The sequence below is a fragment of the Ixodes scapularis genome, unplaced genomic scaffold, assembly GCF_016920785.2.
Source record: "Ixodes scapularis isolate PalLabHiFi unplaced genomic scaffold, ASM1692078v2 PGA_scaffold13__105_contigs__length_92229423, whole genome shotgun sequence".
Classification (NCBI taxonomy): Eukaryota; Metazoa; Arthropoda; class Arachnida; order Ixodida; family Ixodidae; genus Ixodes; species Ixodes scapularis.
The window spans coordinates 68218317-68290405 of record NW_024609839.1 but is presented as its reverse complement, the minus strand read 5'-3'; the positions used below and the strand labels follow the sequence as shown (position 1 = coordinate 68290405).

General features: G+C 45.2%; 1 protein-coding gene across 1 annotated transcript; it reads right to left on the bottom strand.

Annotated features, from left to right (window-relative positions):
• Positions 1 to 43888: 43888 nt before the first annotated feature.
• LOC115332799 (multidrug resistance-associated protein 1-like) lies at positions 43889 to 48241 on the bottom strand. The gene has a single exon (XM_040221706.3). The coding sequence runs from the start codon at positions 48239 to 48241 to the stop codon at positions 43889 to 43891; it is 4353 nt and encodes a 1450-aa protein (XP_040077640.3).
• Positions 48242 to 72089: the final 23848 nt, after the last annotated feature.

Below are 72089 nucleotides of genomic sequence, written 5' to 3'. Positions count from 1 at the left end.
TAATTATGTTACCAGTCGGCCTGTGTGACCAGTGCTCATTTGAAGAATCGCCTTTGTCTTTTTTGAACCCTAACAAAAACACCCTCATAACATTTTTTTTTTACTGTTCGGCTACGTTGGCATAGCCTATAATCGACATAATTTTTGCGAAAGCCTACTTTTATTTTATAATTATCTGTAACCATTTCTAATTGAAGAAGTGACAAGTATAATAATTATATTATGATTTCATATCAAAATTCGACGAACCGGGAGATACGAAATTCGGTAAAACAGCTTTTCAAAAAAATATCCGGTGCCCGAAACTTGCTTATATTAAAATGTCTAACATGTGTATGTGTTCTAATACAGAAGATGAGTGCAATGTGGAAACTGAATGGCCTCACAAACAATTGTCAACGAGTTGGAATTTTTGATGAATTACCCTTTGTCGAGTCATCCTACTACCGATTGGCCTCTTCAATCAATTGCCCGTCGACAAATATTGTTGTTGGTTTATTTGCCATCTGCTGTAAGGGGAGAGTGTGGGGCTCGTCAAGCCGACATCTGCCAGCATTTCCATCACGCCTCCAGCGCCTGTACCGACTGACGCCGACGAGTTGGCCTAGAAATAAATACCCACGGACTATACTATAGCCGCTAAATATCTCTATGCGAACATGATTTGTTTTCAAAGGGGCACCCACCTGTCGGTGCTTCTTTGAATTATACATACGTCACGGTCAAAACGTTCCGCAGCTAATGAGTGAAGGCCGACCAACCTATTTTGTCCAAATGTCCGTGTATGGGAGATGAGAATGCCACTGCGTCAAAGGCAAGACGTGTGCGAGCGTCGCTAAAAATAGAGACCACTATCGATGTTTTAGTATACATGGTTTCATTCTTAGTCAGAGCGCAAACAGAGGTTAGATGTCACGAAAACACATACACAAAGACAAAAAGCACTTTATCACGGCGCATTGTATATATGAGTTGTTATATTAGTGGGTGGAATCACCCAAACAAAGATAGTGAACGCCGTGGCGTTTAGGTGTTGAGCTGTTGGTGATGCTTGATCGGCGCAATGTGTCAGTCGAGCTCCAACTGAGGGTGATATGAGGCGGGGCAGCTCTGTGGTTTTACTTGTTGTGTTGCATAGTTAGTTTCGGCCGTCAGCAAATAGTGAAAAATATCTATCTACCTATCTCTCTTTCTCTCTCCCTCTCTCTCTCTCTCTCTCTCTCTCTATATATATATATATATATATATATATATATATATATATATATATATATATATATATATATATATATATACAAAGGCAAAAATGCGTACTGTCAGAGTTACAAATTCGAAGTTTACTACGATGTTTCGAGCGGGGACCACTCTTCATCACCTAATGAAGAACGGCCCCCGCTCGAAACGTCGGAATAAACTTTGAATTAATAACTCCGACAGTACGCATTTTTTACTTTTTATATATATATATATATATATATATATATATATATATATATATATATATATATATATATATATATATATATACATTTTACTAATACAATGTCTGGACATTTACACTTACCAAGTAACCATTTTCAGCTGTGATTTGAGACTGTGTTGTGCTTATCCCGCTCTTATTTATTTATTTTTTTTTCTCTTGTTTCTGGCCTTTTTAGTATAGGCTTCCACCAGCTCGCTTGCGCGTGAACTCTAATTTCAAGTGAAACAAGTTTGTAAATTAGGGCGACACTATATAGGTTTGAAATCCTATACCAATTTTATTGCCATTTGGTGAGCCACGTACGAATTTTGAAATATATCTTTTCATCCAAATAATCGATTAGTAAATCGAATAGCGATTCGGACGAATTTACTACGGCGGGAAGAACGAATTTGCAAATCTCATGGCAATTAGGAAATTTCAGCCATCCTTGGTTTCCGATTGGTCGCGCTCAGTAGCGGCTCCCTCCGCACAGAGTAGCCTCGAGTCAGAATTCGCGGAGTCTCTACTGACCGGCCAAAAAAGTGCGGCGCTTCAACTGCTGCCGCCCAGACGACTTGATGTATTTGTATACGCCCATGACATCGGCCGCGATCGGCGATTGAGGTTCCGTTAGCCGACGCAAGCGTCAGCGGACGTCTCATATTTCCATACTCTCATTTAACTACAGAAACAAAAACAACAACAAAAAAATCATCCAGTTCATGCTCACTATGTTCACCACTGACAAGATAGTCAGTAGTTTACGAGTTTCCGCGCAAAGCCGATCAAAACGAGGCACCAGATCAACTTTTACGGCTGCCATCAGGAAAGATCTGGCTTGTCGCGTTCCCTCAACGTCACTCCGAATATTGTTTGTGCCCCACGCACCATCCTCTTGTAGCAATATTTTTATTGTCCCCATGTGATTTCTTTTTTATGTTCTTACTGGTGTTGGATCATAATTCGGTATTGAAATAGTTTTTGCTGCCGACCCTACCATTATTTTGACCCTCTGGCAGCAAAGGAATATTATGCCGGCATTACACACGAAATAAGAATGTAGACACTCCGTCCCATATCTCAAATTATATCACAACGTGTTTACACAACTGTAGTGCAGAGGTACGATGAGCAGGGTCTGAGAAAATATTAGTTTCAGTATTTTCAAAAGAGCGACGAAACAAAATAAAGAAAGGACCGCCATTCGGCAGCGCGTGCAAGCAGAGGCATTAGTGACAGGAAGCGCGAGGTGTGTCTTTCGTACGGCCGGCATCAACTCACGCACTCTCCGAAGATTAACTCTGTTTTACTCGTAGGATTGCAACACTGCGGAATGTAGGCGTGTGATTTCAGAAAGCGCGTCCTACCATTTCTACGCGCGAGTGCTCCTGCAACCCAAGCATTGTATACAGTTACGTCCTCGCGCCCGTGCCTTGGCCAGCCCCGTACACAACTTATGCAGTATCGAAAAGGCATAGTTCAAAATTGACGGTCCCACTTTTCCATACCGCTTCAAAACCCCATCTCGCTCAAATCACTTGGCAGCCGGATAATTTTGGCAGGGGGCCTCAAGTTGGGGATTATCCGGTACATTGTCCTCCCAACAATGAACGTGGGCGCGACGCGCCAGAGGGTGAACACGTGAAAGGAGGGGCGTAAGAGTGGAGAAGGAAACTCAAGGTCGCAAGCGACGGGAAAAAGGGTTTCGAAATTGGCGCGCAGGTTTTGCAGCATTTGCTCATACTAGAGTTCCTGTATATGCTCCCCCGAAGGGGGAGCAGAGTTGCGCATTTGTTTTCCCCGCGCCGCCACGCCGCTATTCGCCGAGATCCATCACGTGAGGAGCAAAGCATCCACGCCGTGCGAGAAAGCCACCTTTACGGTCGCCCCGCCGACGTTTCTCGCGCCCCGGCGTATGTTCCCCTGCTTTCCGCCTCCTTTTCCTCCTCTCCTGTTTTCCGTGCGCGGCGGCGCGCGCGGCGCCGCTATTCGCCAAATTTAGTCACGTGAGGAGCAAAGCATCCATGGTGTGCGGGAAAGCCGGCGCTACGGCCAGCCGCCGAGGCTGAATGCGCAACTCTGCTACCGTAGGTAGCATATACAGGAACTCTAGCTCATACGGACAGCCAACGCCGCCCTGGTGGTTCAACTAATGTTTTGTTCAAGATGGCCGCCGTGGTACCGCAGCCTTAAGGGTTTTACTGCATGCAATTTTAGAGTCTCACATTTTGTTGCGTCGCCTGTTGAATTATTGTGCAGTGTTTTAGACCTTTAAACAATGCGCACGTGGCTTTCGAAAGGGGTCTGTAGATTCAAATGTTCGTACCGAAGAGCAGGCTTTTGATTTTCTGCCATCTTTATTTTAACCAAACATGCACACGTTGCTAAAAACGAAAAACAAACAACGTTACTCGCTACTCGCTTTAAAAGTAACTAAATACTTTACTCATTACCGATGCTCAAAGGCAACGATTTACTTTGCCTTAATACTACCTACTTACTTTTTCCGTTACTTTGACGACCAAATACACAACTGCTTTAGTTTCATGGTTTACTGTTTCCTTTTCAGTAGTCCTTGCACTTAAGCAGTAGCTGGCTCTCCAAGTTTTCATCGGTTATGTTTCCCCGCTTCCTTGAGGCTAGATCTCCGGAGACGCTGAAGAGTCGCCCTATACTGACGCGTTCGAACCAACGGCACTGTTGTACTTCAGGAAGAGCCGGTGAATCTGGGATTCCCCTTTATCTTTTCTTATCTCTGCCTCCGGGTTTACATTCGGTCTGTGCAAGACTCTTGAAGATTCAGCCAACGAACCTATACTGTGTTCACCTGGTGAAGGACATCCCAAGCTCAGAGCTCGACTGATGTGTTCAGCGATAAACGTTACTATACTGTCATACAGTTTAGTTCTTTTTCGGGTTGCCCATCTGCCTTTGTAGCAATATACGCGTAAACATGTTAGAATTAAAACGAGGCTGTTCGAACGGTGTTGTAAAAACCGTCACTCGTTACTTGACCTCAAAAGTAACTAAGTACGTTACTCGTTCCTTTTCTAAAAAAAAGAAAGTAACTAAATACTTTACTCGTTACCGAAAAAGTAACTACGTAAAAGTAAATGGTTACTAGTAAAGCGTTACGTACATGTCCGATTTTGGCCCTCAAAACAATATGCGATTAGTAAAATCCCAACCTAAAGTAATCTATCCCAGCCCCAAATTCATTGCATGGCACCTTTAAAACACGTGCTCGGGATAAATGCCTCACTTTCATCAAACTTAAGGCGAGGAGCCTGTTCGTATAAACACACTAGTGGTTTATTATGATGACGCCGTTTGCCTCGCGATTTGGCCTCCAGCGTTCCTATCGTTAGATGCTGCAATCCCATTGGCTGCGCAGCAATAATAAGACACTGGGAACTCGTCACGCCCCAAGTTTCTTAAGTTGTCGGTCACTAGAGTTCTTACAGAGAAACCTTTTATAAAGATGACATTTCTTAAACAAGGAAGAACCTTTCCGCCCTTCCCCATTCAAGGCACGGAAGGGTCCTTCCGTTAAAATAAACCGCAACAAAAAATGCATTTTTATTTGTTTTTGTTTTTTAACTATATATTGCTCGGAATAAACAATTGAAGCTCATAAAACACGGGCCAGTAACCAGTTTATGTTTACACACGCCGATTTGTTGAAGTAAAAACAAACAAGCAAAGCAGCAACTTTATTCCTGAGGTTTATATCCTCTTTTTCTCCTCAATGCCCCAACTTTCCACCAACCAAACAAGGAAAAGAGTATCTCTTAGCGAGGGATAATCCGCTTAGTCGGGCTCGCCGTGGGATAAAAACGAAAAAGACATAAATCTAAAAAATGACCCTATAAAAAACAAAGGCAAGAAAACTCCAGCAAAATAGTGATACTTTGGTAAACAATACGTCACGCAAAAAACCATCTTCCTTCCTGATGGCCCAAGCGTCACAAGCTTCAATTTCACGGTCTCTTTAACTTCAGGTCTTCTAACCAATGTTTCCAGACCTTGAAGATTTTCCCGAAGAATGTGCCAATATAACCAACTCGCCATGTATCAAGTTAAATGCAACAACCTTTGTGATTTTTGTTTGTTTTTGTTTCGTATTGTTTACATGTTTAGGCACCGGGAAATAGGCTAGTCAACCCCGATGGGCGTCTCGGCTGTATAAGAGAGATTTAGCCAGTGCTGTACCACTGCAAGCCTCGGGTCTTTAACGTGTATCACGCGTTTGCAAGTAATACACTCGTTGAAGAAAGCGAAGAGCCCTCCAAAATTCGTCCTAAAAGTCAGGCAAGACCACGTGCACGAAACCAGTCTAACGACGCCATTTTGCGTTGCGGAAATTACGAACGTACCTGCAACAAAACATTGCGAGAAACCCAGACTTAGGAACAATCTTGTAGATGTCACTAAAAAAAAAAAAGTAAACCAATTACAATTACAACTACTCTCGGTTAAAAAAGTACCCAATGGGATCACTCGATTTCTCAAAAAGAAAAGCAATTGGTAGTTACTGAAAAAAAAAAAAACTAACCGTTACTCTTCCGATCACTTTAGATTTTCCAAAGGACAGATTTCTTTCTGTCGGTTTGAAAGGAGTCTTATCTACTTTTCACAATTGGATTAAAATCACCCGAACTATAAACTACTTATCGTCATAATCCCCCAATTTCGCCAAAGCTATATCCTTCAGTTAAAGACTTGGTTCGATAATTTCTCGGTAGGAAACTTGTACAAACAAAGGGTGCCATCTAAAAGGAGAGAAAAAATAGAAACGGCTAGAAGTAATTTTAGCACTTCGAAAAGTAATTAGGTTACTTTTCGGATTAATACCTAATAAATCGATTCGAATAATAACAAAAATTATTCAAAAAACAAATGGGCTACAAGTAATTTGACTACTTGTAAATAGTACCGGAAGCCTGCTTATGAGGAAAGAAAGACATCGCCGGGCCGCCGGGCGCGAGGCCACCTGGTCTTGGAATACTTCACTGATTTTGGGTAACCCCGATTTTCTGCAAGGCAAAACATCGGCCACCACGCACTTCCCCATTGTACGTACGCCTGGGGAGAGGAGGAAATGGCCTTATATCTTTTTCCTTCCCTAAACAAGGCCTAGAGTGATGATTTTTGGACGTCACCCAAAGAAGGCCAACCCGGCCGCACGAAACTGGACACGAATGTCGCGTCAGCGTTCGGCTGAGAATCGCGTATCATACGACCGACAGCACGAGTCCGAACCGAAAGTTGACGCAGCACTCGCGGTCCAACCTGTGCCGACGCGTTGGCCTTCTTCAGGTGACGTCAGAAATTTAACACTTACAGGACTTGTTACCTAGGATATGTTGAGGGAGAAGGCCGAGGAGTCGCCTGAAAGGGGAAGTACGACGCTCACGACGCCCTATAGAAAAGGTTAAAAACAACGTACCGCGTCGTATTTTTACTGACGTCAATCCGAAAAGTCAACAACGTGCCAACGCAAAAAAAATTTAATAACTGAATACATAAAAAAAGTTTGCGGAATTCATATTTCAACATTTCCTTCTTGAACTTGTTGCGCGGTTCTAAGAGCGTTCGTCGGAAGCAAATTATGTTATGCCGGGAAACACCCGAGCAGTAAAGAGAAATGCACGAAAATCAATTATAACTGCGTTATAGTTTTCCTTTTTTTTTTTTTTTCAACCATGTTTTGCTTTTACTAATGGGATTTCCGTGTTTTCGCAAAGTCTGTGTAGCATAGAAAACCTAATATAGGGTTCCGATAAAAGCGGGTTTTCTGGCTCACGGTCGTCTCGTCCACATACAGGATAAAACAAAGTATCTGGGTCCAGAACCTAGAAAATTTACTTTGGATTGGAAGTGCCTCCACCGTCCTTTAATGTGGATCGATATGTCAAAAGTTTGTAAGCCCTTTCATTTCGCAGCTCGATGAACTGCGGAAGCATGTCAACTGTGTGGCATTGGATGTAAAAGAAATTAAACGAGGGTGGAACTGAAGCCCCAGCGAAGCTCTAATGGGCACAATATCGATCAATATGGATTTCAGCGCAACTTTCCAGAGTATTCTTTTTTCTCCTCGGGTATTTCCGGATTTGATTTTATAAACAAAACGATTTAATAACGCACTATGATTTTAGATATGCACTGGACTCGAACTTTGGTTGAGTTCCATTGTAGTCGTTTGTTTAAAACACTTCCATCCTCAAAGAACACGTCAGATGAGAGACTGCCGTTTCTTCCATGAAATAAATAAACAAAACTGTTGCCATCTCTCAAGTGATGTTCTGGGTGTATTTTATACGTCTATTCACACGCGTAGAAGAAAACGTATTGTACCTTCTTTTTTCAAAACATATAAAACAAAACAGAGAGAGAAGTTGAGGCTAGAGTTTGTTGATTTATTTGTTTATTTCTCTCCAAACAAAGGGAGGATTGTCTTCTTTAAACAAATGCATAACATCTGGAACCCGAAGGTGTAATATAAACTGGAAAACAAATTTGTAAAAACTAAACATTAAATAAGTGTTCGTAAACAGCTGTATGCGGCTGGCTCAAGACGCGCAGTGTTAGCCACTTTCTCGTGCATACTCAGCAAAACTTCAGCTAAACAAATAAGCCATTTGTTTCCATTTACAAATAAAGATGTGTAGATAAAAGATTTTTTTGTCGTTTCAACCGGCTGTACGTACCAAAGAAATCTTCAACGTCGTAGCAAAATAAATAAAACGAAATAAAATCAATGACAAACGTACCGACGTGAGGAAAGCTCTTTCTATAATACCACGCGCTCGTATTTCTTTCGGCCATGAAGCTGCACGAAACTCTTTATATGAAGAACGGTGCCTTTTTTTTTTCTTTTTTTTTATCAATCTTAGCTGTAACTGAATGTGGTTTCTATATTTGCTTTTCTCTCGTGATAACTTCATACTTTCTATAGACCATTGTTCCGTGACGGCCGCCATGTTGAATTTTGACATAGCTGAGCTAAAGGCAAAATAACAACTTTATTTTCCGAACTGGATTAAAAGGGTTTCCTGCCATTAGTTCTACTTTTTTTTTTTTACTCTACTACATTTTTATAGTAGTTACGCTTCGAATATTTACTTAATATGTTGTCGCCCGAAACCCAGCTACGTCACATTTCAAGATGGCGACCGCCACACGAGAACGGTCTATGCGGAGAGCAAGTTCGTCTGCTTCTTGAGCAAGTGTTGCAGTGACGTCAGAAAGATGTCGAGCTCTGATTGGCTCCTATCGGAAGGATTGTAGGTAGAGGCCTAAGGGACGCTATCATTGAGGTCTACCCACTATTCTTCCATCAGAGCCGTCCGCTAAAATGGACACTTTTATCATCACCAGTGAGGGAGTTGCTAATGCAATAGATCGACTGCCAACAAACTCAAGCCCTGGTCCGGATGGAATAAGCACAAAATTGCTGAAATTAACAAAAGACATATATCCAGCAAACTTTTAGGAGCACTCTTCCAAAAGTCACTTTCTACTGGAACCCTACCCGACGATTGGAAACTGGCCCATGTCATCCCTATTTACAAATCTGGCAATCGGAACTCCCTCACAAATTACAGACCCATCTCTCTTACTTGCGTATCATGTAAATTACTGGAACACGTAATTTATCCTCAGACTATGAAGTATCTCGTGACTAACAACCTTCTCTTTTCAAACCAGCGTGGCTTTCAACAGGGACGTTCCTGTGAACTTCAACTTTTCGAGTTAATTAGGGACCTTCATAAAATTATTCACTCCTCCCCCGGAACTGACGCAATTTTTATTGACTTTTCTAAAGCCTTTGATCGTGTTCCGCATACAAGGTTAATAAAAAAACTGACAGATGCTAATATAGAAACGGGTGTCATTAAATGGATCTCAGACTTTCTTTCAAATAGACGTCAGTGTGTCGTTATCGATAATATAATCTCTCCCCCAATAGCCGTAAAATCTGGTGTACCGCAAGGATCAGTACTTGGGCCACTCCTCTTCTTACTATGCATTAATGATATTCACGTAAACATTCAGTCCACGATCCGACTTTTTGCAGACGACTGCGTCATCTACCGAATTATATCTTCCCCCTCTGATAGCGCATTACTTCAGGCAGATCTAGACAAAATTTCACTATGGTGTGTTGATTGGCAAATGCAGATAAATACGGATAAAACTAAACATATGACGTTCACTACAAAAACCAACAGTCCCGAGCATACTTATCAAATTAATGGTGTAGATATAGAAAAGGTGCAATCATTTAAGTACTTAGGTGTTCACCTCACAGATAGAGTTATCTTGGAAATTACATATTGAGACAATATTACGAAAGGCTAATCAAACCCTGGGATTCCTGAGAAGGAACTTGTTTTTATCTGACACAAAAACAAAACTAATGGCATATACATCCCTTGTAAGAAGCAAAATAAAATATGCGTCAGTTATTTGGAATCCCGACCAAGCCTATCTAGTTAATGAATTAGAGTCTCTCCAAAATAAAGCATCCCGGTTTATAACACGCAATTATTCAACCACCTGTAGTATAACAAGTATAAAAGAGTCCTTAAATTTAGCATCACTCGAGAACAGAAGACGAATCGCCCGTTTTTCTTCATTTCATAAAAAAATATCACTCTTCTACACCTTTCCGTCAAACACACATTGTTCCAGCTAACCGTATCTTCCCACGGCTAAACCACCCCAACAAAGTAACCCCAATTTTTGCACGCACTAACCTATACAAATGCTCTCCTTTTAACCTTGCCGTTTCTGAATGGAATGCCTTACCGTATGATATCCCAGTGACAGAGGATTATCAGGCTCTTTTAAATCTCCTGATTCCTTTCATTTCACAAAAAAAACATAATCATGTTTGCCCCTCGTCGCAGATAAGCCATAGTTCTGCAGTGTGTCCTTGGTTTTCTTTTTGTATTGGTATAATGATACCATTGAAGTGCAGCAATTGAACTTTGCGATTATATGTACTGCTTTTTTGTGTGCCGTGGCTTTCTTTTCTTTTTTTTCCTGTTTTCCGTGTATTACTACTGTCTACGTGTTCCTTTCGTATGAATTCCCCCCTATGTAATGCCCGAAAGGGAGGGCCCTTAGGGTAAATGAATAAATAAATCACAGCTCGGCGTCTTTCTGACGCCCCCGCAAATCCTGCGCAAGAAGCATACGCGCTTACCGATCGAACAGCTTCGGCAGCACAAGTCACTTGGGCCTTTTCTGTTTACGATTGGTTCAGCAATGATGGAACGCGTACGGATACATGACAAACACCATGATGGTGCACTTTTGAAGCTGTCTGACTTGGTCCCATCTGCTCGTAGCGTGAAAAAAACACCATTGCAACTTTCTTTTTTTTTTTTTTTTTGCAGTACGCTAATTGAGCTTTTTATGAATAAGGTACAAAATTGAATTGAGGAGATACCGTTACGTCATATTAGTTCCGGTTACGATACCGAGATGACGCTCTTTACCGCAGACGCACTCAAGACTGCACGGGTGGCTGAAAACTGTAATAAGGTCTAGTAAAAATCTAAAAGTTAAAAAAAAATGCTAAAAAAAGGTTAAAAGAAAACGCGTAAAAAAATTATTGCAGTTTTCTTCTTTCTTCCTTTTTTTTTTTTTTTAGCCTCCCGGTTATATTTCAAAAATAGTAATTTCCGTTTTTGTCGCCTTTCCTGATCAATCACGGCACCCAATCACTGGCGGACGAAACCGGAATTGGAGGACAAAAAAAGAGAAAATATATATAGAGAGAGAGAAAGAGAGGGAAATGAATACGTATATATATATATATATATATATATACATAGAAAGAGAGAGAGAGACAGAGAGAAATGTAGCGCAGGATGCCGATGAATATAAACTAATAGACTCACTTAGAATCTATATGTATATATACCTATATATATTCACTCATATATAAATAGATAGGGGGGAAGACGGGGAGAGAGAAAACTAAAGAGGCTCGAAGAGTCATCCAACGAAGTGCAAGTGAAGACCGCCGAGGTGGGAGATAAGGACACGCCTAGGAGCAGGCGAAGCGACCGGAAGCGCGGCCTCTCCTCCCAGCATCCCTCGGCGCTTCCGGAAGTGACCTCCTCTCATCGAGCGAAGGAGAAAGAGAGGCGGGGAAAAAAAAGCGCGCCGTCGAGAGCGCGCGCTCCGTCCAGCGACTGTCCGCGAAAAAGCGCGCGATCCGTTCGCAGCTCCGCTCCACACCTGCCGTTGTGTCTCGTGGATTTTGTTTTCTTCTTTTCTTTCTTCTCGGGCGTGGGCGTCCCACCGAGGTTTTGAGTGTCCCCTCTTGGATGTTCGTGTGTGTGTCTCATAGTTTCGTTGATTTAAAAAAAAAAAAGAAATCGTCGTCTTGATTTTGTCGGACCGAAGAAAAATCTCGTCGTGACTCGCGCGACCCTAAACGAGGTTCTAGACTGCAAGTGAACGCGCTGGACGCAAGGTGACAAGATTTTCGAGAAAACGTCGCCTCGGCGCTAGAGAAGTGCGACGGCTACGTGAACTGGTGAGTCCATAAAAAACAAGTAGTTTTCGAGCCTTTTTTTTTAGTAATTAATTAGCTATTGTATCTACTGGAATATATAGTTCGCATACTGCACATCTCTAAAAGTTGAAATATTACGCGGTGCGGACTATGTACAGATATATGTTCTTTTCTAGATCGTTCATTATGAAGAGAAGCGACAAATTTTGTAAATACCAGAATATGATAATGATTCATGGTAATAAAAACCCGAGACTCAGCAACGCAGAAGGGGACGAACACAACACAACACCGTTGTGTTGTGTTCGTTCCCTTCTGTGTTCCTAAGTCTCGGCGTTTTTTTGTTTTTTTTTTAAGTATTATTGCGTTGATAATGATGATGATTTATGTATGACGCGAGCCTTTTTGCGTTACTAATTAAGCTGCAGTCACACTGGTCATATACGTACAAAGGTCTATAGACCATACGTCAGGTGCTAAGTACACTGGAAAATACGGCAAGATATGGCGCCCATACATGACACAATCAATGAACATTCTACCGCAAAAAAAAAACAACAAAAAAAAAACAACTAAAACTACTAGTTTTCTCAGAGTAAATTTCTCAGTGCGTACATCCTTGTATTTCCAAATGTACGCGTATATATCTGAAGGCATGATTCATATTATGTGAAGATTTCGTAAATATTGTTCATATATCGTACATCTACGCATTTCTCGTGCATCCGAGTAGACGGTCCCAGTCTGGGAAAAACAAGTTACTTACATCCTCAAATTAACGTTGAACTGAAATTAATCAATTAGTGATGTGGATTGGTTCATAAAGTGTGAAGAACAATGTTCAACACATTTCGCACGCGTGTGTGTGTGTGCGTGTGTATGTATGCGTGTGCGTGCATGCATGTTGTTGTTGTTGTTGTAGCATTAGTTGCAAAAGCTCGAGAGCGGCGAAAAAAAAGACAAATTATCTAAATCTGTTTTTGAGTGTTTTGTACTTTTTTTTCTTGCTTTTTCCGGTCGCGCATTTGAACAAGCTGAAAATGTATCAATTCGCTCGTCTCGTCACTGCTATTCTAGTTTTTTTTTTTTTTTTTTTTTTTTTTTTTAAATCTTTGATTAACTATTTTTGTGCGCAATATGAATCTTCAAAGGTCGCTACACTCAGCGCTCCTTAGGGTCGGTTACCTGCTTCCAAGAGGGTTACGCACATTGTCGTGCATTATATTTTCCTTTGGACGCTGTCATGGCTCGGGTGGTTTATGAATATAAGAAACGCGAAAACTACTTTAAAATAAAAAAAAAAAAAAATATTCAAAAAATGTCATATCACTATTACAATGTGCCGCTCACGTCAAACGCCTATACGCCCGCAATGCGAGTCATAAGAATTGAGATGTTTCCCATTCCCTATATCTTTACGCTTCTTTCTTAGCTCCAAATCAGCTCAAAGTCATACTTCTAGTACATCATACAAAAGACAGTCTGCGAACACTACCCGAAGCCTATTTCTTCCTCGTCTAACAATCGTCTAACATTGGTCACTAAAAAAAAAAAAAAGAAGAAAAACTTCCTGCAGACACGTGATACTTTCAATAGTTAGGGGCGAAAATTTGCTTAGAAGGGCGGGAGGAATCATATGTTTGTCTTTTTTAGGCTTCGTCTAGGTGGCGCAAGCTACCGCCCGTTACAAAGGGTGTAGCCATTTACATCCATCCGTCCACGTTCGATGTATACATATATGTATGATGCATGCATGTTCCGAAGGGGCCCGAGGCATGTCCGCGAATAATTCTGCCATCATATAAGTCCGCAGAGAACATCGTGTCCATTGTATCGTTTACGAGCGGTGGGATTTGCAATCCTGATAGATGCACGCTAAATATTGATTCAGCGACTCGTCGGAAAATGAAGTGCCTGAAACGCTGAGTGTGGTCGTTGGGCCTCCTTGTTGGTAATATTTTCTTCCACGAATTCTCGGTCGGAAACCATCGAGTCATTGGGAAGTTATAAAAGTCGTTGACGGATAAAAAACAAAAAAAAAAATGTAGGGCGTGTTTTTTTTGTTTTTTTTTATGTAATCAGCGACTTTAGGCGAGGACACTGTAATCATATTTTTAAAGTTTTTTTTGAACGGTAACTTTAATACATTTCCTTGCTTTCGGGGGTTACGACTGTTTTGGTAGAAGCAAAAGTGGTCCCTGAATTACGAGGTGTCATTTGTTGTTGTTGTTTTTCTCGATGTATCGAGAAAAACAACAACAACAAATTACACGAGGCATGCCTCGTGTAGTTTTGTAGATATCCTGTCTCCAATGTCTTGTTTCGAGGCTCTACGGCAAAGCTGAAACTATATACCTACTCGAGCACATGATGGCAACCCATGTGATCAGCTGCGCGGCCATCGCGCGAGGCCAAATTCGTACCGCTGTACCGCAAAACCTTGGTTAAGGTGGGGTAAATACGAGAAGAAAACTTTTTCATTTCCATTATATTTTTGTTTTTAGTATTTAGAAAAACGCAGCGTCGGGATAATTTCAGATATCTCGACTCTATGCTGAGTAAAGCAAGCCAAACATGAAACAAAACTACAGTATCTGAAAATCACACAATGTCGTCTCAATTCTTTTTTCAGCCCTTTGAGGCAAAATGAGACAAAGCCTTTGCAGCGCATCTTTTGGTACGCCAAAAAAAAAAAAAAAAAAGTGTGGCAGAAGTGCGAAGGGAGCGACGCGGTTGCTTGACACTTTGAGGAGCTTTCTTCGTTTCACTTTCGCACCATAAAGCCCCTGTTGTTGTTCTTTTATACGTTCGAACCATCCTAGACACCGGGAGAAAAAGAATGTGGCACAGGAGAAACCAGGAAACGCGTGCGTTATTGACACGACCGTCATAGAATACCAGATTGTCGCGTTTTGCCTCACGCGTACCCCGTTGCGTAAATAATTATTTCGTTAAAACAAACCTACCACATATCGCTCAAATTTGGTCCGCATAGAACTAATAAAGCGTAACAATAAAATGAAAGCTTACCTTGGCAGTATAGTCGGTGCCAACTGCACTCTTAGAAAAAAGGGTCAGTATAGTCCTCCCTAAAGGGAGAAACTTTCGTCCATTAAGCAGGGGAGGAAAAGTTCCTCCGTCGACTGCATCTCATTATGGCGGCCACGAATCGAGCAAATCGAGCTCGGTAAGGCTTAACGAGAACACTAAGTCTATTGCACGAAGCGAGAGGAGCAGGAAATAAAAACGTAACACGAGCTTTCCGCGAACTGTATTTATTTCCGAAGTTTCTTTACCCCTGCAGGTAAAGAAACTTACGTTTCGAAAGCATGCAGTCACTCAGTCTTCTCATCGTCAGCACTGCGATGTTCAACGGAGACAACCGGCACTCAGTTCACGCACTTTGTCCTACCTTTGCTATTCCTCGAGCCACAATTCCTTCGTCAACCGTAGCGTCAACCGCACATCACGGAGGAGTGAAAATCATTCGCCCGCAAAACCAAAAGCCGCTCTCAAAAAAAAGCAAATCCGAAGCAACCTCTAGGCTTATCTCAGCACGGTAACACGAAATTATGGCGTAGCAGCGTAGCGTAAAAGGATGTTAAATCGCTTGCCACCAGATGGCAGGGTCAAGCAGAGTAATCGCACGTAGCTAAGCTAGGTGGCGCTAGGTACCGCCCAATTCATGTTTTACAAAAAAATATTTTTATTTTCTTACGCCACAATTGCGTTTCCTTTTCTTCGGAATCTCTAACACATGTAGACACGTTGCGCACACTACAAACATCAGGTCAACATATATTGAACGCATACACAGGCATCGCACATACAAACATCAATACAACAGCACACTACCCCGATCACTACTAGCGAGCCCTGCGTTTCCGTCTTTTATAGTGGTCGTTTTGAACGTGCGGAATTTTTCGGTGACTCCCTAAGCAAAAAAAAATATTCCGAACATGTTCATTTTTTTCCAGCAATGTCATACATCTGAGGCTATTTTTAATGGCTCAGGGGATGAATCTCTTATTAAAAAGAAGACGCTCAATCATGCCATAATTATTTGAAAGCCAATAAATCGAGCCGCTCCAATGTGGTTCCAAGCCATGAGTTTGTTTTCCCGCATGGCCCTTCGTAGCCAGTATTTATATTGTAGTGTTCGTTTTTCTATTTGTGCTGTTCGCGCAAAGCTGCAATTGCCGTCTTGAATTAATCTCTGTAGAGCGGATATCCACTCAGCTGGAAGTGATGCTTCACGGGCACAGAAATCGCTTTTCGATCAACTTGAATACAGTCAAAGCCGCGACTTCCGACAACTGTTAAGTGTACGGAGCTGCGCCGTTGCGAGCTCGAAAACTTCTAGCGCTCATCCCAGCGCGCCACTTAGAGGGCAGTTTCTACAGGAACCGTAATATATTTAAACAGTAAAATAAAGGATAGCGTTTTTTTTTTTTCGATTTTGCCTGTCTTTTTTTATGCTAAACTTCCATTTTAAATATACGTACTTTCCGTCATACCTTCGTAGTGTTGTCTTTTCCCCAGAGCGCAATCGCACTCGGGGACCGACAGTCACATTGGCCACTGTACGATAGGAGCTTACCGTTCAGACCAGCGTTCCAACATGACTATCCACACGTCGATCGACTGCACCTAATCCCTCAAGTGGTTTTAAACTCTTTAATGTAAAGCGGAATGTCATCCTGCGACACCCCGGCCCCTCCGATAACGGCCCGACCAGCGGCATCAATGCCCGACAGTTTACGTCATCTCATTTCGTTGTTACACCACTGATACGCGAACACACGGTCACATCGGCGATAATTCCAGTCTTCTGTTCACAACCCACAACACTGCCATCACGATGTCGCTGACACGAAGAAATACAGAACCACGTTGACGATGTTGCTGACACGCAGAAGAATCACGTTGAACGCCGGTTGGCACTCGGCACGGGACAACGGAACCGAACTCAGCACGGAAGGCACCCAGGCAGCCGGCAGGAAAACCTGCCTTCCTTGGACGCAGTTCCCGCGATTTCCATAACGTCGAAAACGTCGACACAGTTCCTCGTGGTTTCGCTGCTGTAGTTCCGCGTGTGTCCCGCAAATTGGAGACGGCCGTCTTAAGGGCCGCCCACACTAGCGAGAAAACGCGCGTGGCACGCCGATCGCGGCAAGTAACAAAATGTCGCCGAAGCACAGTCAGCGCCACGAGCGCGTGCAGAGACACGCCCTTTATCTTCCCGCTTAACCGATTTATCGGCGCGCCGGGCGCGTTTTCTCGCTAGTGTGGGTGGCCCTTTACCCAGTGTATGTAGCGCTGCTGGCACTGCTCCGGAACTTCGCTGTTTCTAGCGGCTTCGTTAGCTCGTTTGATAAAATTAGTGGTAAAAACGTCAATGCAACCGAAATGTTCTGCACGTTTGCACTAGAAGACGGAATTACAGGCGGCCTTCGCTGCCGCTGAAGCTCAATCAACTCAACATTAATTTATTAAACAACGTGCGCGATGTGCTCGAAAAACGGAACCGAAAGAAGATGGGTCGGGAGGGCGAAAGCTTTCTCCGGTCTGCCTGGAGGAGGAAAACGTCTCGGAGAATAATAAGGACTTTAATTTTCCTTTCATCGGTCTGGGTTTGTTCATGTGTGTTTTGGTAAACAAAAATAAAAAAAAACTTTACAAAAAAAACAAAAACAAAAAAAAAAATTTCACTTTTCTGGGGATCGAACCGTTGACCACTTGGTCAGTAGCGCGATGTTCTACCCCTGCGCCAACTGAACAAGGAGGAACTCGCCCTCCTCCTTTCATCTGAACTGCCGTTCCTCCCTTCTCTGGGCAACTTGTCCGCAACAAGGAGGAACAGTCGCTTTTGCTACCTTTCTCCTCCCTTTTTTCTTAGAGTGTGGGTACCTTTTTTCTTAGAGTGTGGGTATTTTTGTTTTCATCGAAACACTCCCGCCAACAGCTCTCATCTTTTTTTCTTTTTTTGACACACGCAAAGTGGTTAAGCTTACAGCCCCTTCCGATGAAGTTTGAAGCCATACTCCGATTGCTTGTCTATAAGATGGATGGCGCTAAACACAAACTGTAGTACTTGGCCCCGCATCTCATTTAACCTCACCTTACCTAACGACTGGCCAAGTCGCGAAAGCGGTTCCGATCATTCAGGTAAGATGCTACGGCTGTTTTACTGTTTTTTCTTCGCAGATATGATCTGTAGCAAATGTTACTACACATTCATAAAGCTGCAGCCCAAAATGCTAGTTCGCCACAATAGAGAGTTTTAGTAGATCGTTCCCATGACTCCGATAACGATACCCGATACTCCGCCACCGCCTCCCTTGTGCATCCATAGTATCGTTATCGGGACTATCGGAGGTATCGGAACGATCTACTAAAACTCTAATGAACGCAGGCTCAGCGCAAGTTCAGAACGAGCCGTTGTAGAAGCCTCGTGGAAGCTAATCGTAAGCTCGCGCTAACCAGGAACGGACTAAACTGGTGGCTCTAGACTAAACTATGGCTATCAGTGAATGCCATGTTCGGTACCTCGATGCGCTTGAGATAACACTACCCCCCCCCCCCCCCCCTTCTTTCTTTCTTTTTGTTCCAGGCAATTTAACATGGTGTTAGAAGACTGCCCAATCAATATTTTGCTACAGCGCCACGTATATTTTTAATAAAAAATTCAACTGCTCGGAACCAAAAGTGAACAGCGGAGGAAGAAGAAATATAGAGGAGAAGAGCGTTGCCGGAAATCATGTGACTGTGCAACTGTTTTTTTGTTTTTTTCGGTCAAAGTATTTGCACCATTTTGGAAACCACAAAAAATGGGCATCATATTTTTTCTATTTTTATTATTGAGTGTGTGCCAACGCTCGCCAGCATTCCCGTGACGCTTATATACCCCTAATATGCCAGTCTTGTTACTATATGAAAATGACCTCTTCTTGCATCTTTACGAGCGGTTAAAACATTCAAAACGTAAAGAACAAATTACGTGGGGCATGAAAGGCGTCTCTTTCTAATATCTTCTCTGCCGGGCAGTCTTTATCGGGCACTCTTTATCACAGTCCTCGAGCGTGTGCGTGATGTTTTGAACGTAGAATAGGTATATTCGCACAGAGCAGAAAGAATAAAGCAGTACCTATTGAAAATCTCACTATATTAATTGGCCTCCAATTTATTTTTATCGTACATGAGAAGGGAGTTACTTATCCAGTATTACTGCTTAGTTCTTGTCGTCTCTCTTGGTTTTCTAAATCTCCTTCGTTTCTTCTGCGCGTATATCTCCCGTGCTGAAAAGCGCCGACGTCGTTTTCGAGCTAACAGTGTCCGACAGTGCACATAAATACACGTACGAAGCCGTTTTAGCACCGTTCTTAATGCAATTAATTTGAAAGAAAAACGCCGTAAGTGACCAATTATTTCGTCTGCCTGACTGAGAAATGTTCCAAGCTACCTAGTACGTACGAATTATTCCGGATATTTGCACTTACAATCAAGTGCAGGGAGAAAATGCACTCACGTTTTATCATAGAAATGCATTACCGGAAGTCAGTTATTAACTGGTTGCTGTCTGCTTCAATTTGCAGCAGCACACTAGCGCCAGTTGAACCTCTAGCGTACATTATAATAACTCTATGGTGTATAGGTCTCGTGATATCAATTTCCCCGCTAAATTTAGCGGAAAATGCACGGACGGACAGACGGACGGACAGGCGGACAAAATTTGAGGATTGGGGGTAGCGATAAAAACCAATTGGTGCTTGAATGTGAATAATGTTAGCCTTCATTGGCTCAGGAGAGCTGCGGCACCGGAGAAAGGCAAGGGCCAGTACCATGAAGAAACCGCGGTGATGGCGATTATGCGATGGTAAAATACACGACGACGACGACATGTTTTTGTGATGGTCGCGAAAACCCCTGCCCGAGATTTCGGAAGTACGGGTACCGTTCGGGACGCCCTATTTAAGGGCTTCGTTCAAAAGCGGCGTGCTCAAACCGAGCTCGCGTTTAAAAGTTGCCAAGACCGGCAATCTTGATCGTGTAAAACGCTGACTAAAGAAAAAAAAGGCACCGGTAAATCAAGCAATCAGCTCGCGCTCAACAGCACCGCAGACTCAGTTATGGACACTACCGCTGCGGTGGCGCTGTTGTCGGCCAGGCGCACGCGCAGAAGCTTCACTTAATACGAATCTAGTTTTTGCGCACTGCCCGTACACCCGGTGTGGGCATTCACTGACTCTTCTATAGACCTTTTCTGTGTACTCTCGTCCCCAGCCACCTAATAGGCGTATCCGGTATGGGCGACGAAAAATAATCCGACGTTTCAACCTGCAAATAGTAAAAAAAATAAAAGGGAGGCAAAACGAGAATGTGTGACGGTTACGTTTATGTCCTAAAAACCTTCTATTGGCGTGGCAAAGGCAAAACAATGTTTTCGCCCATACTGGAAGTGACGTCAATTCAAGATGGCGGCGCACTTGCAGAAAAGGTCTATAGGAAGTATTCACTGGCGGCCATAGCTGTGTGCGCGACTGCTGAGCGCGTGCTGACGGCGAGCTTCCACGGTTCTTTTGCAACGTGCATTCCACTCCATCATGATTGCCGGACTTAGCAACCTATTAATATGGGCTCGTTCTGAGCATGCGCCCTAGACCGCACCCACAAATATGGCAGGTTATGTGCTATTCTTGTATAGCCGGTAAAATGATTTTCATGACTATCGTCGCTGGCAGGAAAAAGGCCGATTTACAAAGTACCGATTTCTCAAGTTTGCGCTATGTTACGGAAGCTTACGACAGCTCAAATTGAGTCACCGAAGCTTCCGTGCTTCGTATGAAGCGTGACGACCGATTAAGGAAGTATACATTTGCACGCGACATTCGAAGTTCGAAGTAGTAACTAGTGTTCCGTGATTCGTAGTTTATTTTTTGTCAAATTCGAACCGTAATTTCCGGTGCTTATTTTTGCCAAAAATTTGGAGTTTAGCGGAGCTTATTTTTGTTTGATTCCCTATTCTCCGAAATTTGGATTTTAATTTGCTAATGTTTCTCATTAAAATAAATAAATAAATGATATCCGGGTGCAAGCCTATGCTGGACAAGAAAAAAATAACCAAAAAACACAATTGTATCAAATAATATTTTCCTTAGTTGTATTTGGCGTTGGTGCCATTACTACTGGAGATACTAATTTGTCCTACGCAAAAGTTGCACACAAGTGTCGCTTCGATAAACGTTGATACTTTAAAATCAATAAACTCCTGAGGGTACAGTCGCTGGGAAGCTTGTATTCATTCCATACAATTCCATCAACCTACCGCGCGGCCGCCGAGATGTAACAGAGAATTTTCAACTGTCCCTCTTCCCCACTTTATGCAATCCGTAGCTTTCACTGCTACAGGTCCGTAGCTTTAACTGCTACAAAAAACATAACCTCCCCTTCTTCTAAAGCAGTGGTTCTCAACGATTGATGTTTCGCGGACCCCTTGTGGATCGGCGGAGATGATGGAGGACACCGGTCATTGTGGGGAAAAGGGAAAGGTATAGTAGTTAAATTAAGATAATGATTTAATAAATATATATGACTAAGGGGTGTGTGAAGTAGGCTTATCTCATTGACAGAGATACGAGTAAACCGACCAGAAAATTAAAGTGTTTCTCTTCAATAAAAAAAACACAAAAAAACGACTTTTATTCTGGTTTTGATCGATGAGGCAGGAAGGGCTTCGCGGACCCCAGAATGACTTCGTGGACCCCTGGATCCGCGGACCCCCATTTGAGGACCACTGATCTAAAGCACAAGTAGTATGACCTAAAACTGGAAACAGAAACAGTGACTTTTGTCGTGACTCGAAACTACAGTGACCTATTTTCCTGACCGAAATTTGAAACAAAAGTGTGGTTGCATTTTTCCAGGGCCACATTGACTCTACGCGCTGGTCAAATCATTAATTGTAAAATATTTTTGTCGCGCGCGCGTGTGTGTGTGTGTGTGTGGGGGGGGGGGGGGGGGGGGATTTGCATATGGAAATTCGAAGTTTATCGGATAAATCCGAATTCACCAAAATTTTACCGGCGGGTGTTTTCCGGAGTTTTTCGGATTTATGCGAAAACTCGGGACCCTATTTATAACGTAACGTAGGAAAACGCGAGGAGATGCCCATGTGCGAATGACCACGACCTCCGTCGTATCTTTTACGAATACTCGGCCTCCGTTCAACTTGCGCTCGTCGCCTTCCATGATGCTATGGGTACGCACGCAGAGTCGAAGCTGTCGAGACGCCGTCACGTATTCAACGAAAGGAAGCTCGAGGCGGAGCAACTGAAAGACCTCCCCGCCGTTCTCGCCCTTTCGCCGACAGTAGGATTAGTTCGCAGCTTCGCGCTCGGTAGGTTTCATCAGGGCGAAAACACGGGACTCGAAGAGGAGCCGAGGTTAAGGAAGCGTAAGGGCATGTTTGTATACTAATGTCATCAGTGCGCTTTGATGCTCTCATCGTCACTTCGCTGCCTCGATGGAAGCCAAATCGTCCGTTAATCATGGTTGACGTTCACTAGCTTCGCACGGCTGTGTCGGTCGGCACTCGAGTAGAACGAGACGCGGGCTTGGCTCTGCGCGCTAAGCCAATCAGTAACACCTGGAAGGGAAGGCCTCAGATTTCGTCATCGTCCAGCCGGGGTCAAACTGACTATACTATACATACATAATTCAAAAGACATCCTGCATACAGATTCGAAACGATCGAGGCACCGCAATTGCGGTGCCTCGTGTTTGCAGCACTGTCTTTTGTATGATGTGTGCGAGCAATCTGACCCCGGGTTTAGTGGATCGCCGGCTCGGCTGAAGCCGCACCGAACACGCCGAAGGTCGAGGAGGGAACTTCCCGAACAGGCGGACGAGAAGAAAAGTAATGGGCCGTTACTCGAAAAAGTAACCGTTACTTTTCCGATTTTTTTTTCTGTCGGTTTGAAAACGGGTATTTGGTACTATCCATTATTAGATTAGACCCCCAATTAGAAACTACTTATCTTCTTATCCCACCAAATTTAGGTAAACCATATACCCTCCTTTCGGAGACTTGGTTCGAGGACTCCTTGGTGAAAAACTTGTACAAACCAAGGGCGCCATTTGGAAGGGAACGGTTGCAAGTAATCTTAGCACATACAAAAGTAATCATATTAGTCTTGCAATTATTTCCCAAGAGACGTAATTACATGGTTACAAAATTACTCCAAAAAGCTGTCCATCGAGTAATCGGATTTTTTGGAATGTTTAGTGTACAACTCTGCCAAATACCTATGTGCAGCAAATGCTAGCGCTGGAGAAGACCGGGATCATTCCTGGGTTTCAACCTTCACCTCCCCGTTGGTGCATTGCGATCTGAGTTCGGGGGCTCCAAGTCGGAGAGCCGGCAATAAAGCCGGCGACTTTCTCGCCGAGAGTCCAGCTTAGAGAGCCCTTGGGTAAGCACCGTTCTGGTGTACGGTCGTGGAATCACTACCACGCGGTGCACGTTAAGAGAAAGGTCGTACTACTACACATGGACAGTCACCGATAACTTAAGAAAGTCTTGCACTCCCACGGACGCGACAAACGGCTGTGCGCTCTCGAAATAAAAACGCAGTTTTACCGGAGGTAACCAGACATATTATGCGGAAACCTCTCGGTCGATCGTACCCTGCGACTAAAACGAGTACAAACAACGACAATCCATCAATCATTTATTTATTTCACATCAGAAACTGACTGAAGTAATTTTACTGACATGACGGTACAACAACTAATTACATTAGGTTTTGTAAGACGTCCGCTAATTGCTTTCTTGAAAATTGCCTCAGGACGACCTTATAACTGAACTCTAGGAAATAAAAAAAAACCAAACTGAAAAAAAAATGGATAACCGATCGTCGTGTAGAGGCAGCACAAAGGTCTCATTTCAAAGTTCGCCAAGGGACATATTAAGAAAGAAAAAAAAAAAAGAAAGCGCGCCGACTTCGTTGAATAATATTAAAACTTGAGGCGCAACGCCAGCGGTGGAAGCGAAATTAAATATTTAATTCGAACCGCGCACCCGAGATGAAGTCTGCCGTAGCTGCACAAAGAAAACGCAGCTTCGTCGTCGATTAAAGCAGACAACTTATTCGATACGTGAGTTTGACCCCACAATGGACCTAAGCATACGCTACATACGAGCTATTCCAGCCGGTCCATGCGCTGCGAATATGTCACGTGACCATACTCAGTTTCATTCTACAACGCGCCGAAGAGGGCGCTACGAGTCGTCGGGGCCGATCCAGCGCGAAACTGAACCAGGATCAAGAAACGCACATATATATGACAGGGCAGCACCAGTTCTCGTGAATGTGTGTGACTTTTCGTCCTTCGGTTTGCGCTATTTCATTAATGTCGAGTACGAACCGACTAGCCCAATCCAAAGTCGTGTTCCAATCCAATACGTTGTCAGTGCCACGTGACCTTGGAAAGTGAACGAGCGACGCGTGGGACGCACAGTCACGTGATTCGTTCCTAGCACTGGAGTGGCTGGGAAAGACCGTATCGTCCGCTTCGCCCCATCGTAGCTTGAAATGCGAGTAATTTTTGTATGCGGTTTTTAATACCGAAGCGTCTTCACTCACCCGATTTATTCCATATAACCCTGGGGAATTACTTTTATAATTTTGTTTTTCTTCTTTTTTATAAGGTCGTGAATATACGTTTCTGAATATTGAATCACCAACGAAGTTCGTCGACAAAGGCGGCTAAGGCTCATTTTCTCGAAAATCTGGGTTTAGGCGTGGGTTGAGAACTTCGTCGATTTGCTTAGGTTTCGGGAGTAATGCGTCGCTCGTGTTTTAAATTCCGCGCTGTTGTCGTCAAAGCGATCTTTAATATTCAGCGCGTATGTTTGAAAGTATAATAGGAGCGCAAACGCTCGTTCGACCTCCGTTCGCAGCAAAAGAAAAACGTGGGCGCAACTCGCCGGCTGCGGCACCGAAGGAAATGTCACAGCTGCGCCGCCCCCGTTTTATAAGTAGTGAGAAAAAAGAACAGGAATATTATTAAAGTAAAGATATTAGTCTAAAGTCTTCACCAACAACGAGACCTTGAATGCTTTCTATTTTTTTTTCTTTTGCGTATGCACACGCGAAGTGTTTCAGTCAGAACATTTAAAAAAAAAAAAATTGCAGTGTGGTGACACTGTGACATCATACTGTCACGTGACGTTATGTCACATGCCATCACAATTTTTCCGCTAAATTTAGCGGAGAAATTTCTACGCTCTATTTAGGGGGTAAATCTCTGCGCTAAAATTAGAGAAAAAAAATAATGTCACCTGGAGTCACGGTAACACGTAACGACACAGTGTCACATGAACACCACCCGCTAAGTTTAGCGGGAAGTCCGTTAAGTTTAAACACGTCCGGTCAACTGTGTGCGGCAGCGTGTTTTGCGCACTCTGTATTATTTTCATTAATAATACACTTACTTCGTTCAAAAAAAAGAAATCGTGAGCCATTCCACTTTGTGAAGGCGGATAACCAGCGAAGTTGTTTAGCACACGACACAAACCCGCTCCGAGGAGCCGGAGGAAACTAGACACGCGCGACAGGACAGCCACCCCGGGAGAGCGGAAAGAAAGGAAACTAGGCACGCAAGCGGGCTTGCAACGACGACAAAGGGAGGGCGGTGCGAGCGTAGACATGGCCGACGCGGGTCGCACAGCGGCAGATCTTTGAGAAACCTTCATTATCTCCCTGAGAGTCTACTGATCTTGAAAACGGTGCGTGTAGATGACTATTCCACTGAAAATGCATATCCAAGTGATGAGACGTATTAGCTTTTGCATAGAATGAAGCGATTTGCATCGAATTCGGCACCCGAGTTTTTGTTGTCGCACACGAAAAATCCACAAAACCCTAGCCATAAACAGCTTCGCTGTAAAAAAAAAATGCTTTATTATAAAAAGAATGAAAGAGGTTTACGATTTTCTGTAATTCCGAACTAGAGCGCAGCTCTTGAGGAGGAGGAGGGGAGGAAAGGGTATGCCCATGTGACGTCACGACGGTAACGTCACTGGTGTCACTCGTGACCCTCGTGATGTCGCACGTGACATCACGTGTGACACAATTAAGGGAAAGGTCCCATAATGCAACGCGCGGTTACGGCACTCAAACCGGAAACATGCGCCTAAGAGCCGCGCTCCAAAACAATAGAGGTGGAACAGTGCGTCCACTCGTGCACGTCGTCAGAAATTATAGAAATACGTATGTTCTTATTTAGTTTATTAAAAATAAATCACTGCAGTTCGAAAATCGTGCATTACAGAGACACATTGCTTGCTGACGAAACGTACTTAAAACTTTCGGAAGATCGTCGTCTGCTCAACTCGGTGCTGGGGCGTCCTCGACACTTGCGACGCCTGTAGGCAACATTGCATAGACGGCGTGCAGTCTTTGCGAATGCCGCCGTAAGTTGCCCGAAACAGGTTCTTCTTCTTATTATTTTTTTTTTCATTTGAACGACGTAAGTTTCTTTATTGATATTTTCGCTACAAGCTCCCACCACTAAGCCGCATATCTGTGGTAAATCGCAGCGTGATGATACACTCAGAAACCGATTCTTGCGGACCGTCTAACCGCTCATTTACACTGGAAGTAGATCCGCGTTAGCAAAGCGGTTCCGAACGCGGTTGTATGAGGGTCCAGTACAATTGCACGCGCACTTCATGTCATCCAGTGCGCGTGCAATTGTACTGGATCTTTATACAACCGCGTTCGCAACCAGTGTGAATGAGCGGTAAAAGTGGGTTCGAAGTAGTGGTGCAAAACTATCGATCGCACTATCGATAGTCGACTATCGAGAAACTATCGATAGTACTTTCGATAGTCGACTATCATAAACCTATAAATAGTACTGTCGACGGCTTACTATCGATAGTTTTGCGACACTAGTAGTTTGCGTCGCTCCCTCTTCTCTCTTTCACCCTTTATTTTTTTCAAATGGGGTACCCAGCTAGCTCAAGCGCTGGCCCTGTCACACTGAGGCAACACGACGGCAACAGCAACACAACACGTTGTCCGAAAGTTGGGCAACTTGCTGGTCGCTCTCCGTGTTGTCCTACAAACCTGTCACATCGCGGCAACAGCAGCACAACATGGACGACAACTATAATGCTGCCTCAGTATGACAGCTTTCGGAAACAAAAACAGCAGCAACTTGTGTTGGACAACATGTGTTGTCCAACACAAGTTGCAACAACTGGAACAACAACCCGACTATCGATAGTCGACTATCGAAAAACTATCGATAGTTCTCCGACACTATGGATAGTTTTGGAAAAACTATCGATAGTATCTATAGTCGATTTATCGATAGCTTTGCATCACTAGTTTGAAGCCTTAGTGACTACATGCTGCTAGTGTCATCCACCTCGATACAGTACGCCGTGCCCCACAGTCACGCCACGAGCACGTCTTCACCTCTCCGAGGGACCGCATAAACTTGGCGCGTGCATAGCATTTGTCCCGTATGTAGCATCGGCACATGAGCCATCGACCTTTATTCAAACACGGAGCATTCGTCGTCTTGACCAATCATTAGGAAGTCGAAACGACGGAGCCCCATTTGAAATTCAGATGAGCTGCGCTCTCGCCATTATACGCACGGCGGTCGATGCAGCGCTAAGCTTGTCTGGCGTTCCATCAACTGCACGGTTCGAGTATAACCCCGCTCAAAGTTTGAAGTCGGCGCAGCCGGATGGGGTGGTTTGCGGTGTGGATTTCGGTGAACGCACATCGTTATGGAAATACGCGTTGTGTCGGGAGGCGACTTGGCACTCGGACGTGTTGAGCACGCTTCTGAGTTGTTTAAGGTTTATTCGAGCAACACGGACTTAAGCCTATTCTCGGAATGCGCTTGTTTTGACGAGTTTTCGAGGGGGATCGGTGGCCGAACGTGCTGTACTCCGTTTCACTGTACGATGGACCGGAGTGGATACCTCGAGCTAGAGTCACTAAATGAGCTGCGCTTACGGTATCGGCACTCTGTTCCCCGACATTGTTTTGGGCGCCGCCATTTTGGGGCTTGTGCAGAGCAGACGTGACTGCCGATCGTCATGATTCGAAACTGCGACTTCCTCAGAATTAGATTCGATGTTAAGAAGCTTCTGTAATATTGCTTTGCTCTGTCGCGAACTGTTTCAACATTTGTGGAGAGCGGAAAAGCGTCTCCTGTGATTTTAGATAAAGCTTCAGATGAATGGCAACCAAAATTTTATGCCACAATATGGGCAAGTGTCGTTACTCTAAAGCGTAGCTTATTTAGTGGCACTACCACCAGCCATTCCAGTCAATCGGATGCCATGTGAGTGCCACGTGACTTCCGGAGACCACGTGGAGCAAAAGCTCGCGCTGCAAAATGCAGGGATCCTGCATGCCATCTCATCGCCCCTGACCATTTCGACCTGGATGGAAGAAAAAAAAATTGGGGTGTGTGTATACTTATGCAGGCTAGAACTTGGTCTGCCTCAACGGGCGACGAGTCTCCCGGTTGTAGACGAAAAATTTAGCCAGTGCGGTACAACCGCTAGCCTGGGGTCTCTAACGTGCATCACGCAGTAGTTATTCCCAACTCGCGCCCACCGCTCGCCCTCTTGCGGATGAGCGAAGAAACAAAGCGGGGTCGGCGGCGGCGACTGTGGCAAGGCAGGGACTATCGGCCTTCCGCCATCTTGGAGCGACCACCCCGCCATCCATAGGCCACTAGCGCAGCGAATACGCGACCGCACGTCGGCACGATGCTCATTTGGATGAAAAGGGACCGGGATGAAACTGGCAATTGAAGTGAACCCTGGGCCGGCTTGCTCGAAGCAGAGTCTCAGTTGAGACTGCTCAAAGAAAGCGCTGTCAAGGCTAGCGCTCGAGCTTAAGCCGAGTCTCAGACGCTCGCGCGCCCGAGCCTTGGCAGCGCTTTCTTTGAGCAGTCTCAACTGAGACACTTCTTCTAGCAAGCCGGCCCAGGATACCTAAGTTCTCCTGTGAGAGCTTTCGCTTCACGCACTCCGCTCCACTCCGCGATGAGTCAACGCACTCTGTCATCCATCCCCCTGAGAACATGGCCTGCTGGAGATTATATTTATAATTATTAAGCGCGTCTTAAACGGAGGGCCGGAGTTCATAAGAAGAACTGTATATCATTCCCAATACTCTCACGAATAACCCGAGCAGACGAAAGTAAAAAATGAAAATAACGGTATAATGAGGTAATTCGGACGGGGTTCGAAACCCAATCCTCCGCGCGGCGGCAGCGTGTCTCCAATTTCGCCATACATGCGACGGTCCATACTTTTTTTTAGTATCCTCCATGTCTGAATTGTGCATTAGTTTGTCACTTTAAGTGTGCAGTTCAATATAGGCTGCCGCTACGAGAAATGGGGAAAAAAGCCATTATACTTGGCTGGACATTAGTTGGAAATTAACTCAATATTTTTACTGAAATGAGCTCTAAGAAAAAGTTTTGAACACCATAAAAGCTGATAGACGAAGGGAAAGATCAATGAGCACGAATTCTTTTTTTTTTTTTTTTTTTAATCTTTGACCGTCCAATTGAGGTGTACACCCGTGAGCGATATGTAGGTGAAAAGCCCTCTTCTTGTTTTTGACGCTCCTGCAAGTTTTGGAACAAGCTCCGTTCCAGAAGAGGGCTAGAACGCAAAGTTTAGACGCCCAAGCCACGTATCATTTCAGACGTTGAAAGTTAATATAGCTTTAGGGAGCCGTAAAACAGGCAAGAAACCAGGTGAGGTGTTCACCTTCATATTGCAGGCGGGTACATATAACATAGACCTGCTCCAAACTTTCGGTTTAACGCCGTGCAAGGAGCAATAAACAACTTTTGGTCACGTGTAAAACAAGACGGTCGCAAATTTTCGAAGCTTTCGAATGTTGATTCCTGTGACCACCAGAAATAAAGAAGGAACAGTTTTCATTATAATAAAACATTAAAAAGACGGGAAAAAACGTGCCCTCCACAATAACGAAGAAACCTAATCACAGTGCGTTCAAAATTTCAGAATTTAGAAACATACAGACGAAGATTGGTTTCATGGAGAAGATCAGCTCTTGATATTTTCTGAAATTTAACCCAAACAAACCCGGAATCACCAAACGCACAAGAAAAAGGAGGAATTCGTTTTTGCGGAACTTGTTTTGTTTATGCTCGTTTGTATACCTTTTTGTTTTTTTTTTCGTCATAGCACACCTGTAATATTGGCAATACAATATCGTTTCGGAGAGGCTCCTATCAACAACATCTATATTGTTTAACAATCCGTACTTCACCGGAGACAGAAAGTAACGTCGAATGCCACGCACGTAGATTCCCCATAGATATTCATCGAAGCAAGGTTCTGCAATAAGGCCCACATACAAACGAGATAAAAGTGTCAGAGGATTTCACGGTGGCCGCATTATATTAAACGAAAAAATATTCTTCGCGAGATATCGAGTATTCTTTACATAAACAATACGGTTCCCAAAACAAAACACAAATATAATATAGAAACAGGAAGGAATTTGAACATAAAGTAACGTGCTGAAATTGGAGAAACACTTTCAAAACGCAATTTCTTTTTCTTTTTTTTTTTTCGAAAACAAAAAGCACGTAAAACTTTACTTGGTCGTTGTTTCCGTTTGGACGGGCCTGTTTTGGTCATTTCTTTGTGGATCACTCTTGAAATTCAATATACTGCATATTTCCTTTCGACATTCAATCGCCTTGGGCATTCGTTTTATACGGATGCAATTTTTAACTTGATACAGTGAAAGACATGTTTTTAACATGAACTTTAAAAGAAAACTGCCGTCCTCGGTGGATGGGATGAAACGCTTCATTCATTGCTTTGCTTTTAAATTCATATTGTCTATTACCTACTCTTTATTGCTGCCTCCCGTTGTTAGCAACATTAGTTAAAGTATAAACGAGAATAATTAAAAAAACACGAAGGTTCTTTGTTTTAAATCTAGTGTCGATGATTGAGTGCAATGAATTCTCGTTTGCTCAAGTTTAAATTTAATATAATAATTATTTGTCTACATCGTTTGGACGACCGTCTCTAGCCCCTTCGGTGTTCCAATAAGGTAATTAATTATTCCATCGATTTATTTATTAATTGGCCGATAGCAGCCTAACTGCGGAATGGGTGGTACGCGCATACCCCATCAGAGATTAGAACAATACATGTAGAAATTTCGAAAGAACTTCCCTATTGCAAAGAGAAACCCGTCATATACCATTTGTAAAATAATCACATACCGCATGAGTCAAAGGGATTCATGACCGTTTAAAGGGAAGGATAAATCGGGTGCTTAACATATCGCGCTAGGATTTACTGAATTCCGGAGAAAATCTCACCGGAGAATAGCTCACCGGAGATACGCTCACCGGAGAAAAGATCTCCGCAAAACCGGTGGATGCGGCGAAAAGCTCACCGGCCATTGAGTGTATGTGGAGAAAAGCTCATCGATTTTTTTTCTTTTTTCTATATGGAGGCTGTTAGATCAGGCGTAACTTAAATCAATTTATTATCATTAAAATTCGCCAGCTTTGTAAAAAAAATGACATTTTTTGTATTATTTGTTAAGCTTATTGGGTATATTGACACGACAGGACGAAGCTATTCTCGCAAATTAAATTTTGTTAGTGAAATTAACAGAAAAAAAAAAACAGCATAGCCGACACTGATTACATCAACGAACACTTACTTATCAACGAGGCACAACACAATCTTTGGAGCTGAAGTGGTTCACACACAGCTATTCATATTAGCTCGCAAAGATCAAACCTCTTTATTTTACAGAGCTACCGACGGCGCACTGTCAGCTCCCAATAAATTGATGTCTTTTCTACTGATGTCTGATGTTCTCATTTAATACTTCCGGCTTCATTAATATACAGAATGGGTGATTACTAATATCTGAGGAATTAGTAAATATGCCGAATGAACTTCAAGAATATTACAAAAATAGGGCATATTTTTAATGAAGGGACGAATCCGAATTGTGTTAAATAGCCACGTGTAACGCAGAATCCACTAAGCTAAGAAAACAAAAATCGGTGAGCTTTTCTCCGCATTCGCTCAATGGCCGGTGAGCTTTTCTCCGAATCTGCCGGTTTCGCGGTGAGCTTTTCTTTAGTGAGTTTCTCTTCGGTAAGCTTTTCTCCGGTGAGCTTTTCTCCGCCGCCCGGATTTACTACAGAGCTGCCTGAAGAAAAAACAACAACACCAAAAATTAAAGCGATTGGAAGGCAGTAGATTTGATTTAATCGTGACGCACTATCCTTGTACAAGAAACCTGGTGAGAGAATTCGTGCGCGACGCCCAATCAGAATACGCCTAAGATCGAGCACAAGCTAACATTTTTACGGTTGCTGTGCGATAAATTTCCCATGAGGCTCGTCGACTGCAAGAAGCCTTTAACAGTTATAACGCTTAGTATGTAATGTTGCAGTTTTTGTTTTATTTTTTTTCGGACACGTGCGTTATTTTATGGACTCGAAATGTTTTGCTCTAAAGTTTAGAGCAAAACATATCGTATAGCCTCTAATCTCAAGGTGAAAGCCGTAAAAAAATAAGTACCTACCTCGTTGTTCAAGGACCATGTTTTGATTGTATCCAACATCAACCCTCAAGATTACGAAAATCACTCAACGAGCGTTTTCCACCATTAAAAAGTTGAAAAACACACAACACAACTTTAAATAACTTTGTTTGTGTTTAATATATATTTGTTATCTCCTTACGACGAATACGCGGTTTCTAGTCGTCGTTCCCCACAACCACGACCCGACTTCCCTGAAAACGCCGGACTATCTTCAGCGCAGATCCGTGCTCGGCAAACGATGAATGTCGTCCCAAAATTGATCTACACAAACATGTCGATATTCGCGTAGGGGCAGAGCGCGCGCCGGTTCGGGCACACGTTGCCGTGTGTTGTCCCACGGTGAGATGTTATCTCCGATTCTCGGAAAGGACCGAGGTTCAAACCGATTTCGTTTTTTTTCTTTTTTTTTTCAATAGTTTTCCTTGCCGTAACTTGGTAGACGGCGGACTCTACGGCCCCAGTAAGCCAATGAGCGCATCGGAGGAAAACACGTGACTACACTCCCTCTCATTGCACGAAGAGCCGTCGAAGCCACGGGCAGGGGTGAAAGAGGAAAGCCGCTTTTGTACGAATTTTGTGTGGCACGCTAATCTCCGAGGGGACCAAAAAATGGACATCAGGGAGACACAAACGAGGGTCCGTGAAAAAGGGGAGTTCATCCTTCCCCCCTTCTCCAACTGCTTGGGTTCCGCTCTAAACGAGGTACCTTTGGTAAGGGCTGTCACCTGCTTCGCAACCGCCAGTCTTATTGGCTCGAGGGGATTGTAGCGTTCGTTCTTTGCCAAGTTACGATGGAGCGAAGAATAGTGCCTGGTCTATAGAAAGCGGTCGGTAAACATCCGTAGAACGAATAACCGTAACTGGGGTTCGTCTCTCTACACGAGCAAACCACTTTTTGTCGACCACTCGGAGCACTTGTTATGGTCTCTTGCAAGCGTCACGGGACCGCACGATGGATGGTGGAGAGGCTACTGGATGGCATGCACGTTTGAGGAGGGTCTATTAGAGCCTTTCAAAACGTGCACGCCATCTAGCAGCAGCTGCTCCAATTATTCACGAGTACGCCATTGTTTGGTCACGTATATTCTTAGCGTGTAGTGGAAGCGAGGGCTGAGTTAGCGTTTGGCGTGAGCTCGGCTCAGTTCGTGTCATTTACGAGTGCTGAGTCAACGTTCGGCGAGGCCTCAGATACAGTAACGAGCTTCGTGTTCCCCCCCCAAAAAATGTAAGGCCGATTGCTAGGTATAGTTGTGTGGCATACTTGGAACGTTCTGCCATCCCAAACGTTCAGCGATACTCGGAGTTTCCAGACGCCGGACGCCTACGTTCACGGCGCACTTCATGAGATAGTGTAACGCGTACCATGTGTACACCCGGTAGTTGTTCCTAGAATGAAGCGACACTGCCGCGAATCGGGCTGATAAACCTGGCGATCTTCCAGAGCCCTCCATACTCGGAAGCTCCTCTTCCTCAGTGCACAGAGGTGGTCGAGCTCCTCCTCGCCTACCCCTCTGGTCACACGACCTCCCCGTTAGCCAATCAGCGTCGAGCACCTCCCTCCGCCTCTCCCACCCGTCAACCAATCAGTGTCGAGCCTCGCGGCCACGCTTTTATCTGGGCTTCAAGAAATGCCTAACACCTAGCCAAAGGACGTTTCAGGTCGCCAATGTTGCTTGGTGGGGTTTTGAAAAAGGTTTTAGAGTATCGGTAACTCATTCTCCCGATTATCTCGACGACAGTTTGCTGTTTAGAAGCAGATAGGAGTAACAGTTACAGTTTAAAAAATTAGGTTTCGTGAGCTTTAGATGCGCTCTGAGGAAGCTCATCCGATATTGATTTGCTCTTTCCCAAAACTGTTTTTTTTTTTTTTTTTTTTAAAAATGAAAGGGCGGGGATTGAGCCCAGTATCCTGGGTTCTGCAGCGCGAGCTTTCCCTCCAAGTGCTCCGAGCTGGCGTGCGCTAGCCCACTCGGCCACCGATCCCCCCTAATCCATATGTAAAGTGTCACAATTGCAACAGACATTGCAATACTCTCCTCATCGTTCCGCCTGGGTCCAGGGACCTTATGAACACTTTTTGTTTATAAATAAAAGGATGCGAAGGCATAGTCAAGTTGATCATGAAAATCCATTTGTTTTTATATGACTAGCGAGCTTAACGTGACAATTAAGTTTTCAGAGGTGGTTACGTCTTGACCAAGCAGAAAATATCAGTAAAGAAACGTGTGTCATCAAACTATCATCGGTGTATGATAACTAAAACGCGACATTCAAGAATAAGAGATAGGTACAGACACAAGACGAGCTACCCAAATACTAACTTGCTAATCACCGAATCACTATCATAATCACCACTGGCGCTTTTTTGCAAATGAATACAGCGGTGAAATTTCTCCTTCGCCTTAGCTTACTCCGTTCTATTCCTGACATTTTAAACTCCATCCCGCAGCTGCCGCCTAATCATCCTCTTATAGTGCAAGTCCAACGTCACATGGTTCAACACAGACTTGGACGTAGTTCAACTACTCTACTCAAACTACTGTAGTTTAACTACTTTTCCGAGTAACTTGGTAACTTTCAATTACAACTCTATTTGGGTAATTAGTAGTTTAATTTAACTACGTTTTTCGGGTAACTTCTACTCAAACTACAAACTACTTTCGAAATTTAATCCTATTTTTTTTTTCATCACAAAAGTTTGAGTGCACAAATAAATAAGACGCTGGCAGATGAAGTGGCATTCACGAACAAGGGGCCCCCTCACATTCAGTTCCCACGCGCTTACACTCGGCAGCCATAGAAACTGCATCACAGGCGTCCTTGGGCCAAGGTGGCTACGACGAGCAGCCAAAACATTACACCGGCGCGCACGAACGCAGGCAGAGATGCTTGAAAAGCATTGGTCGGGTGTTGACCTGATCCGATAATGCACGCAAGCGCCGCGTTTCCAGCTGCAAACGTGAAAGACGGGGACACTCCGAGGGTTGTTGCTGTTTTCATGGTGCGCCTTTAGTGAGTTCTGACTTAAGTGGTATGTTCCACGGTAGCGCCACTGGGATGACCTCGCAACTGGGCGCCTGTTCTCATGGTCGCCTCGTCGTCAGCGCATACTCCCTTGCAAAGCGGACTCCCCCGCGCCTAAACGCAGACACGGATAATCCGTTCATGAGAGCACGTTCCCGCTTCCAGCTGCAACTGTACGAGCGCCGATGCTTGTTCACGTAATCCTTCGCGTCCTTCCGACCTTTCACGCCAGGGAGACCTCCTCTTTGTTGAAAACGTTTTACTTGTCAGGCGCGTCAGGATACCGTAGTCGCCGGCGAGGATTTCGAGTCACCCTTGGGCGATCTTTTTGTTGGACCCAACTTCAACGGCAAAAAAAACATTTTTTTTTATAAGTGGCGTTGCTATAACGTTGCAACGAGACGCGCAGTCGTCCGAATGATCTCATCGTCGTGGCGCGAGACTTGATCCCTTGACGGACAGGCGCACTCGCTCGGTGAAATCTCCGAGCGTCGTGAGAATAAAGAGGGGCCAGTCATAACAATCTCAACTTTCCGAAGAAAAAAAGAAAAGAAAGAGGAGTGTTTGTTATAAAAGACCCTCTAGGGGCCGAGGCAAGCCTCGCATGTTTCGTCATGGACACCTAAGATGCCGACACTCGCTTACCCGACCCTGCACAGCCTGCTTCTGAAATTGAACGCTGTCTTGGCATCCAGCCCCACAGTGGAACGTCTTTTTAGCTTGACCGAGGACATTATTGGAAGGAAAAGAGGAAAACTCTCCGATAACAACTTTGGCAGACAATTGCTTCGTCGAGCGAATAAACTATTTTGGAAGTCATAAAATGACTGCATTTATTTCCGGCTCGCAGGGTTTTTCACTGATCAAAACTTCTGTTCATTTTGCTGCCACAAAAACATAAAAAGTAACTTCAAAAGTAACTTCAAAGTAATTCGCTACTTTTTTACAGTAGTTAGTAGTTTACTCAATTACTATTACGAATGCGTAATTTATACTCTACTTCAACTACTTTTGGCGTCGATACTCAGTAGCTTAACTTAACTACCTTTTTTGAGTAATTTGTACATGTCTGGTTCAACATGACCACCGCGAGCATCAGCAGGAACAAGATGATCGACGTCACCGCCGCGTCGTCCGTGGGTAACGCCTTGAACAGTTCGTGCCTCCCGTTGAAGGACGCGGGAATCGTTTCCTCCTTCAGACAAACTCCGTCCACATCCTCGAGCCCAAGAAAGCAAGGACAATGTCCATCGGTGCAGTTCGCCGCGTTTGTCGCGCATCTAGACTTGCTCCCACAGGGGTCCTCAAGCTAGACCGACGGAACGACGCCAGAACCGAAGTTACGGTACAGCGGTCTGAAAGAACACAGCATGTCATGGCACCAGGAGTAGTTGACCTTGACGTGGCACTCGTGGTCGAAGACACAAGCGTCCCCTAGCCTCACGTGAGCATGGAAAACAGACCCTGAGGTAGTCGTCACTGTACGGGTACAGGCTCTTACAGGGACAGTCGTGGACGGTCCAGACCGGTCTTGTTGTCTACAAGGCAGGAAGATCTGTCCCGGTGGCAGTAGGTGTAGACGTCGCAGTCCCTGAGTGACACGGATTTGGTGACCTTGTATTCTGCTAGCATGTTGGCCGGCAGGGTATCCTATGGGTCAAGCAGCTTGCACTTGACCTTGCCATCATGAGCGACGGTGGAGCGGAGCTCCAGGACCGAGTCGAGGACGAATACTCCTCGTCCGCGGTCCACAAGAAGCGAGAGAGACGAAGATGGTATCAACACGTTCACCTGGAAGCCGACCGAGAGGCGCCAACAAACATATCCCATTGAATTCATTCCTGGGCCTCTGACACAATCATAAATGTTGACAAGTGCTGGTGAATAGATGCCAGATTTATATCCCAGCACGTACGCGTTCGTTGTCATGGAACGCGAGAAAAGCACGCGCCATACGAACGAACTTTCAAGATGAAACCTGCCAGAAGCTTTTCTAAAGACACGGTCTTTAGAAAAGGATAAGAACGATAGTACATTTCTTTTGGTTGACCAGCCTGCAGCACGAGCTCATTGCGTATCGTAATGCCTTGACTGCAGTACATGGTCGAGACCCACGAGACACCGAAACGTTATTGAAGGTGGGAAGCTCTCCTGGAGGCGGGGCAGATGAAGGACCTCCCCGCCGTTTTAATGCTCTCGGCGACTAAAGTCGTTCCAAGAAGCGTATGTTAAGGAAGATGTTCATTTGTGCGATTTTGTTCCCCATACTCTTGCCTTGCATCCCTGAACCCGCACCACGAGCCGGCTTCGTCACTATTGATGACGATGTCGAAGGGAACATGGTCTTATTTCATTATCGCTTTAGCTTATACTTGGAATGACCGCTTAGCTACATGAAGAAGAGGCCAGGTATCCGACTTTTTGTTTTCACACGCGGCAGCTTTTTTGTATTTTTTTTAAAGAAAAGAGCACGCCTGAGGCTCCCGTTTCTTTCTCCCTCACCTACCCATTTTCGATCAAACGAGTGGTCAAGCATTTTATAAAAAAATAACACACAAAAAAAGTTTTTTGTTGGCAATCTATTAGTTAGTTAGTCGAGCTTGCTGAATGAATGTGGTCGAAAGCCACAGAAGTACCAAAGCTGAAACAATAACTCTGCGGCATATAGTACAAGTACAGACCCATCCATGGGCGTACCAACCGGGGGGGGGGCACAAGGGGGGCGCTCGCCCCCCCCCCCCCAGTTCTCAAAGTGGGGGGGAAGGCATGTGTTTGCCCCCCCCCCCCCCCAGGAACAGCCGCCACTGGGCAGGGCAAACACTGGCCGGCAGCGCTGGGGGGGGGGGGTCTGCTTTGCCCCCCCCCCCCCCCCCCCGTCAAAAACAAGTTGGTACGCCACTGGACCCATCTGCGTCACGTGAAAGCCACAGTGGCGTTATAAAGCAATGATAACACGTGAGACATAGTTAAGAAACATCCGAGTTTACACATCCGAGTACCACCCTAGAGCCCAGAAACCCCTGTTGCCGTACAATTCAGCTCATTCAAAACTGGTAAAAAGGAGTATTGCCAATATGTGCGTATTGAACGCCCTCAAAAAATCATGTCACCATGTGATGTCAGAAGGTCTGGGCACGCAGTATAGGCGGTTGTTGGCAGCTGGCTTCCCGAAGAATGTAGTGGTCTCAGTTGCAGAGATCGTATTAAAAAGATTACGTAGTGAAGATCGCCCTTGCCCAATGGTTCTCAGAGATAAACAGAAGGTCGCGGTGATACCGTACATTCACAAAACGGCGCATGGCTTGAAAAAGGTGGCCAACAGATCAAACGTGAAAGTAGTGTTTTCCGCACCAAACAAACTTAGTAGATTATGTAGGATGACAGATCCTTTTTGTAAGACCCCTTCTGGCTGCGCGGTAAATCACAGGGATCCCTTCGTTGAATGTGCGGAGGGAGTAGTATATCAGATCCCCTTATCATGCGGAAACAAGTATATAGGTCAGACAGGTAGGTGTGTTAATGATAGGCTGAGGGAGCACAAACTTAAAGTAGGAAATTATCGGGACGGTCATCTGTCTGATCATTGTGAAAGGTGCAAGTGTATGCCGTTGTTTTCCGGGAGCAAGATTCTGGCACGGCACAAGGAAAAAACTGTGAGGGAGATAATCGAGGCAGATGAGATTAGGAAGGGTGGTGCAGCATGTGTCAGCGTGGCCTCAATTGATTTACTGGACAAGGAGCGTGCGTTCCTCAATGACGCGGCCTGGCACCGGGTTGGCTAGCGACGGAGCAAAATCAGAAACTCGGATGGTATAAAAGTGTCGTTTCACGTAATAAAATCAGTTGTTAGTAGCGCACTGTGCTGTCTGTTTCTCGCCTCTTTGTCCCTGTTTTTTGAGCGCTAAAATGTATTCCAAATTCCAAAACCAACTAGCCCAGCAATCGACTCTACTGAGTTTACACAGCAAGCTCTAGCCATGGCCGCTTCAAATTAGCAAGTCTATAGGCAGGCCATACCTGTGCGGTGCAAAATTAAGAAAGAGCGGAAGCAAACTCCTGTGCAGCATAAAAGCGAGCATCCGCAGATGAACTCCGAACTCATTGTCAGAGCAACTTCCCCAATCATCGTCTGTCAGGACCACAGTCTTGACGCTCTACGAGACAGGGGAAGCGTTTTGGGAAGCTAGCTGTCGGCAAGCGCTCAGCAGCAAGAGATTTCGCTATGCACCATTGAATTGCACCAAAGCAGAGATCATCGCTGTTGATTGTACGAAGCAACAACGCAAAAGGACCAAGACAACCAAGAAAGATTTGATTTGGGGTTAGATCAAGAAGACGGAAAAATAATATTTCTCCCGTTCGCTCCCGCGTGCACAAAGCCTCAGTCAATGGATGGGGGTTCGCGCCAATAGAGCTAAAGTTGGCGGCGTCCGCCACATTGCCGCCGATGGTCAGCGCCAGCTAAGCACAGCTATTGCGGAAGATTATAAAGATCGTTTCTTAACTAAAAAGAAAACAAATTAAAAACAAAGTGCAGTATATTCTTTGTTAACTGTTTATAATGAATGAAAATGTGCATAGAATTCATTTGCATCATTAAAAAAAGGCAATTTGACGTCGGTTTTGACACCGTTTCACTTTCAACAAGGATGGGCAGAATCCGTGCTTTCAATACCACATTAAAACATAGTTTTTATTATTTATTTCGCACTAGGAAGTATAAAAAACTCTAAAAGTGTGGTCATTATTTTTATATTTTAAAAAAGGGAAATTATTCCGAAATTATTTTTTTTTTCTGTCACGCGGGTCACGTGACGCGCATTTCAACTGGCGTTGTTCGGCCTACGCACCGTGTATCACCGGACAACTTAGTCGAGCTTAATGACAATTGGGAAATGCCAACGATCGTTGGTTCAATGATCGTCGAAACGGCCCGTGTAATTGGTTTCTTCTGTGTATCTCCATTTCTTCAATGTGTGCGTGTTCCTCGAACAATTTGGCGAGTTTTGTTGCTACCCGCACTCTGCGCTCTTGATTGTGTGTTTTGGGCGTGGGAAGATGGTCGACGATGATTATGCCTTGCCACGGTGGCTCTGGGCCTTCCAGTTGGCGTCTCCCCCCTGACCAGTAGCCCACGGTTTTGGGCAGTCTTCTTTCATGGTTTGTCTTCTCGAGCCTTTCGAAGTGCGCTGTGCTCTGTGCCTCTGCTAGGTCTTCTGGTTCATCCCTGCGTTCTTTTTTTTTTTTTAGCATAGAGGAGTCCTTGGAGGTGCTTTTATATCGCCAACGCTCTCCAATCGGTGAGTACGTGAGTCTCAGCAGAACCTGCGCTGGCCTCCGACAGATGATGTAAACAAAATCAGCACTGTGGCCTTGGTATTTAGAACCTGTTAATCTGAATCTTTTTTTTTTTCTTTTTTCTTTTTTCTTAAGTTTATTTTATTTCGCTAGAAAATCTACCCATACGAATCGTCCAGACACCGGTTCGCCAATTGTCAAGCCACCTAAAGGAACACCAAACGCACTTCTCCCAGATCTTCCCTAATCATCCATGAGAAGCGCGTTTAGGTTCAAATAACGACAACCAACAAACTGGTGGAACCAGAAAAACTAAAATATATTTATAAAGATCACAACTCAACACAAGCGTTGAGGAGAAATGCGCACGGCACATTAGAGGATATACGACCTCAAACGTGCATAAATTGTACAACATTATTTAGTGCGAAGAGTAGAAGAGTAAACATTTGTGTCAATGTTGAATCGCAGTGCACTCAGTTGACTCAGTGCACCGCGAATAAACATGCACGCCAGTTTGTAAAGACAAGGTCCGACCGTAAAAACTAACACATTTGGCATGCCTTACGAAATTCGAATTCCAAACATGCATACCTGAAATTGGGCACACGAAAGTAATTTCGCAAAGCCTGTTATGTATCTTTGTTTTTTTTTGTTTTTTTGTTTTTAGAAATCAAGTAAGATCTGGTGAAATGTTAAAAATAAATTAAAATCGGAGGCCGTATATTTCCAATGCCCTATACCATACCGTGGACTGCACTGTTCGTGGACTGCACACTGGTTTATGAGCTCGCTCTCGAGTGAACGCGAAAATACTAAGGATTCATAGTAGAGGCGCGCTATGAGCAAGATAATCGCGATAGTTAATACTTTTGTCAACATATATGAACAATGACCACCTAGTTTGGAGCAAGCTCACAAACCAGTGTGCAGTCCACGAACATCCGCTATAGTATAAACCATAGGAAATGCACGGCAGCCGTTTTGTTTCTATTTTAATTATTTCACCATCTCTGACTTCAGCTCTGGAAAAAATAAACTAACGAAATTTTTTTGCCGAACTACGTTCGCGTACTCAATTTCAGGTATGCACGCTTGGAGTCCAAATTTTGCAAGGCGTGTCAAATGTGTTGGTCCTTACGACCGCTTCCTGTGCAAAGGCAACTGAAAACACCAAAGGGCAGAGCAATTATAGGGATATCACGCAAATAACTCCCACATGGCAAGAGGTTTTTATGCTCGTTGCTGCATGGGGGATGAAATTCAAACCTACAGCAGGGCTGCTGAAAACATCGAGGGTGGTGCTGGGGTTGGTAGATGGAGCGTCGGTGGACCCATTGTTAAAGCTTTAAAATGATTTTTCCACTTCTTCCTCTTTGGCTTTCATCCTCAACTAAAGAGCGAAGTGACAAATCACGTGGTCGTGACCTGCTTCGGTACCGGATGCGATAACTCTAAGCTTCCACCGTGCTTTTTAAAGGGATTGTCGGATGATCGGACGTAGAGAGGGCCCAAATATAGTCATTTGAAATATTTATCTGATTAAAAGACGCCCCAATATTCGTTAAAACAATTATGGACATCAATACCAAACTTCACGCAAAATTTCTAAAGTATGCATGGCTGGTCGCGTCGTGACGTCACATCGGGCATTGTAACATCAGAATTGCGGGCGAGTTATTTCCGGTTTTGACCAACAAGGAGTAATCAAAGAACATCGTCGAAGAACTGAGCTTCCCTCAATGCCGTACATCTTGTCTTTCTTAGAACGAAGTTATTTAACTGAGACAGCAGTCAAACGCTGAGGTGGCTCTCTGACTGATATGACTGATATGACTTGATTGGGCCCGAGGACCAGTCAAGCTGCCTACTGCAGCTTTTTTCCTTTGGGCCCCCCATCATTTGATGGAAATAAAGTTATTATTATTATTATTATTATCTTACGTCAGATTTCAGCTGTTGCCAACGGATACGCTGTGTGTTTTGCAGGTGCGATCTGAGCAGTTGGAATTACTTTTGCGGCGGAGGATTCAAAATTCTGATATTGTGCGCATGGTATTCCTATACTCGGCGACAACTTTTCTTGGTAACGCAGTGGAAGGTACAGGCACGCGTTCCCTCTCCCATTTTCCCATTTCGAGCGCTGAACCAAGGTGTGCGCGGGCTCTCCTCCACTCCCCGGATATGCCAAGAAAAGTTGTCGCCGAGTATTAGCGTCGAGATGTTTTGGTGGCGCCCTCCCATGGCTCCCTTTCGTGACGTCATTACATTGCGAACAACAAGTTCGTTGGTGTTTGCAATGAGCATTGTGGAAGCTTGAAATCGTTACCCTCTCAAAGCGACACTGCCAACACCATCAAAATTCAAGCTCTTACATTCCTCTAATTTTCGTCGATGAGAAATCCTTTCCTGACGTCATAGTCAGCATTCGGCCAATCATGGCCGGCCGACCACAGCGACGCTTTCGGTCGCGCACGTCGCCAATAAAAGCAATGACAGTATAATATTATTGGGCAATCCATTTAGGCACACCATGGAACTTGTTATCCGCAAGTGATGGTAAGTGCCGCCACTGCTCTCGTTGGCCACGGACGCAAATCCAAATATTCGTCGACGGATTGACTTTTGACGAACGCATACGTCGGAGTGACGCGGTGCCCGTGTCCGATGCGTGAGTTGGGTTCGACTGACGTGTTTGGGCACCGCAGATGCATCACAAGGCGGAGTGCTTTCGATGGAATTAGTTAATAAATAGTCCGCTATATTTTTAAACCTTCGTACCGAAAAAAACGCTTTTGGCTGTCTACACTCGTGTACTACATTTTTTCCCCAGTAAACTATATGCGGTAAGTACACTCCCAAGCTAAAATAATTTTTCCCAGCCAAAAATTCATTTCATGCCCCCTTAACTCCACGGGATGCAATACCCGCTTCAAGAGCCATAGCGTAGAAGGACGACGTCGTGTCTGCTAACAATTGTGCTGGACTACCGACTTCAAGAATCCTTCCATGATCCATCACAACAATACGATCTGACGTGATAACGGAGTGAAGACGATGAGCTATAGTCAAGACGGTACACTCACTCATTACGTTTCTCAACGTCTGCTGAATCAGCAAGTCCGTCTTCGTGTCTACTGATGCAGTGGCTTCGTCAAGAACAAGTACCTTCGACATTCTCAACACAGCCCTCGCGAGACAGACCAGCTGCCGCTGACCCACGCTGAGGTTGAGCCCGCCTTCTGACACCTCGAAGTCTAGGCCTCCATTTTTTCGGAAGGTATCCCCGAGGTGCGACCTGTCCAGGGCTGACCAGAGTTCTTCAGTGCCGTACTGGCCGGCAGGGTCAAGGTTAAACCGTAGAGTGCCGCCGAACAGAACCGGGTCCTGCGGTATAATGCTTATTCTGGACCGGAGGTCGCGTAACCTCAATGTTGCAATGTCCACGCCATCGACTACGATGTTGCCAGCTGCCGGCTCGAGGATACGGAAAAGACTTAGGGCTATTGTCGATTTACCGGCACCCGTGCGGCCCACAATCCCGACTTTCTCACCGGGACTGACGTCGAGGTCAATATCTCTGAGAACCAGGTCCAAGCCCTTTCGGTACCGAGTGGAGTAAGACCTGAAGGATACCCGACCCGTCCAGGGCCAGCGTGGGTCCGGTCTGAAGTTTGCCACCAACGGTCCTTCGGGAGTAAGACGGCTGTACTCGTCCAAACGTTCGGCTGATACCAGACTCGCTTCAACCTCAGTTGAGCAGAAAATGAAATATGTGAAGTAGTATAAGGCATTCAACATGTAGGACACTAGAAGGCCGGTTGTTCCCGCACTTATCTTGTCGCGACTGCCAATGAGTAGCAGCAGTATCGAGAACAGAAGCATTTCACTGGCCAGTTCCAAGCATACTTCACTCCAAAATCGCAAGAAAAGCACGTTCACAGTACAGGTCTGCATACTGTCAATCTTTTCGTCATATTCTCGTAAGAAGACAGCTTGAACGGCGTAGCTCCTGACACTGCTCAAGCCCGCCACTGTTTCCGAGAAGTGATTGTTAACTGGGGAACGCGTAACGCTCTCTAGCCTCTTTACCTCGCGAAACCGTGCCATGAACACGCGAAATATCACCACCACAAACACCAATACAGGAACGACGATCAGGATGTATATGGGAATATTAACGCATATCAGGAAAATCGATGATGCTAGAAGAAGCAATAAATCTAGCGTAGTAAGTCCTGCCGTCGGAAGTTGTACATCAAGCTGGTCAACGTCCTTGCTGAAGCGGTTCAGCAAGCGACCGGAGAGATTGGTTTCGAAAAAGGACAATGGAGCCCTCATCACACCGTCAAGCACCAATTTATGAAGCTTTGTGGAGGCGGAGAGCGCCACTTTCCAGAACGTTACGACTGCAAAGAACATAACAAACGCCTGGACAATGCCAAGGAGGACGTAAACTTCCATCCTGTAGTGCTGCAAAGATGTGTCCTGGGTGCCGTTAAGAAACTGGGCATCGTTGGTCCATTCGCTCAGCCAGATACCCATGTAAGCTCCGAGCGCGGAGTGAATGACGTAACACAAGATCGCGATTACCAAACAGGGCCCAGCGTGCCTTAGGTAGGCCCTGTATACCTGAAGACTGATCGAGCCCTCTTCCACTGTTTCTTTCTCCACAAGAGTCGCCGTCAACTTCTCTTTCCCAAGTACTCTCTCCTCACCTCGAACTATAGACAAATCCTCGTTTTCTGACAATTTTCGAAGCTTCTTGGAAAAGGTCTGCAGCAACCCTGAGAGAATACTCCCTTCATTCTTAAGAACATCGAATGTGCCACACTCGACAATCGACCCTCCCTGCACGACGACAATGTAATCCACTTCACTGAGCACCAAGAGATTATGGGTGACCAGGATTCTTGTGGTGTCTTTCAGCATTCCTCGCGGTCCAATAAGGTCCTTGAAAAGGGAAGCACCAACGTGAGCATCAACTGCGCTTAGTGGGTCGTCGAAGAGAAAAAGGTCTTTTTTCTGGTAAGCTGTTCTGGCTAGACTGACTCGTTGCTTCTGACCGCCGCTTAAATTGATCCCATTTTCGCCAATTTCCGTCAGGTCTCCAGATGGAAGGATCTCCAAGTCTCTCTCAAGACAACACGCCTTCAAAACCATATCGTACACTTCGGCATCGTATGCTCCCATGAAAAGCACATTTTCTTTTATGGTTCTATTTTGAATCCACGGACACTGTGGAGCATACGCAACACTTTCTACCAGGTCCACTGATCCCGAGCAAACGCAAAGGTTTCCCAACAATGCAGACACCAAAGACGACTTGCCGGAGCCAACGGGCCCAACGACAGCGATCAGTTGACCTTTCTTGACGGTTAGGTTAATGTTTCTCAAGACCGCGGCTCGCTCTTTCGACCAGGAAAACGTTCCGTTTCTTATTGTTATCGCATCTGCCTCGTCCGGTCGTCGACCGACAGAATAGGCGTCCACTTCAGAGGACAGCAGAAACTCTCGAATCCTCGTTATTGAAACCCTCGTCTGTACAACGTTAGAAAGGAAGTTTGGGATTATAAACATCGGATACTGCATATTGTAAAACAGAGTTAACGACACAAACGCGGTGCTAGGGTCGAGAATATGATACTCGCTGATTAAAACGTAGGTTACGAAGCTCGCCAGAGAAACCATGGACGACGAACATGTAGAAATGCAGATATTAAGGGCAGTCAGATACGAATATTTCTTGAGCAAACCCATCTCTTCTGACCGCACGACATTGCACTTGTCAATAAAGTTACTTTCCCAGGCGAACAGCTTGAGAACCTTCACGTTGGTTAACATCTCCGCAAGAATATTTAGCCTCTTATCTTTGAGCTCCATTTGACCTGTCTGATATTTGTTCCCGATGCTAACTATTACGGCCATTACGGGCATTATAACAACCATGACCGCGACGCCGGCCAGGCAGGCCACACCGAGGAACTGCCACAAAAGTAGAACAGCCATGATTATCAGCGGCAACCCACTGGCCACATAACCAGCAAAGAGGCTGAGTTCAAAAATCCGATCAGCATCCACAGAGATCAAGTTAACCAGATCACCGATCGTGTAGTGCCTCTGCGACTCAGTGGAAAGTCTGAGCATTTTTCTGTAAATTTCCGCCAACAGGACCGTTTTCACATTTAACCCAACAAACGCCAGCATCTTATCAATATGAAGAGAAAGAAGACGCGACGCAAAGTTGGCGCTCACTATACTGAGGGCGTACAATATTCCTTTCCAGTTATGTTCATTCCCTGTCATGTAGTTCAAAAGAAAATGCAGCAAAAGAGCAGTGATAGTCTTGAGTAGTGCTGCTAAAATGCACAAAATGCACGAAAGTACAACAGTCTTCCAATACGCCTTCCAGATTGACTTGAAAAGCGAAGGCAGCGGTCGAGAGCCACCACACGATCCGTCTCCCGGTACGTACCCAGCTGAATCAAGCTCCTTTTTCCATATCGCACTCCACTCAGCGTGGTTTGGCCGAGTCATCATGTCCGGCGGTATGCCGTACATATCTTCAACTTGAACGCAGCGTCTTGATCTTCTAAGTACGAAAGGTGACAACCAGCCGAAGAGAATGAAAGACACAGGCGGTGCGGTGAGGTAGGGCCTTCTCGTGTCGTGCTTGCCGTCCGTCCAGCATGACAGCAGCAACTGCAGAATGACCAAAGGATAAGCTAAAGCACACACGAAGAATTCTAGTTCCGAAAAGTTAGGCGGGTCACTGTCCGTCGCGAAAGCTTCCCGAGTGCGGCGGTAGCTCTCCGGGAGCTTGCACAAAGCTGTCAGCAACCAGAAGGAAAACAGCAGCATCGAAGATCCTGCCCCGTTCCTTCGGTCGTTCTCAAGGACCATCAAGGTGATTGTGAAGGCCAAGGCGTGTACAACGTCCGCTGCGATCGACGAACCGGACGACGTCCCCATTACTAGTCTGTAGATGAGCGAGAGAGCGTAAGTGAGGGTCAACAGACAACTTGCGACGCATCTGAACGCACTTAGCGGGGTCCAGGCGACTGGTTCACAGTACAGGGGTTGCTCCCTTCGTCTTCCCACCAGCCACGGGATGCTGCCAAACAGGACAAGAAGAGCTGCCGGTGTGTAGGCCAGAACCGTAGTCTCGAAGCATGGCGTAAACCTCGGGTAGTCCGAGTACCACGTATAATCCCAGTCCCACAGGGGTGAAGTGCAGAACCGGGTCATCATTCACTCGTTTGTTGCACAGCAGCCGTTGACGACTCGACTTTTCACTGGGAGAGTTCGCACATGCGATATCGCAGTCTCAAGCCTGCGCGCTAGCGACTGTGTGCAAAACGACAAAAAGCAAAAATGAAACGCAGCCAGCTGAGCGGTGAACCGTTTTCCGTAAACGCCTAAACTTATTTTTGCAGAAAAAGAAAAATAGTAGGTAGGAGCGAAAGGGACAGCTGCTCGCTAAACGATAATGTTTCTCTCTTTTATTTTTAAGCAAAAATTCAATACATCGCTTTGCAGGTACGGGACAAAACGACCGACATCGCTTTAATACACAACACCAGTTTCATGAAGCTGTCAAATCCAACACAGCGCTCTGTGAAAACAAACGCTAAACCACAGGTGCCACAGCTTGGCCACCAGCTGTAGAAAACGAGCCTGCAACTCGGGGTCATCCGGTTGGAGTCCTTCCTCCGCCGATCTGACGCGCACGTACGTCAAACGCATGTAGCCGTTAAAAACATTATTTTCCTTGTTTCAACCTGGGTGCCTTTTGAAAACAGGAAGAAGCAATCGGCTTCCAGGTGTGTTAACCATAAAAGCTGTTGACTGGATAATTGAACACACGCGTTCTCCGGTTTAGGTTACGATGGACCGCAGCAGACACTCTAAGAAATGCCTGCACGTCTACTTACCCACAAAATACTCTAAGAGCCAATCATTGCGATCTAAGAAGTCAGCTCAGCGAATGATGGGGAGGAACATCCGTTTAGACCTAAAAATGAAGTCTGCGCTGTGGCATTACGCAATGCAAATCGTCGTGCTTGCATTGCGTAATGCCACAGCGCACACTTAATTTTGAGGTCTAAACAGACGTTCCGCTTCATCATTCGCTGAGCTGATTTCGTAGATCGCAATGATTAGCTCTTTGAGTGTTCTGCGGGTACGTAGACGCGCAGACAGGGATTCCTTAGAATAAAGGCAACGAGCCGTCTCGGCCAATCCCGCGCCATGAAAGCGTCACGTGACCAAGCGTCGCACGCGTTGCTGCACCACTCCCCAAGGGCGCGTGACACTTCCAAGGCACTGGATTGGCTTTGGTGACTCGTAGCGTCCCCTATGGTCCGCCCTAACGCGAAATGCAGTAAAACGATCGATTTTACAGTTGAGCGTATTATATTGTCGCCTCATGTTTCAAATTTCGAAGGATTAGAAAATTCCGGGATGGATCCGACCGCCAATAGTATTCCTCTAAATGTCGTCTGCAACACGTAAAAGAAGACTATGCGAGAATCACGGGTATAAGCTTGATCAGGATCAAAACGGAATCGAAAGCGCCGTCGACGCCTTTGGTGGATTCTGCGGGCTGCTGCGGCGATTGAGTGTACGGTTACGCGCACACCGGTATCGGATTCTCTAAGGCTGTGTTCCAAATCTTACTCAAATAGATCCGAGCTACTCCGCAGGGTCGTGTCACGTGATAACACAGATAGAGCGACGCTGGACGCGGGTAGGTTTTCGAGCGGAAAGGAACAAAACCCTAACCCTCGAGTAAGATCGAGTGAATTTTGGAACACGGACCAAGATGACGGTTTACCGCGAGTAAGGGATTTTAAATTTTGGTGGGGATAAACAGGCAGAAAGGTTTCTACCCAACAGTCAATCAATCCCGACATCCTGCTCGATTGTGAGGTGTCTGAAAATGTGTCGTCGAAGTTGAGCATCGATTTCCCGGTAGCGGAGTTGGAATGAAATATATCACTGTTGCGTAGGTTTATTTCATTTGTATACGCGTTCTTGAACTGTAGAAACTTTGAACACTTTGTTCGACGAATCAATAAAAATTAAGCGAAACATCCAATAATGTAACAGCGTGGTGGTCATTTGATAACCACCAAGGTCAGTGGGATCGCCGCCAGAAGCTGACAACTGGTGCTGCGAACTTTTTTTATTTAGTTATTTATTATCGCTCTATCGTTCAAAATACAATCGAAAGAGCAAGCCTAGAGCACCGAAGTCTCAATATTTTGACATCGAATGAGTTAGCTTAAACCCCCACCGTTTCCCCGAGCAACACTGTGTCTACGATTCCATCGGAATATAGTTATAGGTGAAACAGGTTGCAGTCACAAACAGAATGAAAAAAGCGGAAGAGAGGACAGTCAGTTGTCTTCTCCCGCCTCCAGCGCGAGTTCCCGCACCTTCGGTAACACATTGTCGTCGTCTCATGCATTGCGAGCGCGCACGAGTAACCAAAGCACGTCGGAAGACAACGAACGCAAGTTGGTGACCGGGCCTCTGAGACTTCCTGCCATTATCATCTCATCTCTGACTATAGAGGGCCAATCCGGCACGTATGCAGGGGGTTGCCCTGGGGGGCCGGGTCCCCCCAAAAGTAAAAATTGGCTCCCCCCCCCCCCCCCCCCCCTTCATGAGTAAGGAAAGAGAAAGCGCATAAAAGTGGCACACTCCTGCAAACTGATATTTGTGTTTCCCGACGGTGCCCTTAGGGCGACGCCCGCAGTTGGCAAGGACAGGCAGGCAATGTAGCAGGTGCACTTTTCCAGTCGTCCTGCGGTCGGTGCCGAAGCACAACGTATACAAACTAAACGTTACGGAATCCAGCCTTCCCTAAGTCTCACCCACCTCAATAGGGAGTTTTCATAGACCGCGTTGCTTCCTCCGCTAAGCGTTCCGCAACGAAGCAGTTGCTACAGCACCTGCGCGCCGATAGCCTTGACTGTGGAGTTCCCGCTATCGTAGCGGGTTGCGGAGGGCCTTGCGGGACGGCGAAAACGACCTACGAAAACTCCCTAATAAACAGATACCAAGAACGAGCGGCACAGTAGTGAAACCACGGGATGCCGAAAGTCCTAGAAAGCATTCCTCCTCAAGACCTCGAACAGATTCCGAAATTCTGAGGACCGAGTCGCTTACCCGATTCTTTCCAACACGATCCTAAGCCGAAAGTGTGCCCAATCCGGGAGTCTTGAAAGTCATAAATACGCCGAGTAAATGTTCCGCCCACCTTACGCTGGTATCGAGCCAGTATACCACCATGGTACTAGACTCCAGCAGCAGGTTGTCCCGTAGGAAGGCAGTTGGCGAGGCAGTACGTTAGATCACCCGTTTCCATTCTTCCTTTCTCGAGATTAGTCCGGCTTTTGTGACACTCCTCTCTGTTCGTGTTTGAATACAGTCAAGTCTGCCCGGCCCTATGTGAAAGGATGCTTTCACATAGAGTGGCTCACTCTATGTGAAAACATCCTCCTCCGCTTCGTTTCTTTCTAGGGCTTGTCGGAGCTGCTCCATCACTTTCTATTAGCTATCGACGTCACTGCTCAAAACAAAAATCGCCGTACGACGCAGAGTTTCATGGTGTGTGCGAACAATCTGCGCTCTGCCGAATGCGCCGCGAGCCGCCAGCTAAGTACTTCTATATATACCACCTCGAGACGGGGCACGAAAACGGGGCTAGCCACGGCTCCAGGCCTCCGCAAACGAAGAGAGTCAGCACTGAAGTTAACAGACTTTTTCTCAAAAATGCGAATGTGTTGAATAACAGAGGATTCATTCGTCGAACAGAGGCATTCGGAGCGCGTAAAAAGTATCTTAATTACAAAAGCGCAAAGGACAAGGACAGGACAAAGAACGAACTTGTCCTTGTCCTTTGCGCTTTTGTAATTAAGATGTTTAACCAACTAGCCCAACAGTTAATTTTAATTGCGTAAAAAGTAAACTCGACTTGCCTGACAAATGACAGGTGTAGTTGTAGAAGATACAATTACAATGCGTCATACTGGGTCGTTAAATACAGTTTACTTAGGCGCTCATCCAAAAGCCTCCCCCCCCCCCCCCCCCCGGGAGCCAAAATTTAGAGTATTTTGAATGACGTGGGGGGGGGGGGCACCCCCCGAAATAAAATCCTGGCTACGTGCCTTTGGAGTACTTTGAAGTTATCAAACAACTTGGCAATCGATTACTTTTCTTAATACTGAAATCATTTGAATACATCTATTAGAAAGTAATAACAGCAGTAAGCCGATTGCATTTGGAACTACTAAAATTACTCGTAACAGTTACTATGTTTCTCTTTTTTTTAATGTCGCCCTTTGTTCTTATAAGTTTCGTACGAAGGAATCTTCGAACGAGGTCTCCGACTAGAGGACGTTCAACGAAATTCGTGGATTAAGAAGGTAAGTAGTTTATAATTCGGTGATGCTAATCGAATGGACAGTACGAAAAACCCGTTGTTAAACAGATAAAAAAAATGTGTCGTTTTGAAAATCTGAAGTAACCGGAAAAGTAACGGCAGCGTTTTAAGGCAACAGCCGATTACTTTTCTTCTCAAGTAATCGGGTAATCTAATTGAATACCTTTTAACCAAAAGGAGTAATTGTAATTTGAATCAATTACGTGTTTTTTTTTCGAGTAATGTACGTACACGATTGGTGAATAGTCAACCCTGTATAGTATAAACAAAGAACTGCAATTAATAACATTGTTCAATAATATTTCGTTAACACTTTTACCAATTTAACCGCAAGAACAGCTTCGAGACACAAATTTTGCTAGCGCAACAAGTTATCTTCCCAATGCGTTGTTTTCTTGGCGGGAGGGGGGGGGGGGGGGGGGGGGGCAGTGCTACTCTGTTTTTGCGCTGTTTTGTCGCATAGTATACCCGAAATACTCGACATACACTTCCTTTCTGCTGGTGTTCGGCCAACAATAAAAATTAAAGCTCCTACGCCTTTTGAAATCGTCTTTATAATAGGTCTTTGTTCGTTTACCATAACCGATCAATCCAATCACGCCCATCGAACGAACAGTGATCCTGCACTTTTTCTCCAAAGACTATAGAGGCGCCGTGACTATGCGCTTTTAACACTGCTTGATCGGCACCGTCGGATGGTAGCGTTGGCTGCGGTCAAAACGGAGTAAAGTCACGCTCCCACTATTTCCTCTCCCCATTACGAGCTCCCCTTTCAGCGTCTCTTCTGTCCCCAGAACCTTTCGTCCCTGTTCCGTCGCTCGGTGTCAGCATCCAATCCACGGCGGCAATCGTCTTCCCGGTCCCTCGGCTGATTAATGGACCTTCGTGGCGGCAGTCTTTTTCCCCAATTCGTTCCTTCGCGGTACGACGCGGGATACCCAACGCCCGCCGCCCAAGCTGAGAAATGGGGACAGATCCTAGGGATTTGCCGCCGATGAGGACATTCCGCGGAGATGCCGCCGTCGGTTTGTGTGCGTGCGTATGCTTGCGTGGCTCTGTCGGTATATGCTCGTGTGAGTGTGTGCCTCTGTGTGTACACGTGTGTGTATGGCTGTATGGATGTCGGTGCGCGTTTGCGTGTGTATGGGTACGTACACGGGTGTGCGTGCGAGAACGCCCCTGTGCGCGTGTGTGTGTGTGACTGTCCGTGTGCACCTGTGTGGCTAATTGTGTGGGCGTGCGTGTGTGTGTGGCTGGGGACGTCGCCGTCGGTGTGTGTTTCTGTGTGTATGGGTGCGTGCGTGTGCGTGCGTATATGCGCGAGTGTGCGTGCATGTTTGTGCGTGCGTGCGTGCGTGCGTGGCGCTGTGGCGTCCCAGCGTCTCTACTGTGATTCCCCGCTAAATTTAGCGGAAAGTGTTCCCCGCTACGTTTAGCAGGCCACAACGTACGTACACGGAACAGAAGCGGGACCTTCTACGAAACCTCGCAAAGTAGGCTAGGGCTATCGTCGCAAAAACGACGTCTTAACTTTTTTTTTTTTTTTTTATGAAGAACAGCAGGTTTTTGTGAAATCGAGCGATTGCGGAAGTCATTAAAACGTGAGAAGCTTACTAGAGCAACACACACAAAAAAAAATGCATATTTACTTGCTGTACAAGAAATATTGAAAAAAGGAAACAAAGCAAAAGCGACAAAAAAAAAAAAAAAAGAGAAGGGGTATTTGGAGGGAGTCGTGGTAAATTGAGAGAACTTGGCGAAGCTCTCCAACATAAAAGGAAAGAACGAAGTGTAAAATAAAGGAAAAAAGAAAGCTTGAAAAGCGGAGAAAAAAAATGAAGTGAAGAGCTTATGGGGGATGGGGTATATAACTCAATAATTTAAACTCGACACGGCGAACCGACTCCTTTATGAAACAAACATATGTTAAGTACAAAAAAGAAATGTTTATTTTAATTTATCGTTTCTTTTAATATCAGGGACCAGCCTCTAAACCACATTCGTGGAACCTAAATATTAAAAAAAAGTAAATAATATATTAAAAAAATTTCAAAAGCTCCGTTCTGAGTTCAAGCACCACTGCAGCCTCTAGTCTACGTGCCAAACCCAACTACCAATATAAAGAGCAAAAATTATAAGCAACTTTGAAATGCTAGCGACCGGTAGTTAGTGGGGAGTACCACCGAACGTACGTGGAAGAAAGGCGTCGACTCGGCCCGGCTATTAAACCTTGCGCGGTGCAGAAATTAATAGTATGCTATAACGTCATTATCCTTACTAAAAAAAAATGTAAACATAATAACATTAAAAAAGAATGATCCAATGACTTCCACAGTCCCATCCATTGGGAATCAACTAAGCCTGCTCCGGACTTCCGGTTATCTATCAACGGAACGACGCTGAAGGTATTATTAGCCTCATGACGCGGCAGTAATGGCAGTCCCCGTTTCCCATAATACGGCTAAAGTTCATTCGATCTCTGCCATTATTAATCGCCTTAAAGGCAGCGGCAAATGCAACTGGGTCTTCGCAGGTACGGAGAAAAGAAAAGATTTAATTCGGGGACTTTCCAAACCAGGTTAAGCACTTACAGTGCCGCCGTTTTATCAACGCAAACGAAAGCCTCGCATCTACCGCGCAGTAAGCAGGATTTTCTTTATAGAACGCGAAATCAAAGCCTGGGATTTCTTTTTCTTGTAATTAAGTTACTTCACGAATTCCAGGACCGTGAGCTGACTAACTTGAAGTGTTTAGGTTGCTCCGACTAGCCGCAATTACATTAGCGAAACTCTTCAAGTTACAGTGATATTTCCGGAGCAGTTCGTAACTTAGGTCAAGCAAAGTTACTTAATTATTATTATTTTAAAAATGAACGAATTTCCAGTTGTGTAATCTCAAAGTCAGTGTTCCGTCGCTGCTTCAAACTTTGTCGTTGGAAGAGTGCGGGAAACTGAACCACCGTTGATTACGAATTACAGCGCGCTCCGACCTATGAAAAAAGTTAACAGTATAGAGTTATTTTGGTTGAGCGCCGGTTGCCGCAAAAAGATCGTCCTTACAAGAACGCAAATATGCTTCTAACTTAATTAATTACCACTCGAGCGACTGCACTACTCTAGCTGAACTCCAATATTCTTTTTTTAATTAAAACTTCAATAGGTTTCGTAAATTTATAATAGCGAATGGCATTAGGAAGATTTGTCCAAAAATTAGATGTGAAAAGTTTATTTTTTTAAGATATAAAATGAAAGAAGAGATGGAACGAAATAAAAGTGATAAAAAACACTTTGATATACACTAGAAATATAAAGATACAAAACGAGGGCGTGGCTTTTACGCTTATCGCTTCGTGATTGGTTCTCTGAGGTTCTCACCTGCAAATGCCGCCATCTGATTGGCTGTGGAGCGATAATCAGATGCACGCGACTTACCACACCCCGCGTTTCTTAAACTTTCGGTGACTATGGATACATACTGCAGCTACTTCGCGGCATCATTACCGCGCAAATTTAGACGTATATCATGATGTGTCACATGCTTTTGGACGACTTCCCTAAAAAATAATTACCGTCTGTTTTTGTGTTCTTTTTACCTAGTTATTAATACATATCGAATGTATTAAATCACTCTAGCTTTTTCAATAATTTTTTAACCCAATTCTAGAAAGATTGAAAGCAAAAAAAAAAAAAAGAACAGCCTTATGAGGAATGATGCGCTACGAAGTGACACTGACAAACACGTAAACTGTAAGGTTACAAAAGACGGTATGACAGGCAGAAAAAAACATGTGCGTTCTACATAAGTGAAAGCGCAGTTATTTTACGTGTTCATGTTCTATTCTTTACCTTTAACAGTTTACGAGTTTGTTCGGATTATTACTTTATTATAACGCAGCGCAGCCTATACCTCATAATGTCAAACCAACAAACCTAATTACAAGCATTGTTTCAGAAAAAAGAAAAAACAGCCCTGGTATATTGTTTTAACGTAAGACCTGAAAGCGAGACTCCGTCCAAACAAAACAGCAACAAAATAGCAGCAGCGGTGTAATAAGAGCGGTCATTTTGGATCTCTTTAGAAGACACTGCAAGTCGTTTCGGGAGTTCTGCGAAGCGAGGAACCTGTTGTTTAGAGATAAACCTCACGTGATCTGGCGTCGTGCGACGCCACGTTGGCGGATATTGTGTTGTTTTTGCGACATCACCTGTCACGCACGTGCCTGTGTCAAGCGACGTTACGTTACAGATGCGGAACGACATTGCTTTCAATGTGGTCTGATGTTTATTACAGCGTAATGCCACTTCAAGACATCAGCTGAGCAGTCGTACTGCACTCTTTGAACAAGTATCGTTAAAACCCTCGAAGGCAGATCGCGTCTCACGCTAAATTCACAACAATAAATGTGCACTTTTCTTCTTTTTTTCTTTTTTTTACTGCATGTAAGTTGTACACTTAAGATATAGTTTTATACTCTTGTTCAAATCCCAGTTAAAAAAAATTAAAAAAATAAAACACTAACCCAGTGGCAGATCAAACGAGGCGAAAGGGTTTGAAAAGCTCTCGGCATACCCAGAAAACCCGTAACCTTCGAAATTCAGGAACAAGTTTTTTCAAGCAAAAGACTTTACAAGAACCGGCCCTCGGAGGTTTAAGAAACCGTCTTTAACGGGCGAGACCATTACCAGAAGTCATTAAGGCAGCGGCCCATTAAAGCCTAGTCAGACTCCTACACTTCATCTTCCAAGGTTTTTCGCCCTCGGGGTCTTTGGTTTGTTTGTTTATTTGATTTATTCTGAGACTTCACCCGAAGCTTGGAACCGTTAACGAGAAACATGTGTATCCGCTGACATTAATTGTATTAGCTATATTCTTGAGTTGTGTTAGTGGTTGTTATTTTCAACGAGACGCAATTACTTTCTTCGTTTCTCCTGAAGCGTGCTGGCTTCTCTGCATGGCAACTTCCGAGGTTCTACGGAGGCATACGCATCTCTTTACGCTTGCTGGCGGCTTAAAGGGGTCCTCTAACGACATCTGAGCTTCTTACTGATTTACTATATTACCTCGTGGGCGGTTCGGGCTCAGTGTTGGGTAAAGTACATCTAAAAGGTACTTCAAGCAAAGTACAAAGTAAATGAGACGCGATGTACTTTAAGTAGAGTAGTAAGTACACTGGGTGCAATGTACTTGAAGTACTATAAATGCAATGTACTTTCAAAGTAAAGTACAAGTATTTTAATGCAATTTTTCATGGTGTCCTTTAATTAATTATTTAATTAGTACTGTGATTTTTTTAACTGGCATGCATTGCCCATGGGTAAAGAGGGTGCATGACTTATTTTTAAAAACAGCGGCGAATATTTGATAAAGTCAAGTGGCCACAGAGTAGTTATTTTCAAGAATCGAGCTGAATTCAGAAGTCCCTCTTTTGAATTTGGCGCCGCTTGCACTGGATATTTGCAGTTGTTAAATATATACTAGGAGAGAGCATGACGTCAGTGAGTGTGCAAGCGAGCTGGTGATAATTAATCATAATGTGATACCTGAGATTGGGGTGAGAAAAAATTAAGGAACTTTCAAGTCGAAGGAAAAGACAAAAGAGAATGTCTCAAAACATTTTGACGTTCTCCTCTGTTGTCTTTTTCTTCGACTTGAAAGTTTAATTGTTCCACGCCACAGACTAAAGTGCTACATTATGATTAATCCTGCCCTCATAATATTTTAAATCCTCTCACTTGCGCTGAACGACCGAAAAGTAGCGAGAGTTGAAAAAGCTACTGGAAAGCCGCCCCCAGAACAAGCACAGCGACGCGTCGTCTGCTCACGTCTCTGCTAAGAGTAGAATATCCCTCCCAGTATTTCTTCGGAGTTGACAAAGCATCATTTCGTGATACAAGTTTAGCAAAACCAAATTTGGGGAATGTACTTTGAAGTCGGAAATTGTACTTTCCTCGGAAAGTACCAGAAATAATTACTTTAAGTAAAGTACAGGTACATACTTGGAGAACGTACTTCTAGTAAAGTACAAGTTTCCTAAATCTACTTGAAGTAGTACTTTAAGTACAATGTACTTAAAGTACTTCTCAGCACTGTTCGGGCTACCCGAGCAACAGTTAGTAGCCACAAATTATTCAGGCAAAAACAGCTCAACGTCCGGTGGCGACACCAGGGGTTTCCCCAGGAATTGAAATCAGGGGGTTGTCTAAATTTTTAGATTTTTAGGGGGGGGGGGGGGGGGGGGGGGGGGCATTGAGTATGCAGTAGTCCTGTGCGAACAGTGGATTTTGAGTTCGAAGCGAATAGTGTTTTTTGGCCGAATATTTTCGATTCGAATATTAAATAGTTGCTCCACGCCTTTCACTACCGTTGCATCCATGCTTAGACAAAAACCAAACTAAATTCGTCAAACTTGTTCCACTTGTTCATTTGTAAGATAAGTTTCATCTATCTATATTTATGAACTGTAACCTTAGGAAGTATGATGTTTCGGAATGACAAGTAAACGACAGATTTGACATAAAACGAATCCTATAGAGATGGCCAGCTATACCAAACTGAGTGAATTTACAAATCGTGCTATATAATATATTCTTTCTTTATTCTCGAGTTAAAAAACGAAATAATCGCGCATGATGAACGCAGGTTGTAAAGGCATCTCTGCCTAACATATATTCTTGCATAAGAGTCAGTTTATTTTTGAAACTTGTATTACAATGCAGATATACGCAATCACAAATTTTCCATTTATTTTCAAATAGAGCCGGCATGCGCACACCATCTCGCTTTGAATGTATGCTTTTCTTCCAAGCACGCAATTGCGATATTCATACTTTTCGATGTGCTGATTGCGGCGAGTCCGCTTCTTACCAAGCACCAGTTTAATGCAGAAGAGCAACACCCGCGAAGCTCGCTTCCGCGGGTATTGCTTCTCCGCAGTGCACCAGTACTCGGCAAGAAGCGCACTCAACGGGGCTAACTGGCCGTAATGAACACTTCGAAAAATACGAATAGTACAGTTCTTCTCGAAGCGAATATCAAAAAGAATAGTATTCGAAACTACCATTCGAAATTTTGAATATTCGCACAACCCTAGTATAGACGAGTCGTTGTAAATTAAGGGGGTGCCTTCAAAAAAAAAAAGAAAAAGGTGTACATTCCTCCTAGGGGGTGTGTACGGAAATCAATGTGCGACACAGTTTGTTGAAAACGCGCGACCAGTGCCATCATCAGTATCAATTTTGTGACTGGCAGTGGGAGAGAGCTGTGAAAATTTCTTTATGCAGGCGACATAACGGGTATCGCTCCGTAAACCATCGTTATTCTTTCAATACAGCGTTTATTTTGAGCGAAAATTATTAAAAATAAATTTTTTTTAACTTTCACCCTTTCCACTCTGGTGAAGAAGGACGACCAGCGAAGCTGTACGCTCGTCCCATGTGTTTGTTCTTCGTCCTCGTTTGTTTTGCGCGGTGTTTCGTACGATGAATTCCCACCAACTCGCCCAACTATCGATTCTTCGATGACGGCTGGAGAGGTTTCCGCCATCTATGAGCGACGGCGGCAGCCAGACTGCTTGTCTGGTTGCCACCGTCGCTCATAGATGGGGGTAGCTGTCCAGAGTTTTGTGTAGTTTTGTGTCGACATTTCCTTGGTACCGGGCACGAAACTAGGGAAACTAGCCCTTAACAGCTCCGCTGTAAAAAAGAAATGCATTTTAAAAGTGCAGGAAAAAGGGAAACAAAACCAGAGCCGTTCATACTGAGCGTTCGGCCTTTTTAGGGATATTGCGACAACCTGGCAACTACAGCAGCGTCCTCTGACAACCGGAGGATGACAACTTAAGGCCGTTATTTTGGGGCTACGAGTCATAGGAATTCTATACGATTCCTCGGGAATAAAGAGAAAGAAGCCGCGCCATTTTGTGTTATCTTTTGTGTTATCGCGAAATCCGCTGGTTCTAGCGGGCAACAAGCTCCGCCCATTGGCCGAACTCTCTCAGTATAAACGGTTCTGAACAAAACAAGACAGGCCCGCCTCCCAGCGGCGGGACCAGCCGGCGCGCATGCGAACGAGGGCTGCTAGCGCATTGAGCTGATTCAACGCTGCCCAGCGAGCCCTTGCGCGGGCACCCACCGCCCTATCGGGAATCGGCGCGTCGCGCTACTTATATCAGCGATCTGAATCTGCCATGTGCTGTTCTCGCCGTTCAGTACGGTGCCTCCGTGTTTGTGCGGTGATGTGCACAACGTCCGTGCGCTCGATTGGGCGAGTCTGTACGAGAACGGCTCTATGCGCTGCCTTAAGGAGCTTCGTATAGTGGACACGATTTCGCGGGGTGCCAGTCAATGCTCGAAGCTCGATGACGAACCCAAGGTAGAGTTCATTAGAATTCAGGACGACCTCGTGTATGAGCTATGTGTGATCATATTTGTCTCTCGCCGACAGCCCGTCTCGCGCGAAACAACAAACGCCAAATGTAGAAGCGATGATCAATAAAAAAAAAAAAAATGAGTTGACGTCCGGAATGTTTATTTGGAGTGCGCTACTATTTCGAACGCGTAGACGGCGTAATTTAAAAATTGTCCACACCCTTCGACCTTATACGCAAATCAACGTGGAAGGCTGCTGCGAAACGGTGCAGCTGCCCTGCCCCGAATCGCTGCTTTGATATCACCCCTCTGGATTCTATGACATCGCTCTAAGCCGGCGCGCGTAGGGCTCACCTACGCCGAAGTATATACAGCCAAGGAATATCGGTAACGCCGATCGCGTTCGGGGGGCCTGAGCTTACGAGGACGCAAAGGGGCTTTAGCGAGGAGGCAGCGATGCGAACACGTCCTCGGGCGCGGCAATCATGAGCTTAACAAGCGGCCAATTGGCCAGCCGCTTCGCTCCAACCCTCCAATCATTAAATGTTACCAAATATGTCACAAAACAATTTTTTTTTGTAATTTCAATTTGTTTATAAGTACCAAAATGAAGCGAATTCCCATGAAACCATTTTTCCTTCATGCTCCTACGTTCGATGAGGTCCATGTCCGCGCAAATTCCAAACAACTTCAGAATTCGGCTCAAGGCACTTTTCAAGGTGCCTTGAGCAGGTTTTTGAGAGCGCCTAAATAGAACAATAACTCACTCTGCTGGCTCTGAGCATGCTAGAAATCGCCAAATCACCACAATACGCAGTCGATTTCCTTGTTTAAAAAGAAAAAAAAAAAAAAAAAACAATCAAAGATCGCAGCACACTGAGGCCACCTCCGGCGATGAGAAGAGCCTGTTCCGAAACCAGGACCACTGTCAGCCAATAGCAATCGAAGGGTCCTCATGCCTCCGACCGGTGGAACCGCGGAGTGATATTTTGAATGTGCGCGGCTCGTTGCCCATACAGCCCGGACTACGTTTCAACCCAGCGAGGGCGCGCACTCAAGAGGTCACGACCGGACACATCACTCCCGCGGAAGACAAGGAAAAACATAGCGCGCTGTTTTTTTTTTTGGGACGATTGTTGCAGTATTATGTTCCCTCTCCGCGAAAAACATAATATGACCACTCTTCCTTGCTCCTATCATCTGCAAAAGCATACGCATTCTGTAATAACAGCGTTTGCAATTTCAACGAAATGTCTCGTTTTCATTGGTCACATATCGTCCTGGCTGCTAGAACAATGCTCCTCCCATCGCCAGAAATAACCTAGCTCGGTGTGTTCAATCTCTGATTGTTTTTTTAATAAAAAAAATCGGCCACGCATCGTTGCATCGTTGCAAAAAAATCGGCCACGCATCGCCATATTTAAGCGATTTCATAAACTTCCTCAGGGCACTTTTAAAGAACGCAGGGCGAGCCTCGTGTACTTCCGTCGAAAACTAACCAAGAAACAATAATCGTGACCGTTACAAGCCACGGCCTCGTTAATTGAGTCGTCGGCGACTAAAGCAAGCTTAACCATGCTCTTCGCTGCAATAGCACCGTCGCCTAACAAAAGGCAGCGATGACGAGTCCAAACGACCGCGGGAATGTTAAAATACCACGCTTTAAAACTTCCCGTATTATACGGAATGATATGCGATGTATACTCGAAACAAAACGAGAATGGACGAAAATTTGGTATTTGTATCCGCCATATTTAATTCTACTAAAGTCGGATCAACCTTGCAAACATTGAGAATCCATTCTGTTAAACTGAAAATTTAGAATCTTTTTTTTTTCATATACACTGGAATAATGGAATTAGCTACCCTATATAATATTGTCTCAATGCTTTCTAATTAAACGTTTCTTAAATAGAAGTTATTAATGATTTATTTCTTATGTTATTACCTTTCCCCCTTAATAGTAACGTTTATTAGTTACTATATATTTGCGTGTAATGGCCTGTATTTGTGTATACATTCTTTTTATAAATGTGCCCATTTGTATATTTGTGCCTTCATCACCTTTTTGCATTAATGCAAAATGCATTCCCAGCACTGCAGGTCAAACTTAACCACTAAAATATTAAAAATAAAAATAAATACCTTTGCGACAGGCAGCATCTGGACAGTAGGAAAGTGCCCTGACGCATAAAGTCAGGTCAGGCCAGATCGATCGCCAATCGATCAAAGCAGCAAAAAACCACAACCCGTATTAACCATGACTCACCTCTCCACCTTTTGCGATTCGCTGTTCACCTCATGGATCGATATCAATCAGTCGAGGTCCGAGCCAGCGATCGAAACTTGTTAATTGATCGCGCTCAACAGTGAGCGAATGACCCGCGTCCCTCCATAAGCGAAAATATTTCCGAACGACCGGAAGTTATATGTCCGTGCACGAACTCTTTGTATGTTTGTTTGTTTGTTTCCTTTGTTGTTATTCTGAGTAACAATTGATAGCCGCGGGAGGTATCGTCCTCCACTACAGTGCAAGTCGATAACCATCCTACTGAAAAAAAAGAAAGACGTGTACAATTTTCTGTAATGCGGAATTAGAGCGCAGCTCTTGAGGAGGAGGAGGAAAGGGTACGGAGAGTATCACGTGTGACGTCACAAAGGTAAAAAATTCCCGCTTAATTTGGCGAAGAATTTTTCCGCTAAATGTAGCTTAGTAAATTTCCCCGTTAAATATAGCGGGAAAATTCTCCCGCTGCCCTTATGACGTCACACGTGACGTGAAGTGCGACGTGATTATGGGAAACGTCCCATAATGCAACGCGCGGCTACGCCGACGACGATGCCGCTCAAGCCGGAAACGGGCGCCTAAGAGTTGCGCTCTAAAAACCATATGCACGCATACAACCCATATTTCATGTTATCGTGCGACAGACCCGTCGAGAACATTGGAACATATATGTAGCTTCAGTCGAGGGCTTTGCAGTTTTAAGTGGTTCAAAACAATCTGCCTTATTTCATACACGTATTATAAACATAAAATACGCTAAATTATTGTCGGCGCTGTGCGCCACATCTACTGAATTAAAATACTGCTAATTATAAAACCACTAAAAGCAGAAAAAATAAAGTTGATTCCATTTATGTGCCCTTTGACAGGTAAATATACTAGAAAACCATAGTGAAACGTCAAATTGACCCATATGCGTTCTTCACAGAGAAACATTGGTTATTGTATGTGATATCGGTTCTTCCACGTGATACATAATAACCAATATGTTCATAATATGTATCATATGCATGGTTCTACCAAATAATATCATAGGATATCCGTCATATAAATGCAATTTTTTTTTTTTTTTTATGGGGCGGGTTTATGCAGTTTGAGAGGATGAACCTAACTGAAAAGTTTGGATGCTATTTTGGGCTGCCAAGGGCCCCTTTTTCCTCCACGGCGATACACGACAGAGATATGTCTCGCAGAATTGGTCCTTTTCCAAAAGAGCACGCCACCTACCAGCTGCTGCGCAAATTATCCCAGTCCACCATTGTTTCAACACACTCTAGGTACTCATTGGACACGAGTGCTACGTGAGCGCTCGGCGAGGACTCGGGAGCCAATCGCGAGCCTCGTGCCCGAAAAATGGCGACCGCCGAGACTGCTTAACGGGAAAAAAATGCATTGTTAATGACATCTGTGTTGCAACCTTTCTTTTATTTATTTTTTTAACGTTTGTCCGTCACAAACTGACTGCAACGCAACAGGTTTACAAATAAGCGATGCTGCTGACCGTATGGGCCACGAAACAGCTCACTTTGTCGTTTTTTCGGCATACGAGAGAAAAATGAACAAAAGAAAACATTGTTTCTCGTGCTAGCGGGCCGACTCAGAAAGGGTTTAAAATATTATTTTCATCCGACATTTCTGAGAACAAGACATCTTTCGTCTATTTCATGCAGCTGACACTGTGAGGTTGACGAGAGAGTTGAGGTATATACGCACTTCTTTTTTAAGAATGAGTCACCTTCAAATAAACATGTTAGAAAAAACGTAACAGCATCTCTCAAACTCCAGGGCCGGCTTCCTAGGACAGGCTCTTAGCACAGACTGTGTGTGAAAGAAAGCCTACCAAGCCCGGGGCGCGCGAGCGTCTTGAGACGCGGTTTGAGTCCCGCTCAGCTCGTGCACTGGCTTTGGCAGTGCTTTCTTTCCCCGGTCTCAGCTGAGACGCCGTTTCTAGCAAGCCGGCACAGGTCTTCAAAATAAAGCATTGTTTGAAAACACACACAAAAAAAAACGCAAACGTCGCTAAGATGTTGTGCGTCCAAAGCCGGTGTCCTGACTTCAAATGCTATTTTCCGAAGTGCGTTCTTTGCAATAGTGCCGACGCCAAAAAAATTGGGGGGGGGGGGGGGGGGGGAGGGGGGGTTGCAAGAAATGTGTTCACGAACACTTTAAGACGCGCAAGCCGTGTCGAGTCCGAAACATCTAATTATCGCGGCGCAGTCAATCCCATTCAACATTAGCCGATAAAATGCCCAAGCACGAAAGAGGCGTACCTGCCCAGGTTATCGTTTTCAAACATTCGAAGCGAAACTTCGACAAAATGTTGACAACTATACGCACTGGCGAAAGTTGAAAACGAACTGATGCCACGCTGGCAAAGGGGGAAAGCAAACCCGAAGTAATTAAACGATTTTTTTTTATACATATATGTCGTGAACATTTTGTATTTATTTCCTAGAATTTTAAAGAAACTACCTCTGTATAATGCTTGACTGTTCAAAAAAAAAACTGACACTTCTGTTTAGAAACTGAACAGCCCTGTTCAAGCGTCGCAAACTTTGCCGAATTTTCGCCAAAGTTAGGAAGATTCGGCGAACCAATCGAGCCTTGATCAGGTTCATCCAAAGTTCACGTCTTATCTAATAATAATCCACGCCGTGATTTATTAACTTTTTTTATGCTAAAGCATTAATTGTTATACGGAGCGCTGCCGGCATTGGCTGTGACCGCGAAAAACCAGCAACTAAATCACGGCAGTTAAAATGGCCGCCACGCGTCATAGTTCCAAGGAACGCCACACCACAGAAAAGCCCCTCCTCTGGCGCTGCGGACCGCGCGGCCGCAGCGTCAGGCGTGGCCGGACCGGGGGACCGGGGAGGGGGAAATATTTGCTCCGTCTGCTAGGCGCAACGCCGCACTCCCAGCCAGTTCTGCTCCTCTTGTCGTCGAGGAACGTCGCGGCACCTGAGGCATCTATATCGTCGGCGGCCGCAACCTCGGCAGTAACGAACAGTGGCCGCCCACGCCAGCACTCAGCGGCGTTCCATTGGGCATGAATGCTTTCGCACTCACAACTCATAAGAAGCGCTTATTTTGAAACTGTACTACAGTTACGAACAGCTTAATGGGCTTATTATCTTCACGCTTTTTGCTCCGTCATTCGTTCTTTTTTTTTTCTTTTTATCGACAGATGGCGCAATTTTAATGGATACGGAGCGATAGCGACACGCTCGAAAGTTGTCCCACCCCAAGTTTCTTCAAGCCGCATTCACAGCGCCCATAGAGCGTGCGAAAGATACCAATTGTGTTCGCTGTTCGAATTTTCCGCGGACCCGCCTCACGCATGTTTGCTTGGTACATATGTCTGAACATGTCTAAGGACAGTTTGTGTACGACCGATGTGCCCGGATTGTCGTGCGAGGTAGAAAGACGCTTTTGACGCTGTCTGCATACTGTCTTTCTGTACGATGAATTAGCGGCGGGATCGCGGTTCTAGTGTCGTCGGCGACTATACACGGTGCCGAGAGGAGTAGAGTGACATGATTTCCCTCCGGGAATTGGGCGGGAAAGCTTCTCCGGCAGAGCTTGCATTGCAACGGACCGTAACTCGACCTCCTGCCCCGAGGGGCCCACGGTCAGGATTCGCTGCAATGCGAGATTCCCTCGACACGCAACAATCGGACGGACGCCGATGATAAAAAAGAATATCGCCGGAACGGTGTCACGTACGTCTACAGACAAGAATCCGAACACGCGTAAATTGAGCCCGCAGACCGACACACACAGAAGGACAAGAAAGATCTGTAACGAAAGATGGAACAATGAACCAAAAAGACAACAACAACAAGAGACCAACGTTAGAAGAGAGAGACCATAGCCTCTTTCACTTCGCGATGGACCGTTCTGGACGCTACGTGCCATCCGAGCCAATCCAATGCCGTACTAGTGTCACGTGACCTCCGGGTTGTCAAAGCTGCTAGCACGAACGCGTGCGAATGAGACGTCCCCTCGCCGGCAGAGTGGAAGCTACGCTAGGCGCTCCCGCCCATCCTAAGCTGAAACGGGAGTATGCACATATAGCGTCCGACCCAGAGTCCCGCACGGCGAGACAGATGACTCAATCCGGTACGACTTCTCGGCGATGAGAAAGAAGAAACCATGCCACGGTTCTTTCGGCTCTCGGCGTACGGACGCGTTCCACAGGGACACAAGAGCTTCTGGAGGGCTCGCTCGACGTGATACATCGGCCCTCGCTGTCTGGCGGGACTTGCGTTGTCTCGCGAGACTTGGTCCCTCCCTCGAACCAGCGCGGGAACCAGGCGCACGTCCTTGTCGTCATACGCCACCGTCCATCATCCCTGACGTAACGAAGCGGGGAAGCCGAGTTCGCTCCATTGAGCGAGCGAGCTCCGTTGCGGCGGCACGTCTTTCTGGTAGACTCGAGGGATGCCATTAACGTGCGGCAATGTCACCGGACGAGGTAGAACAGTTAAGCGGGGTTGTTTTCGTTCGGTCGCGTCGCCCGTAATTGCTATTTTTCTTCTAATAAGCGAAAAGTGCATCACGTGCGTGCGTTCGTGTGCGTGCGTGTGTATCTGCGTGCGTGCATGTGTGAGTGGTTGCGTGCGTGTGACAGCGCACGAGTGTGTGTGTGTGCGTGTGCCTTTGTGTTTGCGTGCGTACGCGTGTGTCTGCGTGTGTTTTCGCCGATTGTGCCCTTCGAAGTTGAACTCCCCCTTCGAATTTTCCAGCTTGTGCCAAATATATGTTCATGAAATACATAAAAGAGAGGGATTGCTGTGTACATGCCGGTGCCGGCGAGACGTAAGGTTACTTCTGGGGTGTTTTAGTGTGTACGCGTCTCTCTTAAAGGCGGACGACCAGACACGAGATTCTGCAAGGCAGAAGATCCTCCTCACGTTGGGGGAGGAGGAAACAGGCAACGGTCGACAGAGTAGAAGGGGGGGGAGGAGGAAGCGCGGGAAAAGTGGAAAGCACGAACTGGTTATCGGTCTTTAAGGCTGGTTCACACACTTGCGACCGCTTGTACGACCGTGTGCCTCAAAGCCTTTTAAAATCTCTTATGACGAGAAAAGACGCTGACCGCATCTATCGGGTAGCCGTGGAACAATTGAAGTTACCGTATACTTCTTAATTTGTTCGCAGATCATTATTTTTTTCCTATCTTAAAAAAGTTTTGATAATGCTATTATAAACGACCATTTCTTATCCGTATAGACAGTAACGAACATTTGATCTTGCAAATGCCGCAAACCTCTCGTCAAATTCAGTTCCATGGCCACGCTACACATGGCGCCAGCATACCTGCAGGTCCCCTCAAAGTAAAACGAAGCGCAGAAGCGGCGACCGAACTGCATCGCCGCGCTATCTAGCAGTGCTGGCTGCAACTGATAGGTGCCGTCTGCGCATGCGCGCGTGCCGTTCGCGGTGTCCTCTGTCTTTCTTGTTTGATCCTCGCATTATTGGCGTCAAAGGCTGCCAAACGCTGTTCCGATAGACACCGCTAGATGTTCGGCCCACACGCGGAGATAACGCTGAGGGCAAGTGGGAAAGGGACAGTGTTGTAGATGAGCACCGCCCCTTGTGCTATCGGGCGTCGATTTTAGGAAGACCGTTGCGCCACTCGAACTACCGATAACGTGTGGGTTGGAAGAAGAAAACGGAGGCCCCAGCGGAAGGCACGTTCGCAAGCGCAGATGTAGCCTATCAGTTCCAGCCGGCACGGCTAGATAGTGCGGCGGCAGTTCGGCAGCCGCTCCGGCGCTCCGTTTTACTTTGGAGGGACCTGCTGTGGTGTCCTCTCGTCGTGAGAGATCACAAGAACTCGGTCCTAAGCAAACGCAAGTCTGTAAACGGGCTTTTAGAGCGTGACACGAAAATGTTCTGTACTGCTCCGCTTCTTTCGCTTGTTTACACCGGATCACATGAAATAGCGCCTCTTGACTCGAACTCTTAGCGTGTTTTTTGCTGATCAATTTCTTTGTTTTAACTAGGGTTAGGTCCCACAAAGGATCGCATTTATGTAAGAATATGGAGTCACCCTATACTCCGTTCACCTCTCAAGATGAAAGTGTGGTGCAAGCTACAGGCACGCCAAACCAATTAGCCGCCGGCCTTTCATCACCCGGCCCCCCTCTGAGCGCGATTCAGTATGGGCCGGAACGAGATCACGGGGCGAAAGGCAGACGTGGGACCGGTCCTACGAGCGCGTAGCCTCCACCGCGCTGTCAGCTCGAGGTTGAATGGAGTAGAGTTACTTCCACAGGTTTAGGTAGTTTTGGGTTACCGGGATAGCATCACGCAGGGCCAGAGCCCACTTCGTCTCAACGACCGTAAGCGAGACGCCGTCAAAACATTGCGTAAACTCCAAGCCTGAACTCCCCCCTTCCTCTCCTTTCCCTGCGCCTCCATCAGACACGGATGGCCAACTTTCTGGAACATTCCGCGGAATGAAACGTTTCCGAGGAAACATCGAATTCCCAACTGATTTGCTTTTTGTACTACGCAGGCAATTACAGTCCTCGGGAACATTACAATCTTTTTTTTCAAGACAAGCAGATACTGATAATTTTGTGAACGTGACCAAAATATTTCGAAACAAAGAAAGTGCACAGCCGTGGAATAAAGCTTTACGCGTACAGAACATTGATTTCTGCTTATTGATATTTTATGACAGTCGTCTAAAATATTCCCAGGAAACATTGAGATGTTTGTTGTCGTTCAGTTGTTCGACATCCGCAAGACGTTGATCTCCAAGAAAGTTGGGATGGATTTTTCATCTCCCTATCTTTCTTTCTATGCCTCCACCTCCTGTTTATTTACATATATATTACACTGCCCTCAAGCCCCATGGTCATTATACAGAGGAGCCACTACCTAAATCTACAAACGGGGGCTTACAAGTAGAAATTCAAACACAGTCACCTGACCCCTACGCAACATTAATGAGCCATAACGGTTTTAAACGGATCTAATGGGGGTATCGATACTGATAGTGCCGGTGTGGGCAGTTCCACCCCCTGGCGGTGTTTTAGGCATGCGATCCTTATGCCGGGGTCACAATGTTTATACATCATACAAAAGACAGTCAGCATATACAGATTCAAACGCGAGTCACCGCGAGACTCGTGCTTCGAATGCCGCGTGGCAATGAGTTCAAGGAGGAAACTTGGAACGCGGCATTCGAACCCAGGATATTGCGGTGACTCATGTTTGCAGGGTGCCCTTTGTATGACGAGTGAGTAGAGTGGGACCCCGTCTTTACGGGCCAAGTTTTGAAAATGGGAAAAGCCAACTTGGGAATGATGATCGATACCTGAAGAAATGTAAGAGGGATCGAGAATGATTTTTTTTTTCTCTACGGATAGGATTAGCAAACCTGTACGTAACCCGCTAAAAGAAACGTGTTACTTGTACGTAGTTACTTCTTTTCCGTCACAAAATAACGACTTAGCTGATTTTTTTTTAGGAAAGCAACGAGTTTTTTATGTATGTTTAGTATAATTAGTAAGGTGATTCAATATATATTTTTTTTGTTTCCTTAAAACGTTTTACACAGGGCCTACTTTATTTCCTCCACCAGTTACCTACAGCGACCTCTAGATGCTAAGAGCGTTCCAAGCCCTCCTAATTATACACACATCTCTCGCGTGAAACGACAGGGTAGTAATTAAAGGACTACGGAAAAGAAAAAAAAATGCATTTTTAACAGTCTGGTTGCGACACGCGTGTGAAAAATATATTTTCCGCGAAAAAATAAAAATTTAGAGCAATATAGAAAGCGCGAGACGCCATGTAGTTCGTAGTCAGCTCCTTTCCACTTGTTTTGTCTCTTGGTATTTTGGGCGCGTGGAGGAGAGGTGGATCGGCTTGGCCGTCTCGTTGGAGTGGAGAGGGTCTATGACCATCTCGTTAAGGTGGAAAGAGTGCATAACCATTCCGTGACGCCATGGACTTTGAGCGCAGAATTTGAAATAAATGTCGCGCCGTCAATATTGCTCTAATTGTGTGTTTGTGTTTTTTCGCGTGAATTTTTTTTTTTTTTTTTCTGACACGCGTGTATTATTTAGACTTAAAAAAACATTGTTAGGTATACTTCGACCGCGACAAGTTCCTTCTCATCACTTGGAGTGGTGTTGAGAGAACTAAATAAGTCCGAGCGCGAATGAAAACATCGCCCAAAAGTATCCAACGAAGTTAGCAAACGCGTGCAATTAACGCCATCGTCTTGAAGTTGTGACACCCTCGAGGATTCAGTTGCGAGAATTCCTGGCCGCCGCTATTTACAAAAGTGGCGCCGAGGGGCGGTGCATTTGCGGTCGGACACCCATCGACCATCTGGGTCGCGTCGGCGAACGACTTCCCAGGAGAAACTCGAAACGATGGAAGTCGTCGCTCCGCAATTGCGTAAATCCTGCACTCGGCTCTTGCCCAAGCCCACAGTGTGCTGGAAGCTGCTCGCTCGATGAACCAGGCATAACGCCCGTTTTTCGCCACGTGGTCAAACTCGCACCATCACCAGCGCGTAGAAAACGAGGTCAGGGGATGAGAGGGGGGTGGCTAATTGGTCCGGCGAGCACGTAGCGTCCACCGCGCTGTCGGCTTTATAGCTGAACGGACGGCATCTCTGCCTCCCCCACGTCCTTTTCACATCGAGTTTTGTTTGCTCGGAAGTGGGTTCTTCCTCCGGCGCGTCTGCTGGGTTTCGTAGATGAGAAGATGGCCGCTAAGACGTGAGTTGGGAGTCGAGAGTGTCTCTCGCGAGGAAGTGGGCTTGGTCAATGCCCTAATTAAAAAGAAAAGAAAAAGATACACCGCAGAGAAGAAAGTTCCAGGACGGCGGCACGTCTAAGAAAGTTCTTAGCGCAGGCAGACGGGTCGTAAATATGTTTCAAACCCGTTTTCCTCTATTTTTTTTTTTTTTCAGAACGTGGCAGTGGCTAGTAGTGAATGGGTTTTATGAGTTTATGTTTG

What these genes read in the sequence shown, in the direction of transcription:
- LOC115332799 (XM_040221706.3), bottom strand. Translation starts at nt 48,241, where the DNA reads ATGACCCGGTTCTGCACTTCACCCCTGTGGGACTGGGATTATACGTGG.